Source organism: Chiloscyllium punctatum, chromosome 12, assembly GCF_047496795.1.
Source record: "Chiloscyllium punctatum isolate Juve2018m chromosome 12, sChiPun1.3, whole genome shotgun sequence".
Lineage (NCBI taxonomy): Eukaryota > Metazoa > Chordata > Chondrichthyes > Orectolobiformes > Hemiscylliidae > Chiloscyllium > Chiloscyllium punctatum.
The window spans coordinates 25522187-25594275 of record NC_092750.1 but is presented as its reverse complement, the minus strand read 5'-3'; positions in this window follow the sequence as shown (position 1 = coordinate 25594275).

The following is a 72089-nucleotide window of genomic DNA, read 5'->3' as shown; positions in this document are numbered from 1 at the left end:
CCCCCTTTAGCTTCTTGATTAATTAGCAATTCTGAAGTTTTTGACCTTGCTTTAAAGAGTGATGCAAAGTATTTATTCAACTTCCTTGCAATTTCTTAAGTCCCCATGACTACTCTCCAGTTTCGTTCACATCGATCTACGTTCATTGTGACCTCTCTCTTCCTTTTTTATATATTTAAGAAGCTCTTACTACCTATTTCTTTGTTATTTACTAGTTTGCCTTTAAAGTTTATTTTCTCTTAATTTTTTTTGGTAATCTTTTATTGGCTTTTAAAATTTTTCAAATCCATTGGCTTACCATAATCTTTGTCACAATGTATGTTTTTTTACTTCAATTTGATACTATTCTAATGTTCCTGGTTAACCATGGTTGGTTTATCCCCTTCCTAGAATCTGTCTTCATCACTGGGATGTACCTTTGCTGTGAGTCATGGATTCTTTACATTCCTGTAAACTAAATAATCACAGTGATATAATTAAATTCATGGTGTTTTCTCAGCAAGACTCTTAGTTAAATCAGAAAGGTGGTCATCATATCCTTACAAGTTCACTTGGAGTTTGAAAGAACTATCAATGGCTTAGGTGGATGCAGTCTTTTCTGCTATAACGTGGTAATTGCATTCTTGTGTGTCTTGTGTTATAGAAAATTGTGCAATAGACATAACAAGATGATGAGAGGCATAGATAGAATGAATAGTCAGAGACTTTTTCCCAGGGTAGTAATGTCTATCACGAGGTGATCACATTAAAGTGATTAGAGGAAGGTTTAGGGGAGATGTCAGAGGTAGTTTCGTTACACAGAGAGTGGTGGGTTCATGGAGTGCACTGCCAGCGGTGGTATATAGTCAGATACATTAGGGACATTTAAGGGACTCTTGGATAGGCACACATGGAAGATAGTAAAATGAAGAGTATGTAGGTTAGTCTGATCTTAGAATAGAATAAAAGGCACAACATTGAGGGCCGAAGGGCCTGTACTGTGCTGTACTGTTCTGTGTTCTATGTTCTAAGGCCTATCAGGAAAAACAGGGCAAACCACCAAAAATATCAGTAAAAATCAAAAGAATAGTAGTTAGGCTAACTCAAAAGTCTAAGTAAATGTTAAAATCATATATTTTAATGAAATAACACAATCAATCAATGTAACACTTTAATGGGTCTGAATTTGCTGAGTTACAATACTGTATTAAGACAGGGGCTAAGGGTCATCATCATTACTTTCACGTGCAGTTCTGGGTTTAGGGTTATGACAAAAGGAAATATTTAGTCCCGAAGTGGATGGCTGTGGTTCATTGTCCTCAGACTGTTTCTTGGGGGTTGGCTTAAAAAGGCATCTAGTTTTTGCTGCTTTGCCATCTTTCTTCATTCGTGAAGAAGCTGTTCATAGGATGCCAGATAAGACTTTATGCTACGAATTGCTATTCTGCTGCGTTCTGCATTATACTCATTGTCTGAGAGCTTCAACTGTTTGTCAACTTCCCTCAGGATAGAAGGCAAAAGAGAATCTGTACAGTGTGGAAACAGGCCCTTCAGGCCAACAAATCCATATCAATCCTCTGAAGAGTAATTCATCCCCCTACCCTATATTTACCTGCACATCTCTGAACACTATGGGCAATTTAGCATTGCCAGTTTACCTAACCTGCACATCTTTGGATTATGGGAGGAAACCCACAGGGAGAATGTACAAACTCCATATAGTCACCCAAGGATGGAATCAAACTTGTATCCATAGCGCTGTGAGGCAGCAGTGTTAACCACTGAATCACCATCCACCCCCTAAGAAGTGGAAAGTTCTCGTGCTGCTGCATCCTGGACTTCATTGTCTTCATCTTGAGCTTCAATTTCCCCCACAGCAACATGTTGTATTAGATCAGTCTCCATTTCTTCAAATCCAACTTGCTTTGCAAAAGTGACACAATGTTCTTTGATTGCCAGAAGCTCCCCTGACAGTTCAAAGTCTTTAAAATCATGGAGAAAATCTGGGAGAAGCTTGTGCCAAACTGCATGCAAGCAGTCCTTGCTGACATCACCCCAGACCTCCACAATGATGTCAATAGCATTCAGAATGTTAAAGCTCTTCCAAAATTCAGGAACACAGTCTTCATTAACACCCTCAGTAACTACAATCAGCTTCCTGAATGTGAGCCTTAAATAATAAGCTTCATAAGCTGCTATTGCATCCTGGTCCATGGGTTGAATGAGAGAGGTTGTGTTTGGAGCTGGAAATAGCACTTTGATGTTTTCAGAAAGCTCAGCAATGGAGGATGGCTTGGTGCATTTGTCCTGAATGAGGAGAATCTTGATCTCCAAACATCCTTGAAAACATCAACAATAAGAAAAAATTTGCTTGTCATCCAAACTGAATTGCTTGACCTGAAGTAAACACCTAGAGTAGACTTAAAGTATCTGTTTTGATTATTACGGGATGGAATCGCATAATAGCCAGTGGGAATTCGTGTTTTAAAAAAGTTGCTCCGCAATTCACCAATTGTGTTACAGCCAAATCGTGTTGACGAAATGCATGTTATGGAAGAACAATCTGTATGTCTTTCCTGCCTGTTGAGCTGAGAAGGTAAAAGCACAGGATGTCTCATCCCAACAGCTTCAGGCAGTTAGGTGACCAGGATGATTCATACCTTGATTTTCACTGAGAGGGTAAAGTTAAAATTATTTTAACCAGCCAATGATTAAAAAGTGACTTGACAGTTCAAGTTTATCGTAAGCTTCAGCCATCTTTCAAATGGGAGGGATAGCTTGGAGGGATATTTTCATATGCTTGATTATAAAGGCAATCTTTTTGGTAGTACTTTTCCATGATTATACCTATATAATAGATTTTGTCTATAAAGCTTTGCTAAATGTATCTTAAATGAGTAAATTGAACCTTTTATTTGTTCTGCCAAACCAAGAGATGATTACATTGTATATTTGGTTGTTATTTGAGCATGTTTGTTGAGAACAAAATGGTTCTATAACATTACTTTCCATTTTTAGTTGCAGCTATAGACATAGAATGCAGTTTGGGTTTTACTGGAGTGTCCTGTAGAGAGAACAACACCACGTAAGTGATCAATCATTATTGCTCACAGAAAAGATTTTAATCATCTCTTGTTATTTGGATATTCCTTATGTTTTATGATGTTGAAGAAATTAAAATAGAGAATGAGATTTTAAAAAACACATATGGGGTTATTAATTTCTGAATTCAAATTGTTAATTAAATTTGGGTTTATCAGCAAATCAAAATAATTGAAGCAATTAAAATAGAACTTTAAATTCATCAATTAACAAACAATAACAATCAATAAACATGCAGCCTTCATAAATGAGGAGTAGATCTAGAGAAATGTTTCCATTAGAAATATTGAAATGACAGGGAAAACATACATATACAGAGCTGAGAGAAGTGAATTGAATAGAGTTGGCATTATCTAAATTAGCAAAATAGATATGGATTGCAAAATTAATTCAGTAAAGACTTAGGTCTCATGAACTTATAGTGATCTTACAAAGAATTAGTGGAAATGGCAACATACAAGTTCATTCAAGAATGTAAGCAATGGCAGGGGAAAAGAAGAAGGTAAATTGAGGACAGGTGCCAAAATGAATTACTTAGCTTGCTGAACTTCATGAATCCAAAACAACATCATGTTGAGTCAGGAGAAAAATGAATTTTGACAAAGAATTTTATGCGGTTGGAGCAAACACGATAACAATATCAACTTATATTTGGATTACATTATTAAAATATTCTCATTCTCCAACATGAACTACAGGAACATGACAGAACAAAGTCTGATACTGAGTCATATAAGAGAGACTAGGTCAGATAATAAAAAATCTCAGGCAAACAGGCAAGTTCCATCAAGTGTCTTAAAGAAGGAAAATGGAGTGGAAAACTCACAGAGTGTAGAACATGAGAGGGCAGTGAGATGTGAATTTGTACTGTCATACCTTACATGTTAACAAGAACATGGATGACAATTCTGGCAGCATACTAGATGAGGAAGAGACGGAGTTGAATAATTTAACAGGTAAGGCAGATGAACTGAGGGCTGGGATATGAATAGAAATATAGGACTGGGATATCATAGCAATTACATGGCTCAGGGTTGGACAGGACTGGCAGCTAAATGTTCCAGAGTATAGATGCTATAGGAAAGGTAGAAAGGGGAGCAATAGACAATAGGTGCAGGAGTAGGCCATTCTGCCCTTTGAGCCAGCACCACCATTCATTACGATCATGGCTGATCATCCTCAATCAGTATCCTGTTCCTGCCTTATCCCCATAACCCTTGATTCCCCTATCCTTCAGAGCTTTATCCAACTCTTTCTTGAAAGTATCCAGAGACTTGGCCTCCACAGCCTTCTGGGGCAGAGCATTCCACACACCCACCACTCTCTGGGTGAAGAAGTTTCTCCTCAACTCTGTTTTAAATGGCCTACCCCTTATTTTTAAACTGTGTCCTCTGGTTCGGGACTCACCCATCAGCGGAAACATGTTTCCTGCCTCCAGAGTGTCCAATCCTTTAATAATCTTATACATTTCAATCAGATCCCCTCTCAGCCTTCTAACCTCAAGCGTATACAAGTCCAGTCCCTCCAATATTTCAACGTAAGACAGTCCCGCCATTCCGGGAATTGACCTCGTGAACCTACGCTGCACTCCCTCAATAGCCAGAGAGCAAGAGAGGAGGGGGAGTGGCATTTTTCTTTAAGGGTAACATTACAGCTGTACTTAGGGAGGATATTCCTGAGAATGTATCCAGGAAAGTTATTTGGGTGGAACTCAGAAATATGAAAGGGATGAGCACCTCGTTGGCATTGTACTATAGATGCCCCAATAGTCAGGGGGAAAATCAGAAATAAAATTTGTAAGGTGATCTCATTTATCTGTAAGAATAATAGGGTGGTAATGGAAGGGGTTTTTAACTTTCCAAACATTGACTGGGCCTGCCATAGTGTTAAGGGATTAAATGGACAGGAATTTGTTAAGTATGTACAAGAAAAGTTTCTGATTCAATATGTGGATGTGCCAACTGAAGAAGGAGCAAAACATGATGTACTCTTGGGAAATAAGGTAGGGCAGGTGACTGAGGTGTCAGTGGGGGAGTACTTTGGGACCAATGACCATAATTCTATTAGATTTAAAATAGTGATGAAAAAGGATAGACTGAATCTAAAAGTTGAAGTTCTAAATTGGTGGAAGGCCAATTTTGACGGTATTAGGCAAGAACTTTCAAAATTTGATTGGAGGCAGATGTTCGCAGGTAAAGGGACAGCTGGAAAATGGGAAGCCTTCAAAAATGAGACAGTATGGTCCTATTAGCATGAAAGGCAAGGCTGGTAAGTGTAGGGAATGCTGGATGCTAGAAAAATTGAGATTTTGGTCAAGAAACAGAAGGAAGCAAATGGCAGGTATAGACAGCAAATGTCGAATGAATCCTTAGAAGAGGAGAAAGAAATCAGAAGGGCAAAAAGGGGACATGAAATAGCTTTGACAAATAGGGTTGAGGAGAATCCAAAGGGATTCTACAAATACATTCAAGACAAAAAGATAACTAGGGAGAGAATAGAGACCCTTATGATCAGCAAGGTGGCCTATGTGTGGAGCTGCAGGACATGGGGGAGATACTAATGCTTATTTTGCATCAGTGTTTACTGCGGAGAAGGAAATAGAAGATATAGGTTGTAGGGAAATAGATGGTAACATCTTGAAAAATGTCCATATTACAGGGGAGGAAGTGTTGGATGTCTTGAAACACATAAAGGTGGATACATTTCTGGGACCTAATCAGGTGTACCCTAGAACTCTGTGGGAAGTGAGGGAGGAGATTGCTAGGCCCCTTGCTGCGATATTTGTATCATCGATAGTCACAGGTGAGGTCCGGAAGATTGGATGTTGGTTAGCGTGGTGCCACCAATTAAGAAAGGTGGTAAGGAGAAGCCAGGGAACTATAGACAGGTAAGTCTGACATTGGTAGTGGGCAAGTTGTTGGAGGGAATCCTGAGAGACAGGATGTGCATGTATTTGCAAGTGCAAGGACTGATTAGGGATAGTCAACATGACATTGTGCTTGGTATATCATGTCTCATGAACTTGATTGAATGTTTTGAAGAAATAACAAAGAGGAATGATTGAGGGCTGAGCGATGGATGAAGCCTATATGGACTTCAGCAAGTCACTGGACAAGGTTCCTCATGGTAGACTGGTTAGCAAAGTTAAATCACACAGAATACAGGGAGAACTAGCTATTTGGATACAAAACTGGCTCAAAGGCAGAAGACAGAGGGTGGTGGTGGAGGGTTGTTTTTCAGACTGGAGGCCTGTGACCAGTGGAGTGCCACAAGGATCGGTGCTGGGTCCACTGCTTTTCATCATTTATATAAATGATTTGGACGTAAACCTAGGAAGTATAGTTAGTAAGTTTGCAGATGACACCAAAATTGGAGGTGTAGTGGACAGCGAAGAAGGTTGTCTTAGAGTACAATGGAATCTTGATCAGATGGGCCAATGGGCTGAAGAGTGGCAGGTGGAGTTTAATTTAGATAAATGTGAGGTGCTGCATTTTGGAAAGGCAAATTAGGGCAGGACTTATACACGTAATGATAAGGTCCTGGGAAGAGTTGCTTAACAATGAGAAGTTGGAGTGCAGGTTCACAGTTCCTTGAAGGTGGAGTTTCAAGTAGATCGGATAGTGAAGAAGGCATTTGGTATGCATTTGGTATGCTTGGTGTGCATTGATTAGGCCACTTTTGCAATATTGCGTGCAATTCTGGCCTCCCTCCTACAGGAAAAATGTTGTGAAACTTGAAAGGGTTCAGAAAAGATTTACAAGGATGTTCCAGGGTTGGAGGATTTGAGCAATAGGGAGAGGTTGAATAGGCTGGGCTGTTTTCCCTGGAACATCGGAGGCTGAGGAGTGACCTTATAGAGGTTTATAAAATCATGAGGGGCATGGATAGGATAAATTTTCCCTGTGGTGCGGGAGTCCAGAACTAGAAGGCATACATTTAAGGTGAGAGGGGAAAGATATAAAAGGGACTGAAGGGGCAAAGTTTTCACACAGAGGGTGGTGCATGTATGAAATGAGCTGCCAGAGGGGGTTACAATTACAACATTTAAAAAGCATCAAGATAGGTATATGAATCAGAAGGGTTTAGAGGGATACGGGCAAATGCTGGCAAATGGGACTAGATCTATAGGATATCTGGTCTGCATGGATGAGTTGGACCAAAGAGTCTGTTTCTGTGCTGTATTTCTCTATGAATCTATGTTATGGGAAAACATGGTCTTCGTGATGGAATGGATATATGGCTGAAAGTTTATCTTGAGACCCAAGATGACACCAAGGTTGCAAACAGTTTGGTTCAGCCTCAGTCATGTCATCACGAAGAGGATGGAGTCAGCATGTACCAGAAAATGAAAACAATGCCTTCCGTTCTTCCCAATAATTAGTTGCAGGAAATTTCTGCTTATGTTTTATGGATAGAGGACAAGCAGTCTGATAGTTTCACAAAAGTAGTGGAGTTGACTCCACTACAAGAGAAAAAGCAGAGATGGGTTATGTGAAAATTAAGGTTGTGTTTTTGAATCCAGTTGTCAAAGGGCAATATGTGAACAAGAAATAAAAGAAGCTCATAAATTCTTTGGCAGAATAGAGGGAAAAAATTAGGAAGGGGAAGATAAATCATTCAAGTGATTATTTTAAGGGCATTTAAATAGTCATTGGATAAACATATGGATGAAAATAGAATAGTGTAGGATAGATAGGCTTCAGATTGGTTCCACAGGTCAGCGCAACACCCAGAGCCGAAGGGCCTATACTGCGCTGTAATGTTCTCTGTTCTAATGTTCTGTATTTGGCTCCGAACAGATGTGATTGTAACTAGATGAATGGAGTTACACTCAGCTTGATATTATCAGGGAGGACAACTTTTATGGCATGGTGGTAGTGTTGCTACCTCTGAACCAAGAGGTCCAGGTTCAAGACCCACCTGCCCTAGAAGTGTGGAATAAAATTGTGGAACAGACCGAATAGGATATGTCAAATGTAAGGAAGCATTGGAGGATGGTGTGGGCAGTTGTATCAAAGATTGTGGATGATGTATCTCTGTCACAACCGCACAGCATTTCAATTGGAATTTGACAAGAATATTCTTGGTAATGTGGCAGGGCAGAAGCCTGATTGGAGGGATTCAAGTATGGTCTTCATGTAAAGATGTACACAAGTTTGGGAGGTGATTGCACATTCAAGGACTTTAGAAAGGAAATTTGAGATGGAGTGTAAACCTGCAAAAGCATATGAGTCAGTGGGTGCTTTGATGTGGTAAAACTGCAGAGTTGGAGATTGGGCCAGTACAGAGAATAGAGAACGATGAATAACCTCAGCTAATGGAAGATTCAAGTGGGCAAGTTAAGTGGGATTAGGAAGTGGGCTTTAAGGAAAGGTTGAGCTAAGAGAAAGCTTCAGGGGAGAAAAACTAGACAAAGAAGCAAAACCAGGAGTAGGTCAAGGTGAAGCCTTAGAGAAGGTTGGGATTATTGGGCTAAAAATAGGGAGGGAAGCGGCAGAGACTACTAAGCAGATCGTCAGAAATAAAATGGGGTGAGAAATTTCCAATGGTGAGGTTTTCCAAAATTCTTTTTGGAAATCTGTGAAGTCTGAATTTTTAGACATGAAGTAACTAATCATTTGAGAAGTTGACAACAAAGAAAGTCTAAGGAAGGGCACAGAAATGATGACCCAACATCTGAAAGAGCAAGTTATCTTCATGATATCGATGGAACCACTATCAAACTGGTGTTCCACAGCTCCTGTGCTGCATATGACTGGGAACTTCGATTGATGTTTGCCTTGCTGTATTTTTCCAACATTTTATCAAAACATGCTGGAGCACAAAAGTCAAGGCTAAAGCTTTGAAACCATCATCAGCCACAGATGATCCATCCAGCTTCCTCCTGAGGCTTGCAGGATCACAGCTGCCCATCTTCAGCCAATTCTATACGCTCTATGTGATAATAAGAACACTCACACCCCTATCAGTCTATTCCTGAATATCAGTGAAGCAATTGACACTGAATGTGTGGAGGGTGTTTTTTTTCCATTTGTGTGCCTTTATACGAACATGTCTGCAACTGTGAAAATGGAATGAAATCAGCACTGACAACACATGTAAGTGGGCTGATGGTGGCAAGTGATATTTGCACAACACAACTGCAGACCACAATAATCTCCAACAAGAGTGAGCCCAACCAGCTGCCTTTGCTCTTCAATAGCATTAACATCAATGAACTCACCCACCATCAACATCGCAGGGGTTACCTTCGGTCAGGTACTGAACTGGACCAGCTATATAAATATTGTGTCTACAAAAGCAGGACAGGGACTAGGAACTCTGCAGTGAATAACTCATCTCCTGATTCCCTTAAGCCTTTCCATCTGAGTGATCTCCATTTGCCTGATGAATGCCCATCAAACAACTCCAAAGAAAGTTGGCACCGTCCAGGACAAAGTAGCCTGCTTTGATTGGCATTCCATATACCACCTTAAACACTCACTCTCTCTCCAACTGACACATTGGCAGCAGCTATCCCATCCAGTTCGGATGGGACAAAAGTGTTGGGCCACATGCTTCTCCTGGCCCAGTTCTTCAGATCTCAACAAGGCCCACCCTTGTCCCAACCTCAATTCTCTTGCCCATCCCTGATCCCAACACTGTGGGCTGCTTTAATGACCTGAGCCTTGTTCCAAACACAACCATTTACAAAATGGATTAGAGTAACCTGCCAAATAGGAGTACAATATCTTCCTAATCTATTCTACCACTAGGGCAGGAAAGGAAAAATATGGGAACACCACAGGCTACAAATTCCCTCCAAGCTAGACAGCAATGTCCCTTGGAACTATATTGCCTTTCCTTCATAGTCATTGGGTCAAAACCCAGGAACATCCTTCCGAACTGTATTGTAGGAATACCTACTTCCCAGAGACTACAAGAATGCTGTTAAGTAAAAATATTAGAAACTTCCCTGTAATCAGTGTGCAGCTGGAGCACTCAATAAGGACAGCTAATTGAATGAGGGATTTAAAACAATAATTAGTGGAATGTGATTGCTTCTGGAAAGGTCCACATAAATGCCCTAAGAAAGTAGTGTCTTCTTGTACAGCACATATGAGCACACAGTCCACCTAGTGTAGCCCCATCCCAAACACTGTTGGGGAGGGAGTTCCAAGATTTTGATCCAGTGACAGTGAAGGAATGTTAGAATGAGATATGATTTGGAGAGGATGTTGCATTAACTATCCTTATCCTTTAATGAGGTAAAGTCAATGGATGGAATGTGTTGTTAATGGAGACATTCCAAGTGACTGCAGTGCATCTTGTATATGGTAAACACTGCTACTATTGTGCATCAGTGGTGGTAGGGGTGAATGTTAAGGTGATGCATTGAATGCCAATCAAATGGGTTGCTTTGGCCTTGATGGTGTTGAATTTCTTGTCTGTGTATTGGAGCATAACTGACTCCTGTGTCTGAGTGGAAAAAAAGGTAACTGTATTGACAACTTAGACAAGACACAGGGTAATAAACTGTCTTATGAGAGGTTAAAAGTTCAAAGGAATTCTTTGAAATAGTTCCAAAACTACCACTAAACCATGTTTCACAAGGACTTAAATCCCTGACTCAGAACTGACTTTAAAGTTAGTTTACGTCATTCACTAGATTATTTATGAAGCCAAAAGTTGTTCCAAATGGACTAGAGAGGAAACATCTGCTTTTCGTTCATCAAGTCCACGTGAAGTCATATTATTGCTGATGATAGCCTTGTTTGTAGAGAAGGCATACCTATCCATTGTCATCAGCCTGGAGTTCAGTAGTTTGATTGAAATGAGGAGAAATGCATTGAAACTGGATCCAATTCACATTTCAGCCATTCTCCAATAGAAATCACACATGTTATTTCATGAAGTGTGAATTTGATCCATCTTCAAGCCTGTAATCGGTTTATTGCTACAAATCAAACTTTTTTTCTTCCAGACCTTTGGCTCAGTGGTTAGCACTGCTGCTTCACCCTTGGGTGACGGTCTGCATAGAGTTTGCACATTCTGCTTGTGTCTGCATGGTCCCTTTGGCTGCTCCTGTTTCCTCCCATCATCCAAAGCTGTGCATGTTAGGTGGATTGGCAGTGGGAAATGCAGGGTTACAGGGATAGTGTAGGGGATTGAGATGCTCTTTGGAGGGTGAGTGTAAACTCAATGGGCTGAATGGCCTGCGTCTACCCTGTGGGGTTTCTATGTTCTGGATGTGTACTTCAGTATAACTTTCAGGGAGGCATCTACTGTATGCTGCACAATTTGGTCCTGGTCATAAGAACAGCAGCCCACCTAGAAATGCATTAATTGAAAATTTATATTTCAACAAGAGCTCCCTCCAAATCTGTGCCAATCCTCTGTTGGTTCATCAACCCAAACACAATCATAAAGCTTTCCTTAACAAATAGCTTCATTTGCATGTAGATCAAATGGTCTTTAAAAAGTTTGTACGGTGATGCCACACTGTCTCCACATATTTTTCATCAGTTCTATTTCACATTTTCATACTTGTTTTCTTTTTCATCAGTCAAAAGATATTAATTGGAGTTGGAGTGGCGCTCTCAATCCTTGTGGTTGTTGGTGTTATGACATGCTGCTGCTGTGGTTGCTGTGCCTGTTGCAGATCAGAACCACCGCATTCAAGTAAGTAACAGTTGGATTTAAAAGATAATTTCTGTAAATAAAGTACACAAAGTTCAATGGGAGCTTTTTTGCATTTGCCCACAGAGGCAGAGGGTAGACATGACTTTAGGAACAAAATCTTGACTAAAACCGGTACTTAACCAGAGGATGCCTTATTTCAATATTTAAGTCAACATCTTGAACATATTGTAAGCACCGTCACCTTTACAGTGAACCATTGGGCAGCATATGAGTCATATATGCTCTACTTTACTATGTTACTAGACACTGAAATACTTACTTTTAAAGACATTCTAGTCAGAGGAACAGGAAACATTTTGTGAACAGTGCACACAAAATGTTCCCTGTTCCTCTGACGAGAATGTACCCTCCCTCCTCCAAGAGCCTTACCCCTTTAAGTTGAGACATTTGACTCAGCTCCTTGCCACCTTCCAGCAGCTCCCACCCAAAAAATTGCCATTCCCTCCATCCCAACTGACTAAAGAGCAGCCTTTGAGTTGTGCTTTACTGCTCAAAGCTATGAAAATTGGTTGTGTCTTGGCCAATTTCATTAGTTGAGGACTAGACTGCCACTATTCAATGGAATTGGTGACTCTAAAATTTCCCGAATTGACTTAGTTCCTGACTTCATTACAGCCTTGGTCAAATCCGAGACAAGTGAGCTGAACCTTCCGAGGTGAGTTGTGACTGCCCATGACACCAAGGCAACATCTAACTGAATATATGTCAAGGAGCCCATGCAAAGTTGGTGTCACTGGAAATCAGTAGGAAAAGCTGTCACTGGTTGAAAAAATACCTGACACAAAGAAAAAAATTTGTGGTTGTTTGAGTTCAATCATCTCAATAGTAGCAGTGTGTACCAGATACAAGATGCACTGCAGTCACTTGGAATGTCTCCATCAACAACACATTCCATCCATTGACATTACCTCATTAAAGGATAAGGGTAGTTAATGCAACATCCTCTCCAAATCAAAACTAATCGCTGGAGGAGTTCCTTAAGGTAGTGGCTTTGGCCCAACCATCTTCACTTGCTTCATCAATGAATTCTCCTCTATCATTAGGTCAGAAGTGGGGGGAATATTCACTGATGATTGCACAATGGCAGCTCATCACCACCTTCTTAAGGTTATGCTCCTGCCCCACTGAACTCATCTCTACCTACCTCGACACTGTCCTATCCCCCCTAGTCCAGGAACTCCCCACATACGTTCGAGACACCACCCACGCCCTCCACCTCCTCCAACACTTCCGTTTCCCTGGCCCCCAACGCCTTATCTTCACCATGGATATCCAATCCCTCTACACCTCCATTCGCCATGACCAGGGCCTCCAAGCCCTCCGTTTTTTCCTCTCCAGACGTCCCCAACAGTACCCTTCCACTGACACTCTCATTCGTTTGGCCGAACTGGTCCTCACTCTTAACAATTTCTCCTTTGAATCCTCCCACTTCCTCCAGACCAAAGGCGTAGCCATGGGCACACGTATGGGCCCCAGCTATGCCTGTCTCATTGTTGGCTATGTAGAACAGTTGATCTTCCGTAATTACACCGGCACCACTCCCCACCTCTTCCTCTGCTACATTGATGACTGCATTGGCGCCACCTCGTGCTCCCGCGAGGAGGTTGAGCAATTCATCAACTTCACCAACACATTCCACCCTGACCTTAAATTTACCTGGACTATCTCTGACACCTCGCTCCCCTTCCTGGACCTCTCCATCTCCATTAGTGATGACCGACTTGACACTGACATTTTTTACAAACCCACTGACTCCCATAGCTACCTGGATTACACCTCTTCCCACCCTATCTCTTGCAAAAATGCCATCCCGTATTCCCAATTTCTCCGCCTCCGCCGTATCTGCTCCCAGGAGGACCAGTTCCACTATAGGACACACCAGATGGCCTCTTTCTTTAGAGACCGCAATTTCCCTTCCCACGTGGTTAAAGATGCCCTCCAACGCATCTCGTCCACATCCCGCACCTCCGCCCTCAGACCCCACCCCTCCAACCGTAACAAGGACAGAACGCCCCTGGTGCTCACCTTCCACCCTACAAACCTTCGCATCAACCAAATCATCCACCGACATTTCCGCCACCTCCAAAAAGACCCCACCACCAGGGATATATTTCCCTCCCCACCCCTTTCCGCCTTCCACAAAGACCGTTCCCACCGTGACTACCTGGTCAGGTCCACACCCCCCTACGACCCACCCTCCCATTCTGGCACTTTCCCCTGCCACCGCAGGAACTGTAAAACCTGTGCCCACACCTCCTCCCTCACCTCTATCCAAGGCCCTAAAGGAGCCTTCCACATCCATCAAAGTTTCACCTGCACATCCACCAATATCATTTATTGTATCCGTTGCTCCCGATGTGGTCTCCTCTACATTGGGGAGACTGGGCGCGTCCTAGCAGAGCGCTTTAGGGAACATCTCCGAGACACCCGCACCAATCAACCAAACCGCCCCGTGGCCCAACATTTCAACTCCCCCTCCCACTCTGCCGAGGACATGGAGGTCCTGGGCCTCCTTCACCGCCGCTCCCTCACCACCAGACGCCTGGAGGAAGAACGCCTCATCTTCCGCCTCGGAACACTTCAACCCCAGGGCATCAATGTGGACTTCAACAGCTTCCTCATTTCCCCTTCCCCCACCTCATCCTAGTTTCAAACTTACAGCTCAGTTACTGTCTCCTTGACTTGTCCGACCTGCCTATCTTCTTTTCCACCTATCCACTCCACCCTCTCCTCCTTGACCTATCACCTTCATCTCCTCCCCCACTCACCCATTGTACTCTATGCTACTCTCTCCCCACCCCCACCCTCCTCTAGCTTATCTCTCCATGCTTCAGGCTCACTGCCTTTATTCCTGATGAAGGGCTTTTGCCCGAAACGTTGATTTCGCTGCTCGTTGGATGCTGCCTGAACTGCTGTGCTCTTCCAGCACCACTAAACCACCTTCTTAAGGTCAATTGTAATGACCAATAAGTACTACCCTAGGCTGTGATATCCACATCCTATGAATGACTGAAAGAAATACACTAAAGACATCCAATAAAAACTGCTCAATTAAAAGCCATGCACCTTCTGTTCAAGCAGTTGTAAAAGTTCAGCTACTTCTGTCATTCCTGCATCATTGCAAAAACTGCACTTCAAAATGATTCATGCAACATGCTAATGTCCCCTTCTAAGAATCACATCCAGTTTCCTATCATAATGTGCCAACTGGATCCTTTTCACAATTCACATAAGCGTCATCCCTGACTGCTTATTTCCTGTCAGGTTTATCCTAAACTTCTCAACTGTTATCAAATACTTCAGGGCAAACAGCAACGTATACACCCTATTTGTTCTTGCCACTACATGATGTGTTACTAATGAGAACAGTATTTTTAGTCAACCAGTTCAGACATGTTATAGCATATCTCCAGTACAGGCAGTACTTGAACCTTCAGGCCCAGAGGCCAGAACACTGTCACCATGCCAACGGAGTCCAAATAAGCACAGTATTTACTTTAGGTATGCTATGACACACTCTGGGGCAGGTGGGATTGAACCCAGATCTTCTGGCCCACAGGTAGGGACACTACCACTGCACCACAAGACCCTCAAATGAACACTTTGTACTGGTGGAACAAGTTCACATGTAGAAGTGACTGTTTTCAACTGCTCCTGAAAAGAAGCCAACCAGATAGGAATGCTCGGTTTAAAGAACAGGAGGCAATGACCTAACAGGAGAGCAAACAAAGCTCTCAGATCATCGGCACTGTGGCTGATTGCTAAAGTATAACAAAATAAAAGTAATTTAAACATTGCATCAGTTTGCTGTGATAAATATACTATCTGGGCTGCAGTCTGATTGATTCTAATGAGTTACAACAGCATTTCAAATGCATGAGGAATGTTCCTGTTATGTGTGAATGTCATGTCATCTTAAATTCCATCACTGCCCATAAAACTCGACGAAATTGGAGCAGAAGGAGTCAATTCAGCCCATTGAGTCCTTTCACCATTCCATGAGAACACTTCCACTTTCCCACCTTAATCCCATTGCCCTTGATTCCCCTACCAATTAAAGATCCTTCTCAGCCTTGAATAAATTTAAGAGCCCACAGATCACTATCTTCTGTGAGAACAAATTCTTTCTCATCTCTGTCCAAAGTGAGCTACTCCTTATTCTGAGATTATGACTCTGGTCTAGACTGTCTCACAAGGGGAAATAACCTATCTATAGTCACTCTGGTTAGTCCCCAGCCACCCTACATAACCTCTCTTCCCATGTCAGACCACCTAAATGTTATATTAAGCACAGTTTCTGAGTCAAGTTCTTTTATTCATTCATGGGATGAGAGCGTCTCTGGCTAGGCCAGCATTTATTGCCCATCCCTAATTGCCAGGAGGGCAATAAATTGCTGTGGGTCTGGGAGGCACATGTCAGCCCCACCAGTTAATGTTGAGCTCTATTGATGACATCAAACTGATGACATCACATGGTTAGAGAAATTATTGGTCGTATGAGATCCCAACTTGCCTGGCTCCTGACAGTTGTAGGTGCTGGATTAGTGGTGCTGGAAGAGCACAGCAGTTCACTGAACTGCTGTGCTCTTCCAGCACCACTAATCCAGAATCTGGTTTCCAGCACCTGCAGTCATTGTTTTTACCTCCTGACAGTTGTAATTATGTCTAGTTAGTTAATGTTAGTTATGGTGCAGTAAACTATACTTTAATACAAGACATGTACCTCTTTTTGTTAAGATCCTCTAGTGGTCTCTCCTCTGCCACTGATAATTAGGCAGGTCCATAGATTCAGCACAGTAAGAAAGATTAGACTGTTTAACCATTTGTTAGTTTGGGATTTTAAGAGTAGGAAGGAAAATTAACCTGGGTCATGCGGCGCAGTGGTGGTGTCCCTAACTCTGGACTAGAGTCCACGTTCAAGTCCCACATGCCATAGCAGTATGTCACTACTTGTTGATTACAAGATATTTACAAAAGATGACTCCCCCAAAATGACATTTGATTTTGTAAATTTCCTTTGACATTTTTGACTTTACTTACAATGCCCTTCAGGGGTTGCCAGTTTAATGTTTTGGTTTAGTAGAAAGGAAGAGGACGAGTGTCAGTTAACTATCTCAGGCAATGAGCCACCAGTGGTTGGTAACCAGACATGCTGGCAGCAGCAGTGTGTGAAATTACACCAGTAACATAGAAACTAGGTGCAAGAGTAGGCCACTTGGCCCTTCGAGCCTGTGCCACCATTCAATATGACTATGGCTGATCAATCAATCTCAGTATCCCATTTCCGCTTTCTCTCCATACCGTTGATCCCTTTAGCTGCAAAGGCCACATCCAACTCCCTCTTGAATATATCTGATGAACTTGCCCCAACAGCTTCCTGTGGGAGAGAACTCCACAGGTTCACAACTCTCTTGAGTGAAAAAAAATTCTTCCTCATCCTAGTCCTGATTGGTCTACCCCTTATTCCTAGACTGTGACCTTTAGATCTGGACTTAACCCACCTCGGGAACATTTTTCCTGCATCTAGCCTCTCCAGTCCCATCAGGATTTTATGTTTCTATGAGATCCCTCCTCATTCTTCTAAATTCCTGCGAATACAAGCCCAGTTGATCCAGTCTTTCCTCATATGTCACTCTTTCCTCATATGTCAGTCCTGACACCCCTGGAATCAGTCTAGTGAACCTTCGCTGGGCTCCTTCAGAAGATACAGGTCCAGTTAAATAAGTGGTTAGCCCATGGCACATCAGATACATAAATACTTGAATCAACATTGGAAATGTCACTTGATCTGAACAAGCTCACAACAGTCTGGAGAGGAAGTATATATAGAATTTTATTATTAACCAGGAATAGCATCAAGCTGAGCTGAGTAATATTCAAATTGCTCCCCGTTAGAAAGTCTGTTGTTGGATAAGAAGATTATATAGTCATTTAATCTGAGCACAAGACAGTTTGCACCTCTGAATACCTGCTTCATATATATTATGTTCACACCTTTGGATAGCAAATGGTAGCCTCCAGTTGAATGATCAAGTTGTAACATTTACGGTATCAGGATAATGCAGAAAAGAAAAAAAAATGTTTTTACATTGTATAATGTCTCTCAGATTCATCCTAAAAAGCTTCACAATAAAACACTTTGAAATGCAATCATTGCCATCAGATAGTTGTTCTCTTCTGAAGCTGTATATTTTGTCTTGACTGATTCAACATAGTTATAATGCATGTATGAATGACAATGAATTCAGCTAAAATTGAATCATCTGTCAATGGTAGATTCAGCATTGATTCATTTAGTATTTTTCATGGTACTGTCATTGTCGGAGAAATTACCCAATTGAATAGAGACTACACAAGCATGGATCGGGTGAAATTGACAAACTGTTTATTACAAGCCATATGGCTAGAAGAGAAAATGACTAGGCTGACACAGAACTGACAGTCTGTACAGATAGACCAAGGGTTCTCCTCCTCAAGCAGTGGGAATAGGCAGTTTTATAGAGGTATAGTAATGTGGTGTGAATTACTGAACAATCAACGGTAAAACACAATCAATGGGAGGACAATCAACCATCCGTTAGCAGCAGTCAGTCTGTGATTGAGTCAGGAGATTCTGATCCTCTGTGAGAGTAGGTGCTAATGTCTCTCATCTAGGCATCAATGGGTTTTTATTGAGGTTAGTCCGCAAGTGAGATACCTCGGTGCCTTTCAGTCTGATCACCCTTTGTGGAGTTCCAGTATGTGTGAGGAGCGAGGCTGCCCTTAGGGCTTTGGGAGCAGTTGTGCCTACTGAGGGCTAGGAAGTCTATTGCCAGGCTGTCTCGGGATGTGTATTCCCCAGTCTGGAAGTGGCTTGAGTCATCTCCTGTTTGCTGCCTTGTGTCTTAGTTTGTCTGTTTGGTCAAGGCTGAGGCACTCTGGGTAGTTTCTGTTGTGGTTTCGGCAGACATGGTTCCTTATGCTCTTTGTGGCCATGCTGTGGGTGGACAGGGTAGCAGATTTTCTCTCACAGTAATAATCAACAATGTGTTTGAAAATCAATGACAGTCCAAAGAAATACATCAGAGGAAGTTTTGTCTTGCTAAAGATGCATTGAGCCATTGATAGTTTTTTTTATATAGAAGTGTCTATGCTCTGCCGCATCTTACTAGAGCCAGCCTATTGAGAAAGAAGAGTTTTCTACATATTTCAAACTGCATTTGATGGCTGCCATAATTGATTTCACCTCAGTGCTATTGAACTGAAATATTGACTGCAATGTTTTTGTGCTGAAAATGTGTTGCTGGAAAAGCGCAGCAGGTCAGGCAGCATCCAAGGAGCAGGAGAATCGACGTTTCGGGCATGAGCCCTTCTTCAGGAATGAGGAAAGTGTGTCCAGCAGGCTAAGATAAAAGGTATGGGGGAGGGGCGTTGGAAATGCGATAGGTGGAAGGAGGTCAAGGTGAGGGTGATAGGCCGGAGTGGGGGTGGGGGCGGAGAGGTCAGGAAGAAGATTGCAGGTTAGGAAGGCGATGCTGAGTTTGAGGGATTTGACTGAGACAAGGTGGGGAGAGGGGAAATGATCTCCAGCATCTGCAGTCCTCACTTTCTCCTCTGCAATGTTTTTGTAGTTGGCAGCGATAGACTATGTTACTCCTTTGGGTATTATATCCTCCAAACCACAATCTTACCAAGAGCTGCCCCATGTGCATCACAGATGGGTAAGCGTCACGAAACGTTCCTGGCTATAGTCCCTCAAGTTTCCTTACACAGTGGCTCAGTGGTTACCACTGCTACCTCACAGCAGCAGGGTCCCAGGTTCAATTCCAGCCTTGGGCGACTTTCTGTGTGGAGTTTGCACATTCTCCCCGTGTCTGCATGGGTTTCCTCCGGGTGTTCTGGCTTCCTCCCACAGTCCAAAGATGTGCAGGTTAGGTGAATTGGCCATGCTAAATTGCCCATAGTGTGAGGTGCATTAGTCAGAGAGAAGTGGGTCTGGGTGGGTTACTCTTTGGAGGGTTGGTGTGGACTGGTTGGGCCAAAGGGTCTGTTTCCACACTGTAGAGAAGGGAATCTAATCTAATCTAATCTAAATCAGAAGAGGACTAGCCCCATGCACAGATACAGCTGGACTAATTCCCTGAGTTGGCTTTGCTTGATAGTATTTTTGTTCTTTGATAACGTTTCCTCAGTTCACCTACACTCTCTGTGCTTGCTTATACCAACAGTGCGTGAATATCAACATTTGAGTAGATCATTTTACAGTCTGCTTTGGTGCTGTTCAAATTATAAAGTATCTATGCAACTATGTGTGGTAGCCTGTCAGATGACAAACAGGTTACACAATGTACCCTGAAAGCCTCAGCTAGTGTAGAAATTGATCACTATTCTACCTTGAAGGCCTCTGGCTTGCAAGTCCCACCCAATACCTGTAACTGCATCTCTTGATGCATATCCAACATAACAGACCATTTCCCGCAATGTTAAAGATGTGTCTGGCATTGTGTTCAGGCTGCCCATATTTTAGACACACAAACTGGTTGACAACTAAGCTGTCCCTCTCGTCCTGCACAAAATGGCTGACGAGTGGTGAAGCAGAATTAAAAGCCTGCTCCAACGTTTAAGTGTGACACAATGGTACCTTTGAGAAGAGGTTATTCAGAGGCAAAAGGGACCCTTGCCCAAACAGCTGCAAGAAGATTAGTTAGAGGCAGTTTGATAAGAAACGTCCAAGGACAGGCAGTTTGAAGATTTGAAGGGGAAAGTAAACTCCTGCAGTAGCAAACACAGATGAACTAATGGGATTATAGCTTGTAAAAATCTGGAGGATCAAACAAGTAAACAAGTTTGTTAAACTATGACAGCAAATGACTCCAGCTTCATTAATGAAAGGATGTTGCCCCATTAGATGAAAAGAGCTAGTCAAGATAAGGACAATAAATCTCAGTCCAGAAGACAGCAAACGGCCAGCCTAATGTTTCGTGCAACTGTAAAAACAGCAGATAATAGCATTCTTCAATGATGAGTTGTTTCTTTGAAATTATTCACAATATCAAGAAATAGGTTTGATTTAAAAATTCTTCAGATAATCACAGAGATTTCAACATAATTATAAATACATATATAACAAAATACAAAGATCATGAAAAGCATTAGAGGAAAATAATTCAAATATTGATATGAAAGTTTATTCGTGTTGGGAAACTTGCCTTTATCACTGCAGGAATGCCTGGTATACCCTGTAAGAAACAAATTGATCACAACCCAACAGTAGGGATAGATATAAAAACTTTACACATAACTACCTTTTTAACAGAAATTAATATTATGAATCTTACAGCAGTTAGTAAGAATCAATTGTCCTTTCATAATATAATTAGGACAATGGGAAAATATAAGAAGTGTAACATAATTTGACAGAGATAGCAAATGAGTACAGAGGAACCTCAATTATCCGAATGAGATGGGCAGGCACTATTTCATTTGCATTGTAAGCAGGGTTCACCATCCCAGGGATTCAAGGTCTCTGAAAGTGGATATGGCTAAGTGTCTTGTTAAACTTAGAGCATGGATCAGTACCTGGTGCTATGATGTTGTGGCCATAACAGAGACATGGGTTTCTCAGGGGCAGGAATGGTTGCTGGATGTCCCAGGGTTTAGAGCATTTAAAAAGAATAGGGAGGGGGGAAAAAGAGGAGGGGGGTGTAGCACTACTAATCAGAGAGGGTATCACAGCTACAGAAGCTTCTATTGTCGAGGAAGATCTGCCTACCGAGTCAGTATGGGTGGAAATTAGGCACAACAAGGGAGCAGTCACCTCGTTAGGGGTTTACTACAGGCCCCCCAATAGCAGCAGGGAGATTGAAGAAAGCATAGCTCGGCAGATTTTGGAAAAGTATGGACGTAGTAGGGTTGTTGTAATGGGGGACTTTAACTTTCCCAATATTGATTGGAACCTCCTTCGAGCAGAAGATTTGAATGGAGCTGTTTTTGTAAGGTGTGTTCAGGAGGGTTTCCTAACTCAGTACGTTGACAGGCCGACGAGGGGAGAGGCCATTCTAGACTTGGTGCTCGGAAACGAGCCAGGCCAGGTATCAGATCTTGTGGTGGGAGAGCATTTTGGTGATAGTGACCACAACTGCCTCACATTCTACATAGCTATGGAGAAGGAGAGGATTAGGCAAAATGGGAAGATATTTAATTGGGGAAGAGAAAACTATGATGCGGTTAGACATGAGTTAGGAAGCATGGACTGGGAGCAATTGTTCCATGGTAAAGGCACTATAGACATGTGGAGACTGTTTAAGGAACAGTTGTTGCGAGTGATGAATAAATATGTCCCTCTGAGACAGGCAAGAAGTGGTAAGGTAAAGGAACCTTGGATGACGAGAGCGGTGGAGCTTCTCGTCAAAAGGAAGAAGGTAGCTTATGTAAGGTAGAGGAAGCTAGGGTCAAGCTCAGCTCTAGAGGATTACAGGCAGGCAAGGAAGGAGCTTAAAAATGGTCTGAGGAGAGCCAGGAGGGGGCACGAGAAAGGCTTGGCAGAACAGATTTGGGAGATCACAAAGGCATTTTACACTTATGTGAGGAATAAGAGAATGGTCAAAGAAAGAGTAGGCCCGATCAGGGATAGCATAGGGAACTTGTGTGTGGAGTCTGAGGAGGTAGGGGAAGTCCTAAATGAGTTTTTTGCTTCTGTCTTTACGAAAGAAACAAACTTTGTAGTAAACGAAACCTTTGAAGAGCAGGTGTGCATGCTGAAATGGATAGAGATAGAGGAAGCTGATGAGCTGAAAATTTTGTCAAACATTAAGGTTGACAAGTCCCCAGGCCCGGACCAGATTTGTCCTCGGCTGCTTTGGGAAACGAGAAATGCAATTGCTTCGCCACTTGCGAAGATCTTTTCATCCTCGCTCTCCACTGGAGTCGTACCTGAGGACTGGAGAGAGGCAAATGTAATTCCTCTCTTCAAGAAAGGAAATAGGGAAATCCCCGGCAATTACAGACCAGTAAGTTTCACGTCTGTTGTCTGCAAGGTGTTAGAAAGGATTCTGAGGGATAGGATTTATGACCATCTGGAAGAGCATGGCTTGATTAAATGCAGTCAACACAGCTTTGTGAGGGGCAGGTCATGCCTCACAAACCTTATCGAGTTCTTTGAGGATGTGACTAGAAAAGTTGATGAGGGTCGAGCTGTGGATGTGGTATATATGTACTTTAGCAAGGCATTTGATAAGGTTCCCCATGGTAGGTTCATTCAGAAGGTCAGGAGGACTGGGATTCAGGGGAACATAGCTGTCTGGATACAGAATTGGCTGGCCAACAGAAGACTAGAAGGTACTAGAAGGAAAATATTCTGCCTGCAAGTCTGTGGTGAGTGGTGTTCCACAGGGCTCTGTTCTGAGCCTCTATTGTTTGTAATTTTTATTAATGACTTGGATGAGGGGATTGAAGGATGGGTCAGCAAGTTTGCAGATAACACCAAGGTTGGAGGTGTCGTTGACAGTATAGAGGACTGTTGTAGGCTGCAGTGGGACATTGACAGGATGCAGAGATGAGCTGAGAGGTGGCAGATGGAGTTCAACCTGGATAAATGCGAGGTGGTGCATTTTGGAAGGCCGAATTTAAAAGCTGAGTACAGGATTAAGGATAGGATTCTTGGTAGTGTGGAGGAACAGAGGGATCTTGGGGTGCAGGTACATAGATCCCTTAAAATGGCCACCCAAGTGGACAGTGTTGTTAAGAACGCATATGGTGTTTTGGCTTTCATTAACAGGGGTATTGAGTTTAAGAGTCATGAGATCTTGTTGCAGCTCTATAAAACTTTGATTAGACTGCACTTGGAATACTGCGTCCAGTTCTGGTCACCCTATTATAGGAAAGATGTGGATGCTTTGGAGCGGGTTCAGAGGAGCTTTACCAGGATGCTGCCTGGACTGGAGGGCTTATCTTATAAGGACAGGTTGACTGAGCTCGGACTTTTTTCATTGGAGAAAAGGAGGAGAAGAGGGGACCTAATTGAGGTATACAAGGTAATGAGAGGCATAGATAGAGTCGATAGCCAGAGACTATTTCCCAGGGCAGAAATGACTAACACGAGGGGTCATAGTTTTAAGCTGGTTGGAGGAAATTATACAGGGCATGTCAGAGGCGGGTTCTTTACACAGAGAGTTGTGAGAGCATGGAATGCGTTGCCAGCAGCAGTTGTGGAGGCAGGGTCATTGGGGACATTTAAGAGACTCCTCGACATGCATATGGTCACAGAAATTTGAGGGTGCACACATGAGGATCAGTGGTCAGCACAACATCATGGGCTGAAGGGCCTGTTCTGTGCTGTACTGTTCTATGTTCTATGTTCTAAATGGTACACCTGAAACATCAAGGGAAGTCATTCGCCTGTTAAAAGGAAAAAAGTTCTTTATAGTCTTAAGTGGGAAAGGGTTGATATCACAGGAGTGTTATATCCAGGTTTTCTTTTCATCCTTTACTACTAAAAGTAGGGGAGTGGTGGCACTTATCCAGAAAAATCTTCCATTCACATTATTAGAGAAGGTGAAAGATGAGCGAGAGTGGTTTGTGATACTTAAGGCCCTGATGCATGAGGAGGAATATGGTATTTTAAATGGCATATGGTATTTACTGTCTTCCGGCACATCCCCTCAAATTTTTGGTTAGTGCTTTTTTAAGTTGAGTGCCTTTGGAACATGGCACATTATTATAGAGGTAATTTCAATTGCCTTTTTGATCTGTCAGTGGACAGGATGCCTACTGGGCCCCCAGCTATCTCTTCACAGGCCAAGCAGGTGGCTGACTGACTTATGTGAGGAGTTGGGGCTGGTGAATGTTTGGAGATGGAATCCTGGTCTCCTTCCTATCAGAAAAATATTGTGAAACTTGAAAGGGTTCAGAAAAGATTTACAAGGATGTTGCCATGGTTGAAGGGAGAGGTTGGGCTATAGGGAGAGGTTGAATAGGCTAGGGCTGTTTTCCCTGGAGCATCGGCGTCTGAGGGGTGACCATTATAGAGGTTTATAAACTCATGAGGGGCATGGATAGGATAAACAGACAAAGTATTTTCCCTGGGGTGGGAGAGTCCATAACTAGAGGGCATAGGTTTAGGGCGAGAGGGGAAAGATATTAGCAAGGTTTGAGAAGATTTGTAGCTCAGGTTGAGGTTCTGGATGTGGGTTTGCTCGCTGAGCTGGAGGGTTCATTTTCCGACATTTTGTCACCATGCTGGGTAGCATCATTCGAAGGCTCGTTGAGGATGTTGCCTGGGAAGAAACCTTCTGGCTTGGCAAGCAAACCTACATCCGGGGGAAAGATATAAAAGGGACTTAAGGGGCAACTTTTTCTCGCAGAGGGTGGCACGTGTATGGAGTAAGCTGCCAGAGGAAGTGGTGGAGGCTGGTACATTTAAAAGGCATCTGGATGGGTATATGAATAGGAAGAGTTTGGAGGGATATGTGCCAGGTGCTGGCAGGTGGGACTAGATTAGGTTGGGATATCTGGTCGGCATGGACGAGTTGGACCGAAGGGTCTGTTTCTGTGCTGTACATCTGTATGACTCGATAATTGATTATTCGATGAATCAATTCAATGCCTTTCCTCCAGGACTCAGAGTTTTCTGTTACGTCTGCTCCCCGTTCAGAAGGTGAGGCAGCAGCACACCGCCCCCTGTCCAACTCCCAAGCCCGCCCCCACCCTGTACCCCATCCACGCCCCTGTCCAACCCATTCCCTCCGACTGCACCCACAACCCCATCCAACACTGCCCCCTGCCCCAACCCCGTCCAACTACTCCCTTTCGAACATGACCATCTTTGGTCTCTGCCATTGCCGAAACAAATCAGAGCTCTTATTGGAGGAACAATGCCTTGCCTTCCACCTGGGCACCCTGTTAGCCCAGGTGTTCTCCAATTTCACTTAACCTCCTTTCCCATCCCTGACTCCCTTCCCAGGCCCTCCCCCTCCCCCTCCCCCTCCCTTCCACTCTGCCCTGCCATCAACGGGATTCATTCCTCCCATTGACCAACCAGGTTGTACCCTCTACCTGTCTTCACCTAACCCCACTTCACCACCCTGCCCCAGCCTTCCCCTTTATCTGCAGCTACCCCCCACACACAACCCCAGTCCTGAAGAGTTACACCCAAAATGTCACCTTTTGCACCTCTTAATGCTACCTGGCTTGCTGTGTTCTTCCACCCTCATTCCTGTCTACTTTGGATTCCAGCATTGTTAAAGTACAGATTTGAGACGGCCCAGGGAATCCCTTGTGGACTCAACCTGTAAGCCTCCAGTTTGTCTCGGAGATCGTACTGTTTGGTAGTCTGGAATAAAAAAAACCTCTTACAGTTTAGTTTAATTTTAGTCATCCCCTTTATTTACCAATAGCATCACTGTAACAACATAACACTGAGAACATAAGCTAAACTACCTAGGTTCTAATAACCCAAGAGAGCAGGATATCACTCTTCCTTTAAGAGCCCTCGCAGGCTACTCTGCTGTACTGACACAAAGTGGGTTTCTTTATACGAAATATTTACAAAAACATGGCATGTTCTTAATTAGACAGATAGCAGTGAAAGGCAATAATTCGTAAGGAAGAGAAGTTAATTGACAGGCCTGTGTGCGCTTGACTGATCACTCCTACATGCCCTGAGCCATTCATCAGGTGGGAAAAACAAATCCAGCCATGTTAGGCATCTGCTGTTGAGAAGTTCCTATCATAAAGAGGTACCAGTCTGAGCTAATTGGAAGAGTTCATAGGTTAAGCTGAAAATGTGTTGCTGGAAAAGCAAGCAGGTCAGGCAGCATCCCAGGAACAGGAAAATCGACGTTTCGGGCATGAGCCCTTCTTCAGGATCCCATTCCTGAAGAAGGGCTCATGCCCGAAACGTCGATTCTCCTGCTCCTTGGATGCTGCCTGACCTGCTGTGCTTTTCCAGCAACACATTTTCAGCTCTGATCTCCAGCATCTGCAGTCCTCACTTTCTCCTCGAAGAGTTCATAGGTAATCTTGCACAGCTCACATGTCAGATACAATTTGTTTATAAAATGGCTTCTGAGCAAGGAGGGCAAACTTTTGACCATAAAATGGCTTCCTGACACATTGTCCCAGAATCTCTTCAATGTTAGGTTTAGAATAATTTTTTAAGCTGCTTTTTATCTGAATCATTCTGTACTGAGGCTGAGATGTTACCGTAAGGTTGCATTTAAATTGATTCAATAGTTTCGAATTAAACATGCTTTCTTTTCAGGATTGTGATTCAAATTCAAATAATACATAAGATCTGATTAGTTAGAATTGACAGTGGAGTAGTCTGTAAGGTCTGTAGAGTGGTCTGCAAGAACAACAAGTAAGTTAAAGCTTCATCAATATTACCTTTTACAGAGTTTGCATTTCATAACCAGTAATAGCTTCTCGAAATCATTATAAAGTATCTAAAATGCAATTAAGTTCAATCCATAACAAGTAAGCATAAAGAGCTAATTTTCTACTGGCTTTTACAGTCCCCGCACTAAAATGGGGACACTCTCTCTCTCTCTCTCTCTCTCTCTCTTTCTCTCTCTCATGTCCTTTTGAGTTCTCAAGTCAGGGACTTGTAACAGAAAAGATGTTTTACCCTCTATGTCTGCCTAGTTTGTCATGGGTAATAAGAATCCGTTATAATTGTTAGGACCTGACAGTCAATTATGATGTTTTTGATTATACCAAGTTTTGTTTTGAGGTTAGAATCAAACACTATTATTAATTTCACAAGAGAATAGCCATGAAAGTTATCACTCGGTGTCCTGTTTACATAGATTCACTGATGTTAAGGCAAATGTTCTCAATTGCCTTAGAGCATCCTGTTATCACTTGGTGAGAACAGATGCTTTTATCTTTTGCATAGCTTTGGTTCTCCATTTTCCTGTGGCCCAACCCTCATGCCTGGTGTGCAGCAAATGTGTTCTATAATTCAATGTTACATTTTAGTCTAAATGTTTAAGGACAAGTTTTAAGGCGATAAACTTTCTCAGCATCTGTAGTTTTTTTGACTCTACCCAGGATCTGGTAAGCTCCACACTGAATGGTAAGTCTGTCTGATGATGATAAATTTCCACTGGCTTCAAATGCTGGTGCATAAGAAGGGACTTAAGTGTCCTAATTGGCTGCTTGTTTCCATGGAAGATGCTGCTTGTTTCATTTAATGACCATGGGGCAAGTCTCCAGGGGACTGGGGAAACTCAGCCCATTTCCTTTTATGAGAAGTGAAGGAATTTGTCTTGAAATCATGTACAAAATGCTTTCTTCCTAACTTAATGCTTTGTAATATACATTACACATGAGTCATTTGAGCTGGTGATAGCTGCCCTGGTGACCTGTGTTGGTCAAAATTTGGAAAAATAGATTATTTTTATCATGTTCAATTATTGTGATTGACATATCTCTTCTTGGAACCATTTTATGCTAACCAGGTTCACACTACAGTTAAGTTACAAGAAAATATTTCATTTTTGGTAGAATAGACTAGCACACAGACAAGATGAGCTGACTCCTGTTGTTATGCGCTGAGTCAACAAGAACTAGCTCTGACTGATAGAAGTGATACAAACTAAGTCGGGAAAGGTTAGTGAATCCATAAGGCTGGAATGCAAAGAGTGCATGGAACAAGAGGAACGAGCATCCTTGGATGCAGAACAGAGCAGAAATCTCAAAATCTCTTCCCATATGTGGATACTTGTGGGCTTAAGTAGTCGAGCGGTTTCTGCGCAAAAGCTGCATACTTGACAGAATAATAATGGCATGAGTATAATGACGATGGCATAGCAGGGAGGCTCCATCATTAACCACTGGCAACGACAAAGATCCTGTTCAAGTCTTCAATTCATTCATGCTAACATTAAGAAACTATAGCTTCTTTTTGAAGTGAACTGTTATAGCAATGAAAAGAAATGACAGATGCTGTGGTGGTTTGTCCGTTCCAACCATGTTGAGAAACCAGTCAGACAACCACATCATGTTGTTTTGCATATTGAGAACATTCAGATAAAATATATTCTATTTGATCTATTCCTTGATGACTAAATTGGAGGGAAATCAAAATGACTAATTTGAACAAAAGCATTAAGAATCTTTACATGAGAAATATCTTAGTGCATTGTAATTAATTCATGAGTTTTCTGCCTCTTTATTTGTTTCAGCTGTTGTAACCACTGTAGCTTGTTCACAACAAATGGCAGCTTATCCACAAGTCCAAGGATACCGGCCTTTGCCTCTTCAATACCATCCTGGACAGTCAGCAGTTCCCACAGTTCCGTATTCTAATAATCACCCAGTGGCATATCCAAATTATGGACAACCGCCAACCTACCAAGAAGTTTCCACAAGTAAGTCAATGGAATGCTCCACCATGCATTTTCAGTTGATGATGCAAATCTTTCTTGCAATGCAATGCATTTACTCTTTAAAAAGTTATGTTTTTCCAGTGGGAAACTTTGAGCTTCCCAAGTTTTTAATTTAGAAACATATTGTCATAAATGAAGGGCTGTTTCAGTTTCAAACAATATTTTATGATGGGCAATAAAATGCTGCCTCATCAGCAACGCCCACATCCCAGCAATAAATAAAGCAATTCCTGGATCGCATGTGAAATAAGCTTTTCATCGTGGTTTGAAGAAGTTTATAGGGATTGTTGGCAGGAAGTTATTTTCAGTGTTATAAGCCCAATTATGTTGATTAAAAGTAGGGAGAGGGTTTGAGTTTAAAAGTAGGGAGGTGCTGTTACAACTGTATAGGATGCTGGTGAGGCCACACCTGGACTACCGTGGGCAGTTTTGGTTTCCTTACTTGAGAAAGGATGTCCTGGCAATGGAGGGGGTGTAGAGGAGGTTCACTAGGTCAGTTTCAGAGTTGTGGGGATTGGCTTATGAGGAGAGACTTAGTAGACTTAGTATAATTTAGAAGAGTTGGTGGCAGGGGGCAGGGGGGTTCTTATGGAAACATAAAATTATGAAGGGAATAGATAAAATAGAAGCAGCGAGGATGCTTCCATTAGCCGGTGAAACGAGGACAAGAGGGTATAACCTCAAAATTAGGGGGAGCTGATTTAGGACTGAAGAAGGAACTTCTTCACCCAGAGAGTTGTGAATCTGTGGAATTCCCTGCCCAGTGAAGTAATCAAGGCTTCCTTATTAAATGTTTTTAAAGCTAAGATAGATAATTTTTGTTGAACAATAAAGGAATAAAGGTTATAGTGAGAGGGCAGGTAAGTCTTACACCATGAAAAGATCAGCCACAATCTTATTGAATAGGGGAGCAGGCTCAAAGGGCCGGATGGCCTACTCCTGCTCTTATGTAAAATTGTTTCTACAGTGCAGAAAGAGGCCATTTGGCCCATTGAGTCTGCACTGACTCTCCAAAGACCATCCCACCCACCCTGGGACAATTTAGCTCAGCCAATCCACCTTCACCTGCACATCTTTGGACTGTGGGAGGAAACCAAGGCACCCAGTGGAAACCCACGCAGATACGGGGAGAACGTGCAAACTCCACACAGACAGTTACCCAAGGCTGAAATCAAATCTCGGTCCCTGACACTATGAGGCAGCAGTGCTAACCACTGAGCCACTGTGTCTACCCTTTTGCATGGATTCCTTATTTGCAATATAGATTTATGCCAGAAAATAAAATAGCTAATTTGATCTTGATGCATTTTTCTGTTAGATATAGTTGGTAGCAGCAAGCTAGACAATAATGATGCTTGAAGGTCTGGTTCATTTTGAGGGTAGAGTCTCCCTTGCTTTAGGACAGTATTATGTGGGTGAGTGCCATGCAATTTAGGACTCTGCAATATTTTGGCAGCCTTTCCAGCAGCCTGATAAAAACAGGTAGGCCCATTATGGGTACAAGTAGACAGTGGAATATTTGCAGGCAGCAGGATCTGGAGCAGCTGTGGATGAGGCTGGAATTGAAGATCCTAGAGGAACACCAACCTCCTTCCAGCATCCGTAGAAAAGGAGGAACTTGATTCTCAGTGTTCAGTACAAGCTGTGAATGCCCATTTGCTGAGTGAATTACTGCAGCAATAATTGTTCAATTAAGAAAACTAAGCACAGTAGATGCAAATCCTAATTTTGGCATTTCATTTATATTTATTTTTCAAATATGTCTTGAAGTGTCATATGGAAACTTCATTTGAAGTTATGATTTAAGAATCAGGATTCCATTTGTACAGATTGCTAGAATTTCATGTCATTTTGCAAATTGAAGGAATTGAATTGAAATGCATTCAGTTTCCTTTACACTCAGAGCAGTTCGTAAATGCTGTGAGTTTAGAACCTATCTGCCCAGTGCTAATGGCTGTTGATTTCTTTTTCTCTTGTTATAGTGAGTCAACCTCAAATTTATCCTGCAACACAGCCTTTTCACACTCCAATCCCTGGGGATAATCCAAGCTTTATGGATCCAGTGGAGCCACATAAGTGAGAACCTGACCAGCTGTGCCTTCAAAGTGCTAACACCTGCTTTCATTCCTCTCACCATTTATTTTTTCAAAATTTAACACAAGTTCGCTCCAGTACTTGGAACACACAAATGCTGTACTATGTCTTGGCCTTGAAAGCTAAACAAGGAGAAAATTTCTTTAGAACATTGATTTGCAATGTGGGATTGTTCCTTCATTCCCATTGGAAATGAATGTTCAGTTATTCAGTGCTAGCTCCAGGCATGATGGACCAAACGGCCTCCATTACCGCTGTATCTTCTGCATGTGAACGTGCAAGCATAGGAATTGTGATTATCTCTGTCTTCTTTGGACCACCCCTTCTTTTTAAACAGTGAAGTCCTAGTTCTATTCACAAGAGGAAATATTTTCATATACACCTAGTCAAACCCCTCAGGATCTTATATGTTTCAATCAATGTCACCTCTTACTTTTTCTAATTTCCAGCCGATCTAAGCCTAGTCTGTCCAAACTTCCCTGGATTTTCAATTCAAGCACAGCAGCCACCTGACAGGCTGGCCTGCTGATTTACGTAGAGATCAGGTCCAAAGTGGAACCCAGCAGTTTGGAGTTCATTTACAATGCTTCAAGTTGGTCTGTTCCTGAACCACAATATCACAGAATCAAGTCAGAGAGGCTTGATTCTTCTTTATTTATGTGAACCCTGCCACAATGTACAATTCCACAATTCCTCAGAAAGGTCCTTTTAAAAAAACATAGAAAATAGGAGCAAGAGTAGTCCATTCGGCCCTTCGAGCCTATACCACCATTCAATACCATCATGGCTGATCATCCAACTCTGTACTGGGTTCCTGCTTTGTCCGTGTACTCTTTTATCCCCTTTAGCCCTAAGAATTATGTCTTACTCCTTCCTGAAAATATCAACTGTTTTGACCTCAATGCCTTTCTGTGGCAGGAATTCCACTGGCTCATTACTCTCTTGGTGAAGAATATTCTCCTCATATCAGCCCTAAGTGGCCTACCCCATATTTTTAAACTCCTGGTTGTGGGCTTCCTCGTCACTGGTAACATCCTCCCTGTGTTTACCTCTTAGGATTTTACAGGCTTTTATGACTTATTCTTCTAAACTCCAGAGAATGTAATCCTAACCAATCCAATCTCTCTTCATTTATCAGTCCTCCCATCCCAGGATGACATGACAGCTTTGCTACCTGTACATCCAAAAGTAGGGATTCAGAACTGGTTGCTTACACTTCCTTAAATGGTGCCTGCTTCTGCTTAACGCCACTGTGCTCTTCCTCCTTCTCCCTTGCCCCAGTTATATAAATGGAGAGGTCCATGAGGAATGCTATACCAGATCGTAGAAACTCTGTCGGGTGTGGGAGGGGTGGAATTCCAAACATGTGACTGAGTGCTCATCATATGAAAGATTAGTGTGAAGAAGGTAAAGGATTTTCTAATCAGAAATCAAAATCAGCAGTCCGTCTACTGAGTGTGGAAATAAATAATTAAATGATCAATTGACCCCGATACTTCCCAGACATAAAACAGTTATTGAGGCCAGACTAATGAGAGTGGGCAGTCTTTTTTTTAAGCTTTTCAAGGAAGGGTGTACTGTCTTTGTCGGACACCCTTCATCTATACAGGATGTGCCATGACATACTAGGGAGTTGGCGCAGTGATAATGTCACGGGACTAGCAAACCAGAACCCTAGTCAATGTTCTGTGGACATGTATTTGAATCTCCACCTTAAAGGGTAGTGAAACTTGAGTTCAATTAAAAAGTTGACTCAATGGTAACCATCGCCAGTTGGTGTAAAAAACCCATCTTGTTTAATGATGTCCTTGGAAATCTGCTATCTCTACCCTGGTCTGATCTACATGTGACTCCAGACTCATAGCAATGTAGTTGACTCTTAAATGCCCTCTGTGGAATTAAAGATGGACAATAAGCCAGTGATGTCCATGAACAAATACAAAATGCTCATCCCCCACTTCTTAAACAAATCCTCCCACGGATGCCTGCTCTCCCCTTCGGCTGGGCTTGTATTGGGGGCTTCCTGCTTCCACTTACTGCAGTGACCACTGCTGAGCTCTGATGCTGGCTAATCAGATTGGTTGGCAGCTTGAGAGCTTGGGACTTCCACCCACTGAGGGATGGAGCTCTGACTCTCCAGCTCTTCTGTCTCGGCCTGCAACAGCTTATAGCTGTGGGGGGGGAGGAGAAGGGCTAATCAGGCCACCACCCCATCCCCTGTGTGGAATTACTGTCATTGTCCAGGCCTTACCTTCTAGAATTCCATTTCAAAACCCGTCCACCCTCACATGGAAACTCATGGATGAGGGGTACTTTAATAGTCCAAAATAGATTGAAATAATTTACATCTGATATACCTGCCATCACATAGTGAGAAAATGATATAATGATATGTTTCCTGTGAGTTTACTGTTTCTGAAGGTTTCCATTTCAATCAAATCTTATTGCTTGCAATCATTTCCTTGCTTAAATCTTGACATATCTAAAAATATGGGTGTAAATGTAAAAGTTCAGGTGCAGCAAGAAATTTATGCTGCACTTATTTAGCTTGGTGTGGTGATATCGCACATATTTTGCTTTAGACTACTTCAGACAATATATTCACGCAATAGTTACAACTTTAAAGAGTGTTTTTGGTCAACTTCTGATGTGCATTTAAGATCTGTGCCTTTTATAGCAATTTGGTCATTTTACTTTTCATTAGGTTTGATGTGTGTGTGATCTTTTATAGTACTTAAGGAGATGGCTTGGTTTGTGAATGAAGATAAAATAAATAATCAATACTTTGCAATTCATGATCTTACAAACTGTTCAAAACTCTGCAAGCATACAATAAACACAATTTATTTCTCAATGTTTCTGTGCATTAATATTTCTCTGCCTGAGGAATGAGTGGAATTTTCCAATTTGGAGGTTTCGTGTGGAATCAGATATTGTAACGGTCAACACTTGCACCTGGAATGTATTTTCTTAAGCAATCATATCCATCTCAGCACATGACCTGCAAAGAGCTGCTCTCTCCTGAGAGGAGAGAAAACTGGAGATGTTTTTACCTGAGGGTCAGCAGGCCTCAGGTGAGCGGAGAGGTTGAGAAGGAGAACCCTTCATGGTAACCACAGCCACTGCAGGAATTGAACCCATACTGTCGGCATCACACTGCATTGCAAACCAGCTATCCATTATAAGTCAGTTGAATTGTAAATCTTACTGTGCAGGGCTTAACAGGAATTTCTCACCCTCTCCTAGACATTGTAATGTCAGAGTTCAGGCACTACACTTCAAGATGAATTGGACAGGCCTGTACTCAACAGGAGTTTGCAAAACAACAGTCTAGATTGTACTGTATCTTTTATTGAACTGGCTGTCACATGGATGCTTGCAGTGAGTGTCTCATGGTAGAGATCATGTTACAAAAAGCCAGGAAGGCACATTAGTGCAGTCTTGTGTTTCTATCCCACACAATTTCTAATAAAAAAAGTTGCATCTATTATCATCTTTTACATCATGAGCTACCCAAATTAACGAAACTGAACTCAATTATTCTCATGCACTAGCAGATCATCCTTTTCATTGATCTCTGCAAATTCATTGCACACAAGAGGACTGAATTGCACCCAAAATTAGCTTCATCTACTTTAGTGAGATTCATGGAGGGGCTTGTCATCATGGCCCCAGTGAGTTTCTTGCATTGATTTCCAAAACGTGTCTCATTAGCTATAGACCATGTCTCAATCTTGATCTTCCCTTTCGCCAGAGCCACTGCCAGAGTATCCCAGGATTTCCACTTCCTGTGTGATTTTTAAAGACAAGCTGTGCACTGCATGAACGGAGTGAAACGAGAACCAAAAGGAAACAATTCTGAGGACCTATTGGTGGTACAGCTAACATCTCATTACAAATACAAATGTACATTCGTAGACATTGCTGTTAAGAACCATAGTACACAAGGACCCCATCATTTGCATTCTCCCATCTTAGAACCCATTTTCAAAGAGGAAGATAGAACTTCTTGGATGAATAAAGCTAGAGCAGGGAGAGGTTTTGTAAGTCCTGTTTTCAGCCTAGTATTTTGATGCACCATCCCAATAAGGCAGGTACCACCTGAATCCCACCCTCATTCTAATGAGAGTAACATGAAATCTAAGCTGTAGATCATGTGACTGCAGCCCTTTCACTTACATCCCTTAAGCCCTTTCCTTCTCTCCAATCTTTCCCTTCCATATTATTGCTATGTTCCTAAGTCTGTTGCCTGGCCAATGCTGTATCATGGTTCTTGTTCCAGATGTGTCATGACCTAAGTGACTCATGTCAGCAAAAAGCCAGTCTCTGCTATCTTCTGATGGTCAAAGATAGCAGATATGGCTGACTCAGCAAATGAATGCATTATGGTTACATCAATGCCAAAGATAAGCCTGAAGCATTCACAACAATCTTCAACTTGACGTCCCAAGTAGATGATTCATCTCAACTTCTTTCAGTGGTCCCCAGCATTACAGATACCAGTTTTTAGCCAATTTTGTTCACTCCATGTGATATTAAGAAATGTTTGGAGACACTAGATACTGCAAAGGCTTTGGGCCCTAACAACATTCCAGCAACAGTACTGAAAACTTGTGCTCCAGAACTTGCTGCTCCCTTAGCCAAACTCTTCCAGTACAGTTACAACACTGGCATCTATCTGACAGTGTAGAAATTTGTTCCGTTATGTCCTGTACTCATGAAGCAGGACAAGTCTAACGTGGTTAATACTGCTTCATCAGTCTACTCTTGATCATCATTATGGGCTGGAAGGCATCATTGACAGTGCTATCAAACAGCACCTGCTCAGCAATAACCTGCTCAGTGATGTCCTGTTTGGGTTTTGCCAAGGCCATTCAGCTCCTGACCTCATTAAAGACTTGGTTCAAACAGTGACAAAAGAATTGAATTCTAGAGGCAATAAATGCTGGCCAGGTTGTGCCTCCATCATTCCACAAGTAAATAAAAAGAAGGATTGTGGGAAAACACCGGTAAAAATAGAGATTATTGTATATGATTGAATAGCTATTGTGGAGACATGGTTGCAAAGGGACCAAATCTGAGAATGGAGTACTCAGGGGCATGTGACATTTGAAAAGGACTAGTAGGATGGAATGGCTGATGGGGTACTTTTTCCAAGATGGAATAGCAAGAAATGATTTTAGATCAGAAGATGAAGAGTCCAAATGGGAGGGTAAGAATTAAGAGAAGACACCAGTGGGAATAGTCTATAGTCTATAGCCCCTCAAAAAGTTAGCAAATACACAGAATCCCCAAAGAATAAATGAGAAGATAATAAGGGTATATAAAAAAGATCATGGGTGACTTTAAGCCTCATGTCGATTGGGAAAGTCAAATTGGTAGTGATAGCCACAAGGCAAGAATATTTTGAGAGAGTACTTGAAACAGGTTCCTTTAAAATATAGTGTAGATCAACCATGGATAAAATTATTTCTGTCTGATAATATGAAATGAGGCAAATTTAATAAATATTGTGAGAGTAAAAGACCCCAAGGAAACAATAACCATTACTTGGAATAACTTAGCTTTCAGTTTGAGAGTGAATAACTTTAGTCAGAATAACTGTTCTTAATTTAAATAAAAATTCAAAGCAATGAGAGCAGAAGTGTCTGGATTGGACTGGACTGGGAAATAAATTTAATGAACATGCTGGTTGATGAACAATGGCAGACATTTAAGAAAATCGTTCACGACTCACATCAAAAGCCTATGCCAGTTAGGAAGAAGGTTTCTAGGAAGGTGATAAACCAACTATGGTTAACCAAAAGCAGTTAGGATGGTATCACATTTTTAAAAGAGGCATGCAACGTAACAAAGATTCGTGGCAAGCCACTAGGAAGCAATATAAAAACATGATTTGTAGGTGCCGGTGTTGGACTGGCATGTACAAATATAATTTCAGTTATATCACATTGGAAACTTTTGCTATAAATTCTGTGTCGTATCATCTTATACTCCACAACCACCTGGTGAAGGAGCGGCACACCGAAAGCTAGTGCTTCCAAGTAAACCTGTTGGACTAACCTGGCGTTGTGTGATTTTTAACTTTGTATACCCCAGTCCAACACCAGTATCTCCAAATCATCATAGGACACAGAATTTATAGCAAAGGTTTCCAGTGTGATGTAACTGAAATTATATGTTGAAAAAGACATGGATTGTTTGTTAAGCCAGAACTAGATGATTACTTACAGTGTGGAGACAGGCCCTTCGGCCCAACAAGTCCACACTGACCCTCCAAAGAACAACCCACTCCCTACATTTACCCCTTCGCCTTACACGACAGGTAATTTAGCATGGCCAATTCACCCAACCTGCACATTTTTGGACTGTTGGAAGAAACTGGAGCACCCGGAGGAAACCCACACAGACATTGGGAGAGCGTGCAAACGCCACACAGAGAGTCACCTGAGGTGGGAATTGAACCCAGGTCTCTGGCGCTGTGAGGCAGCAGTGCTAACCACTGTGCCACTCATCTTTTAGAATGATTTGGAGGTGCTGGTGTTGGACTAGGGTGCACAAGGTTAAAAATCACACAACACCTGGTTATAGTCCAACAGGTTTAATTGGAAGCACTAGCTTTCGGAGCGCTGCTCCTTCATCAGGTGGTTGTGAAGGACACAATTGTAAGACACAGAATTTATAGCAAAAGTTTACAGTGTGATGTAACTGAAATTGTACATTAAATAATACCTTAATTGTTTGTTGAGGCTTTCATCCGTTAGAATACTATGATAGTTTCACTTCTTTCGTGTGTAAATCACAAAACCTTTTTTGAAAAAAGTTGCATTCTCCAGTTAACTGCAACAATGGGTGTTAGCTAAACAATATGTGTTAAAGGTGTTAGCCCCCAGTGTTCTCTCTCTTTGCCATAGTGTTTAGACTATGTTTTATTATCCATCACTGGCCATTTGTCCAGCTGGTGACACTGCCAGCAGCCACTGTAGACCTAATCTTAACCTTGACCTGGGATCCCGGGAACAGACAGTAACTGCCTGGCTGTGCTCCAGCACCACCTGGTCACAACATGTTTATCACACACTGACGTTCAGACTGGTGGATTGTCATGACCAATAAACTTAGCCGACAGACCGGTGAATCTGATGCCAGCGGTGGACAAGTTGTTGGTGGGGATTCTGAGGAACAAGATTTACATGCATTTGGAGAGGCAAGGACTGATTATCGATAGTCAGCATGCTGACAAAGAAGGTTGATGAAGGCATGGCATTAGACAATGTCTATATGGACTTCAGCAAAGCATTCAACAAGGTTCCAGATGGTTAATAAGGTTAGATCAACATGGGATCCAGAGCAAGCTAGCCAATTGGATACAAAATTGGTTGGAGGACAGGAGACAGAGAGTGGTGGTAGAGGGTTGCTTTTCAGACAGGAGGCTTGTGACCAGCAGTGTTCCATAAGGATCGTTGCTGGGTCCACTGCTTTTCATTGCTTATATAAATGATTTGGGTATGAATATAGGAGATATGGTTAATACGTTTGCAGATGTCATCAAAATAGGTGTTGTATTGGACAACAGGATCATGATCAGATGGACCAATGGGCTGAGGAGTGGTAGATGGAGTTTTATTTAGAAAAATATGAGGTGTTGTATTTTAGTAAGGCAAACCAAGGCAGAACTTATAAAATTAATGGTCGGGCCCTTGGGATTGTTGCTGAACAAAGAGACCTAGGGGTGCAGGTACGCAGTTCTTTGAAAGTGGAGTTGCAGGTAGACATGTTGATGAAGAAGGCATTTGGCACTCTTACAATCATAGGTCAGAACACTGAGTATAGGATTCGGGACGTCAAGTTGCAGTTGTAGAGGACATTGGTGAGGCCTCTTTCAGAATACTGTGTACAGTTCTAGTGATGCTTCGAAAAGAAGAATGTTGTTAATCTTGAGAGGGTTCAGAAAAGATTTACAAGGATGCTGCCAGTACTGGAGGGTTTGAGTTATATGGAGAGGCTGAATAGGTTTGGACTTTTTTCCCTGGAGCATCAGAGTGAGGGGTGACCTTTTAGAGGTTTAGGTTTTAAGTTTTCTCGCTGAGCTGGAAGATTTGTTGGTAATCTTATAGAGGTTTATAAAATCATGAGGGGCATGGATGAGGTGAATAGCCAAGGTCTTTTCCCTAGGTTGGGAAACATTGAGGGCATAGGTTTAAGGCGAGAGAGGAAAGATTTAAAAAGGACCTGAGGGGTAACTTTTTCATGCAGAGGGTAGTGCCTATATGGAGCAAGCTGCAAGAGGAAGTGGTGGAGGCATGTACAATTGCATCTGAATGGGTACATAAATAGGAAGGATTTGGAGGGATATGGGCCAAATGCTGGCAAATGGGACTAGGTCAGATTGAGATGTCTGGTCAGCTTGAACGAGTTCGACCCAAGGGTCTGTTTCTGTGCTGTGTGACTCTAAACCTTTCTAAAATGCTGGTTCAACCACAGCTGGAATATTCAATTCTGGGGCACAGCCCTCTCAGAACAATGTCAAGGCTTTATTGAGAGTGCAGAAGAGATTTAGTATAATGGTGCCAGGGATGATTATCACAAGTAATCTCACTGCAGAGAGTATCTAACATTCAATTTAAAATGAAGAATAACATTAAAGTACTTAAAAATTAAACTTGAGTTGGGGTCAATTTGACCTTTGTCAATTATTTATTTGGTACAGCTTTAATGCTTTAAAGTGCAGCATTGTTTGGTGTTCTGTGATCTCCCTATCCTAGTTCTGCAATAGTTCTTGGCAGCAGTACAAAGACTGAGAAATGAGATTTATGGACAGTTTCTTTACTATTACAAAATGGACTACTGTTGGATCTGCACCACTGTCTCAGCAGTAATAAATGGACAAGTTGTGTGGCTGAATGGATTGAAAATGTTTCAAACCAAATTTTGAAAATTAAGAAAGATTAATTCCTTGCACTCTTCACATTGGGAGATTTTGTTTCTCTGTTCATTTTAAATTTGGTCTCAAACATTCTAAGGAGCTTGTCCAATCGCCCCATGAGTTATTCACTAAGGATAATCCTGTCATCAACAGACATTTACACATGCAGTCCCCAACAAAATCCACTTCCAGAATTGGGAATGTAACATTATTGGGAGCAGGCAGTTCTAAATGTTGCTGATTTACAGTATTCAGTTCTGTCCCATGAAAGGGGGCATTGCAAGGTTTGTGATAGGTTACTCAGGACCACTGGAAAAGAGTCTCTAACAAGATCATATTGTAAAGTTGGTGATCTAATTGGGGATTGAAACAATATTGGTCAGCAGAAGTCACTGGATAGAAAACATGAGGAATTATTGACACAATATTAGAAATTGCTGGAAAAACTCAACAGGTTTGGCAGCATTTGTGAAGACAAAGCAGAGTTAACATTTTGGGTCCAGTGACCCTTCTTCAGAACTGAAGAGGGCGGTTTGTGTGTAGAACAAATTGCCAGAGGAAATGATAGATGCAGGTACCATTACTACATTGAAAAGATATTTGGACAGGTACATAAATAGGAGAGGTTTAGAGGGATATGAGCCAAATGTAGGCAAATGGGACTAGAGTAGTTTGGGAAACTTGGTCGACATGGACAGGTTGGACTGAATAGTCTGTTTCCACGCTGTATGACTCAATGACTCAATAAGTTGAGTTCTGAAGAAGTTTCACTGAACTCAAAACATTAACTCTGCTTTTTCTCCATACATGATGCCAGACCTGCTGAGACTTTCCAGAAATTTCTGATGTTGCTTCAATTTTCCAGCTTCAGCAGTTCTTTGTTTCTTTGTTTAGGAATCATTGACTGAGGATTTCTCCTTCCTAGCCCACGATCACTCACCTCCTCAATCCAGCCATGCTATAGACTGCCCATACTTTAATCTCCCTTTCCTCTCTCAGGTCCTTGTAGGAAATCTTCCATTCTTACTTGGACTATGTATGATTCCAGATCCACAACAGTGGGAGGTAGGTAGGTAAAGGTCTTTTTTCCAGCTGTAGAACTGCTTTAAATGCTGACAGAGCCTAGAAAGATGTGGTAACTTCAGGGTCGGTGCAACCAAAAGGATAAATTAATTTGCAAAGTATTTATTTAATTTGGAGAAAACCAGAAGGAAGGACAAATGCCACAACAGCTCGAATGATGCTAAATAATCTGACCATGTTCAATCTTCGCATTAATTAACTAAAAGCTTCACTGTTTCACACAGCTGGGTTGGTTCATTGCAGATAATGTTTGTGAAAACACTCAAGATAAACCACTCCTTCTTGAATTACCTGTAGAAAAAACAGAAGAACATAAAGTTCCACTGACTATCAAGTAGGTGAAGTTCCAAAGGAAAGAATTGGCACTTAGTACATGGATACTGGATTAGTGGTGCTGGAAGAGCACAGCAGTTCAGGCAGCATCCAACGAGCAGCGAAATCGACGTTTCGGCCCGAAACGTCGATTTCGCTGCTCGTTGGATGCTGCCTGAACTGCTGTGCTCTTCCAGCACCACTAATCCAGTATTTGGTTTTCAGTATCTGCAGTCATTGTTTTTACCTACTTAGTACATGGATGCTGAGTCAGCTGTTATCAAAGCGCGGCCATTAAATTAAACTGTGAAACAGCTTTAGTTAAAATAGAAAATGCTCCTGTCCATTTGAAGAAGTATAGCATATGCAAATACTTTCATGGCTCAGAGCCCTATGATGTGGTACCAAGAACCTGATGACTAGCACATTGATGGAATTGAATGCTTTTATCATAAGAACTCAGCCACATTATGATATGACAATCTCAACACAAAATGTGTATATTCTACCATGCTTCGCACCTGGGGTCTACCGGATATATTGGCAAAGCCTGTCCATTCTTTGTATTGTCAGCAGTCAGCATTCAAACCCACACAACTGCAGTTTAGTATATTCCTCCATATTGTAGGAAATTGAAGGACTCCAACAAGGAAGGTCTTCAAATGACTCCACATGGACCTTTGACATAGGGCCAATACCCTGATGTATGAATCACAAACCATGTCAACCAAATATAGTTTGAGAGTTAAGTACTGTATCATTACAGATAGCTTGTACCCACACCCTACATGAACCAACAAAGGAATATTGCATTTAAGAGTGCATGAGTGAATTATTTGGGATGTGAATATTAGAACATAGAACATAGAATATAGAACATAGGAAAGTACAGCACAGAACAGGCCCTTCAGCCCACGATATTGTGCCGTGTTGTAATGTAAAATAAAATAACCTAACCAATGTACCCCTCGATTCACTGCTATCCATGTGCATGCCCACAGTCGCTTAAATATCCCTAATGACTCTGCTTCCACCACCACAGCCGGCAACACATTCCATGCATTCACACTCTCTGCGTAAAGAACCTTCCTCTGACGTCTCCTCTATACCTTTCTCCTAATATCTTCAAACTATGACCCCTCGTGCCAGTCAATCCTGCCCTGGGAAAAAGTCTCTGGCTATTGACTCTATCCAGGCCTCTCATTGCCCTGGGGACATATCAATCTTAATGTTTACCAAAATTTTATATATTATATATATAAAACTTACAGCATGGAAACAGGCCCTTCAGTCCAACAAGTCCACACCAACCCAGACCCATTCCCCTACATTTACCCTTGACTAGTGCACTTAACACTACAGGCAATTTAGCATGCCAGTTCATCTAATCTGCACATCGTTGGACTGTGGGAGGAAACTGGAGCACCCGGAGGAAACCAATGGAGACACAGGGAGAATGTGCAAACTCCACACAGACAGTCGCCTGAGGTGGGAATTGAACCCGGGTCTCTGGTGCTGTGAGGCAACAGTGCCAACCACTGTGCCACCGTGACACCCACCTCAGGCGACTCTCTGTGTGGAGTTTGCACATTCTCCCCGTGTCTGCGTGGGTTTCCTCCGGGTGCTCCGGTTTCCTCCCACAGTCCAAGAATGTGCAGGTCAGGTGAATTGGCCATGCTAAATTGCCCGTAGTGTTAGGTGAAGGGGTAAATGTAGGAGAATGGGTCTGGGTGGGTAAAGCTTCGGTGGGTCGGTATGGACTTGTTGGGCTGAAGGGCCTGTTTCCACACCGTAAGTAATCTAAAATACAAATTTCCAGCACATCAACTTCATCAATCTTGCGCTGTTAAAGCCTGTATCCAATCTTCTCAAAGTATGCATTCACAACCAGGTCCCTTTCCTTAGTGAAAATGAAGCAAAAAACTTATTTCGGGATTCCCCTAAGTGCTCAGACTCCACGCACAAGTTCCCTACCCTATCCCTAACTGACCCTACCTTTTGCCTGATCATTCTCTTATTCCTCACGTATCAGTAAAATGCCTTTGGGTTCTCCCTAATTCTTCTTGCCAAGCCTTTTTTGCACCCCCTCCTGGCTCTCCTCAGTCCTTTCTAGCAAGCCTTTAAAGCTGTGCTAGATCCTTGCTACCTCCACCTTATGTAAGTTGCCTTCTTCTCTTTGATGAGAAGCTTTTCTGTTGTCCTCGTCCAAGGCTCCTTAATTTTACTCCTTCTTACCTGTCTCAGAGGAACAAATGCCTGCATCACTCACAACAACTACTCCGTAAACAGTCTCCACATGTCTGCTGTGCCCTTTCTGTGGTACAATTGCTCCCAGTCAGTACTTGGTAAAAACAATGACTGCAGATGCTGGAAACCAGATTCTGGATTAATGGTACTGGAAGAGCACAGCAGTTCAGGCAGCATCTGAGGAGCAGTGCAGCCTGAACTGCTGTGCTGTTCCAGCACCACTAATCCAGAACCCAGTCTCTACTTCCCAACTCCTGTCTGATAGCGTTATAATTTCCTTTTCCCCAATTAAGTACCTTCCCTCAGTAACTGCTCCTTTCCCTCTCCAAGGCTATGGTAAATGTGAGGCAGTTGTGGTCACTGTCACCAAAGTGTTCTCCCACTGCGAGATCGAACACCTGTCCTGGTTCATTGCTTGAGCACCAAATCCAAAATGGCCTCTCTCCTCATCAGCCTGTCTACATACTGAGTAAGGAAACTCTCCTGAACACACCTGACAAAAACGGCTCCATCCAAACCATCTGCACTAAAGACATTTCTGTCGACATTGGGAATCAATAATAACAACAACCCTGCTACATCTGCATTTTTTCAAAATCTGCCCACCTATGAGTTCTTCAATCTCTCTACTGCTATTAAGGGGTGGGGGGAGGAGGTGGTGGAGTCTGTAGAAAACCCCCAGTGAAGTGGCTGTTCCCTTGCTGTTCCTAACTTCCACCCATACTGACTCAGTAGGCAAACCTTCCTGAATTACCTTCGTTTCTGTAGCTGTGATGCACTCTTTGATTAGCAATGCTATACCCCCTCCTCTTTTTTTCCACCCACCCTGTTCTTTTTAAACATTCTAAACCCTGGAACATCTAGCAACCATTCCTGCCCCTGTGGAACCCCTGTCTCCATTATGGCCACAACATCATAGTCCCAAGTACTGATCCATGCTCTAAGTTCATCACTCTTATTTCTGACACTCCTTGCGCTAAAGCAGACACACTTTAACTGATCCCTCTGTTTCATCACGTGAGGAACCTTAATAGATTCACTACACCTTGTCACTGTCCCATCTGCAACTGCTCCCCTCTCAGATATGTAGCTCGGATTCCTGCCCCCTTGCCAAACTAGTTGAAACCATCCTGAACCATACGAGCAAATCTCCCATCCAGAACATTTGTGCCCCTCCAGTTAAGGTGCAACCCATCCTTCATGTACAAGTCCCAACTTCCCCAGAAGGCAACCCAAATGGTCTAGGTACCAGCCTCACAGCCACGTGTTAAGCTTCATTCGATGACTATTCCTCATCTCACTATCTCGTGGCACCGGTAGCAAACCCAAGATCACTACTCTACTCGTCCTGCTCTTCAGCTTCCACTCTCTGTAGTCACTTTTCAGATCCTCAATCCCTTTCCTGGCTATATCATTGGTGCCAATATGTACCACGATTTCTGGCTGCTCACCCTCCCCTTTCAGAATCCTGTAAACCCGATCAGTGACATCCCTGACCCTGGTGCCTTCCGGGAGTCCCGTTCCTGACCACAAAGTCTCCCGTCAATCCGTCTAACTATTGTGTCCCCTACCAATAGCACTTTTCTATTCTCGCCCCCTTCCCTTCTGAGCCTCAGTGCCAGAGACCTGACAACTATGGCTTCCCCCGGTAGGCCGTCCCCACCAACTGCATCCAAAATGATGTACGTATTTCTGACGGGAACAGCCACAGGGGATCCCTGCTCTGACCGTCGGTTCCCTTTCCTCCCCCTGACAGTAACCCAGCTGTCCTTACCCTGTGTCTGGGGAGTGACCACCTCCCTGTACATCGTCCCAACTGCTTCATCAGCCTCCCGGATGATCCGTAGTTCATCCAGCTCCAGCTCTAGTTCCCTAACTCGGTTTTCAAGGAGCTGGAGTTGGGTGCAGAGACATGTGTAGTGTCTCTCACCCACTTAAAAACTTCCGGCAGCTCTCATTTCTTTCTGCCTTCTCTCCTCCACACTCTGTTCAAAATGTTTTGTTTTTTACTCACCTTCCCAGCAGTCCTCCACACCTCCCTCTCACCTCCCAGTAAAATATTCACGAGGGTCTGAATCTTACATTTTTTTGACTAAGTTATGCCAAGTTTTTATAAAGGGAATCTTGCTATAACACCCAATGAGTTTTCTTGCCATAGCTTACCAAACCTGTTGCGTTAATTCTGAGCCCTACTAGTATAGACCCTCTTACGTCCAATTTATTCCCCATCTTACCACACACCATTTCTGTGAGAACTCACTGCTCGGTGGATATCCATTCAAAGACCAGCACCCCTTGAGTTCATGCCATCTTTGAAAGCCAGCCGTTCACCTGGAGATTGCTGGCTTCAGGCAGCTGTCCTGCTCGGGTTTTGGAGGCTGTGAGGAGAGATGGCACCGCATTCTCTGACAGGGACCTGGTTGATGGGCTGGTGCAACAAAGAAGAGTCCTCTTCCGAGAGCGCTGGCAGGGCAGGCTGTGCCACCAGACAATGTGAGCCCAGCTAGAGATCACCACTCAGGTCAATGTCATCTCACTGGTACGGAGGATCATTCTCAGGTCAGAAAGAACATCAGTGACCATCCCTGCTTTGCCCAGGTAAGTGCCACATTCTGCTCTCTGCTACCTAACACTCACTCTAGCCCTGACACTGCGCCAATTCCCATCAAGACTCATGTTCTGATAAGCATCTGTTGCATGCAACATCTTCCTTCACTCGCTCTCACTGTGCCCACCCACCCCTCCTCCATTCCTTACAAACCAATAATCCTCCAAGCCCACCATATTGGCTTTTCAACCCATCAATATGCCTCTGCACCTTTGCCCCACATGCACCAGCCCTAACAGCCGTGCCACCCATTTGTGTCTTACTCATTCATTCCCTTGCTGTCATTACAGGAGATGACATCCCATAACAGGATAGCAAAACACTGAGGCTATGCCTGATTTCCATGTCTTTACCCACTACAAAGACAGAATCCATGGGCTTTTAGGAGAGGACTGGACCACTCCTGTGAATGGTCCAACCAAGTACACACCATTTCTCATCCCACTACAATGCTCAGTGTAATGCATCAAGTACGATAAATAATGAGTGGCTGTACCACCTGCTGTCCATTGTGTCCTGCAGGGTATTCCAAATATCCCATGGAATCTGCAGAAACCAGCCTATCTCATCAGAAGACATGTCCTCAGCTTCTCCAGAAGACTGTGTTGAAACTTCGACAAGACTTGTTACTGAACCTTCCAGCCACGCAGATACTAAGAGCTCAGTGAGGTTACTGCACAGACAGTATTGGATCAGAAACTGGTGAGCACATCCATAGATGGATGGGGTAGAAACGCCTCAGGTCACTGGTACTCGAGCGGCTCCTAGGTGGTTTGGGAGGTGATGGCCAAATGGTGCTATCGCGCAATTATTAATCCAGAGACCCAGGTAATGTTTTTAGATTAGATTAGCTTCCCTACAGTGTGGAAACAGGCCCTTTGGCCCAGCAAGTCCACACTGACCCTCTGGGTTCATATCCTGCCGTGGCATGATGGTGCAAATTGAATTCAGTAAAAATCTGGAATTGAGAGTCTAATGATGATCGTGAAACCATTTTTGATCATTGGAAAAACCTATCCGATTTACAAATGCCCTTTAGGGAAGGAAATCTGCCATACTCACCTGGTCTGGCCTACATGTGACTCCAGACCCACAGCAATGTGATTGACCCTTAACTGCCCTCTGGGCAATTAGAGATAGGCAATAAGTGCTGTCTGAGCCAGAAATGCCCATAGCCTGTGAATGAATATAAAAAGAGGACCTTCTCAGCCCAGAAGTGGTCGAAGTGTAGTGAATCATATGACAGTCTAGCTGCCTGAATGGACAGATTGATGGTTGTCATGGAAATCAAGGCCCAGCATCCTCAGGGTATATAAAAGGTGTCTAAACCATCACCCAGCCATTGGTACCAGGATGACAGGGGGCAGGAAACCATGGACCCCAGTCTAGACATGAATCACAAACTGGCCCCTCAACCCTTTCCACTCCGGAGACTGCAGAATTAGCCAGGCTTTCCACTTTCACTCTGGCAGACCTCTACAACCCTTGGAAGGTCAGACCTTCGGCAGTGTATCTCTGCCAAGAAGATTCTCGGCATGGCTGAGCCATCCGGGCAGACATGCCCCAGGGGTCACCCCAGCAAATCTCCAGGACTGATAGTCTTCATTGTGGAACAAGATTCCTCCATCCCAGCTGTGAAACTGGGGAGCTCACACAGACACAACAAGAGGAAAAGGAACATCTACTGAGGCATATCTGTGACATGGGTGATGTTGCTCTCCAAAGACTTGAGAAATGTATTTTAAATGTTTGTTTTATACTGTTCAAGTGGTTGTTTGTGTCTTTGTGTATGCTCCATGTGCTTCATGGCACCCTCTCTTCAGGTACAAAAGATGGGGATATCCTTTGAGTGCCTAACACGTCAAATTGGAGCAGAACTAGCAGAGTTAGCAATGCATGAACATGGCAATGTCCGACATTGTAGGCAGCCTCTGTCCAATATTTCCTACTGATCAGCTGGCTGTGTATACCCAGGGTGTCCCCTAGCAGTGACTGTGTCAGGGAGGGGAAACAGAAACGGTGGGTTCATGCTGCAGGATGACTAAGGAGTAGGCAGTCTGCATGCCTGCATTGTGACCCGTGCAGACGTCTCAGCCATTGCTCTCCTCTTGGGAAAGTCTAATGACAATGACCATGACTGATGGATTGTCCTCTCCCTCACACACTTGCTCACTAACCCTGTCCATTTTGAGTGTAAGGATGGCCATTTTCCTACCCATTGTGCCCTTTCTATTTGTTTCATGGTGGAAGGACATAACAAGTGCTCGTCTGCCAGTATCTCCTGCCTCAGCCTGAACATACAGGTGGTAATGCCTGGACAGATCTTTCTGCATGCAGACACAAACTGTAGGGAAGAATTGTTGATGGTATCCTTGATGGCAATACTTCAATCTTTTAAAGGCAATTGCCTTTCTTGTAAACCAAAGCTTGGGATAACTTCTTCATGATGACTCATCAATTAGAATCCACTTGCCAAACATTTTATCATGCAGTAGAAATTGTTGTTATCTTTGAATTTTGCATTCTTGCATCTATCCATAAATGCAAAACAAAAGCTTCAATAGCATGTCTCTTTTACCAGCCACACCAGAATAGTTAACACCTGCAGAAAATAGCAGATAATGGAAGCTCTTACAAGTCATATTAAGAACTTGTCTGCCATTATCACCAGCTGCAACATTTGTAAAAATGTTTTTTCTAATAGAGTAAGATCTCAATATGTTGAATTGCATGGGACTCCCCATGAAATTTGAGTCAAGTGAAGCCACATAATAAGCAGGACAGCAGACTGTAGAGGTTGGATTGGTAAGTATATCTAAGGCTGAGTAGACAAATTTTTAATCGGTCAGGGAATCAAAGGCTATGGGGAAAAGGCAAGAAAGTTGAGTTGAGGATTATCAAATTATGACCTCATTAATTGGCAGAGCAGGCTTGATGATTTCAATGGCAGCTCACAGATGGTTTACTGTTTCAGTCTTGTGAATGGAAATGTTCTGAACTGTGTTTTTTGGGCAGGGTGTTAGTTTAAAAGAATCATGCAGAAATACTGAGAATACTGAGAATATTTTCGAGTGAAATTCTAAAACTGTACATTTCTCAATCACTTCCTCCATTGAAACAGCCAGACGGCAGCACAGTGGCTCAGTGCTGCCTCACAGCACCAGGATCCCAGGTTCGATTCCAGCCTTGGGTGACTATCTGTGTGGAATTTGCATATTCTTCTTGTATCTGTGTGGGTTTCCCCCAGATGCTCTGGTTTCCTCCCACAATCCAAAGATGTGCAGGTTAGGTGAATTGGTCATGCTAAATTGCCCATAGTGTTAAGTGCATTAGTCAGAGGGAAATGGGTCTGGGTGGGTTACTCTTCAGAGGGTCGGTGTGGACTTGTTGGGCCGAAGGGCCTGTTTCCTCACTGTAGGGAATCTAATCTAATTACCACCTGAATAGATCGTACTTTTAAAAGCAAGTCTGAGAGTCTCCTTGGACAATGTTCCAAATCTTTCTGCCTTTTTATTTTAAGTTTGAAACCTTTCTGAGCTTTCCCTCTTTTGGCACTTCCTTCAAACCAGCGATCACAAATGGTTTAAAAAGGCAGTTCAAATGTCAAGTCGATTAATCAAGAGTAAACTGTGCAAAGGTTTGCTTTAACCTGGCGATTGCTCAATGATATTTAACCTTCTGCTGACAGGAATGGCTTCAACTCAACTTGCAGTTTTGGTCGATCTGACTTCGCTGCAAAAGGATTATCTTGTTTATGGAAACAAACATTAATTCACATTGCAACTGATTAAAAATGAACTTTAATCTACAAAATTGCAGGATGAGGCATTGGGGAGCTCTATACTGAACACTCTGATGGATCTGTTCCCACTCAAAGGCTTCTGCAACTGCTTGTTTGGCTTTGGTTTTTATTTTGCCTAATTCTTGTCCTGTTGTAAGTATAATGCCTCAGAAGGATCGCATCATGAATGTGTAAACAAAATGAAAGCAGCTTTGAAAGCTACAAATTTGAACTACAATTTACCCACAAATAGGTCACAGATCATAATAATGCATAGCAGAAAGAAAACCATAAAGATTGGAATCTTAATGTAACTTTAACATTTAACTAAATGCATTCCTCTTTTCAACTCTACCATCTTCCTTTAAAGTCTGTTTCCCAAACATTCGAGTAATGCAGGCTACTCACAATTCTCCATGATTTAGAATGGCATAGGACAGCAATGGTAGGACAACTGACCTGGAGCCAGGCTCTCAGGAGCGAAAAGGAAAAGAACATGATCCGTAACAATATCCTGAAGCTCATAGCACCTGAGGGCTGGGTAGCCAGTGGGCAGTGGCATTGGGATAAAGTCAGGCAGATACTCATGAAAATGATATCACTTCCACTTGACTAGGCACCACTTACTTCTATCATTTTGATGATACAATAGCCAACCTACTGGACATACAGAACAGACAACAGGACATTGAACCTGTCAACAAAGACGGCATACTCAAACTACTGGACCTGTGCCTCACAACACACTTCACATTCAACAACCAAATATATGAACAAATCAACTGCACCCCCATGGGCTCACCGATCTCTGGACTCATAGCAGAAGCAGTAATGCAAAGATTAGAACAAACGGTCTTACCGCAAATTCAACCCAAACTCTGGGTCAGGTAGGTGGATGACACCTTTGTAATCATTAAAAACACAGAAATAGAGAACACACACCAGATCATCAACGCCACACTCACAGGAATCCGATTCACTCGAGAGGAAGAAAAAGACAACCAACTCCCATTCCTAGACACCGAACACCGAACGGAGAATTCACCACAAAGGTTTACAGGAAAGCCACACACACAGACCAAGTCCTAAACTACGAAAGCAACCACCCCAACACACACTAAAGAAGTTGCATCAAGACACTATTCAAAAGGGCCACAACACACCAGAAATGCAGTACACCAGAACTGCAAAAAGAGGAAGAAGAACACCTATACAATGTATTCGCCAAAAACGGATACCCGCGCAATTTCATCAACAGATGCTTAAGGGAAAGACAATGGAATGAGGACATGCCGCAACCCAAAGGACTAGCCACACTACCATACATCAGGAGCATTTCCAAACTGACAGCCAGACTACTGCGACCACTAGGACTCATAACAGCACACAAACCAACAGTCACTCTCAGACACTCACCAGAACGAAGGACCCGATACCCAACATGAGCAAAACCAATGTAGTGTACAAAATCCCACATAGGACAAACAGGAAAACAGCTAATGATCCGCACCCATGAACACCAACTAGCCACGAAACGACACGACCAGCTATCCTTAGTAGCCACACACGCAGATGACAAGCAACATGAGTTCGACTGGGACAACACTACTATTATAGGACAAGCCAAACAGAGAACAGCCAGGGAATTCCTAGAGGCATGGCACTCATCCACAGATTCAATCAATAAGCACATCGACCTGGACCCAATATACCGACCACTGCAGCAGACAGCTGGAACTGACAACTGGAAGCGGCAGATTCAAACCACTATAAATGCCAGAGAAAAAATCACAGAAGCGCTTCACAGGAGACTCCCAAGCACTGAGGATGTCACCTAGACAGGGGACGAAACGTCTGCAACACAAATTCCCAGCTCGGCGAACAGAACCACAATAACGAGCACCCGAGCTACAAATCTTCTCACAAACTTTGATGATTCCTTCCAGTGAGGAGAAGACCTGACAATACAGAAGTTGCACCAATAAAAAAGAGCTGAGGAGTTCACTTGGCTTAGTCTTCCTGGACTGTAGGGCTTCTCTCTCATTAGAGAAAGACAACTGTTGGTTGTTATACTGAGGGTCACTACACTTCAGGCAAGGTGAGAGGTTGAGAAGGAGAATCTATCAGGGGAGCCTCAGCCAGTGCAGGAATTGAACCCACTCTGATTGGCATTGGTTTGCATCACAAACTGGCTACCAGTCAGCGAATCAGCCTCCAAGGATAGCATGACTAGAGTCCTATTCTCTGATCAGAGTAGGACATTTAACTCTAAGCAAGGAGAGAGCTTTGAGAAGGAAAGTCCTTCAAGGTAGACTGGGAATTGATCCCATGCTGTTGGCATCACTTGGTATGGCCAACCAGCCATCTCCCAAAGTGAGTTAAGTGGCCCCATGTGGAGTATCACCATTTTATTGCAAGAGCTATGACAACAACATTGTCAGAGTTCTACCCTGTACTGTGTTTCAAATTCGAGGGTGAAGGGATGAGGGACTCATTGGTATGATTGCAGACTATAGATTCATTTCTTCAAGTACACAAACTACAAATTCACAGTCATAATTGTCAAGACTGCATCGATACATTATTTAAACCCTATCACTCATCGAATACTAAGAAATCTGTGAGTGAAGTGATAAGACCATTGAAATGAAACCTTCTCATGCAATCACAGCAGAAAGTTGTGGCTACGTATAGTTTCAAGGAAAATAGTCAAACAGCCAGTCAATTCAAGAATGTTCATTTGAAATGTGTTCAATTTAATTAATATCCTTTGCTACATTTGAAGGGTGGAGAGGGTAAACAAACACAAAATGGAGCATGTGTGATGACAACCTTCTTTGACTTAGAATCCTCAGTCTGTTACCTTGCTACAGGTATTGCAGACCAGTTGAGTATTTATCCAGCTCTTTGGTTTTATTTCAGATTTCCGGTACCTACTGTGTTTTACTTCTACTCATAAATCATCAGTTCATCTTAAAAATCAACTGTCTCACATTTATTTGCAACCAAGTCTGGGAAAACAGTAACATCTCTTTGAGATGATGGAACAGCCTTCAGTGTGAACCCTCAATAAATCTGCTTCCTTCTGATTGATTCAAGTAGCACCTTCTAAAATGTTTTGAAAATCCTGAAAATCTTCAGTTTAGCTTCCTAACTCATTGACTCACATGGACATGCCAATGTCAAAGAAAAATTGAGTTATCTTGCTGACGAGGTGAATCACGGTGATAAAACAATAAAAATTTTAAATACACTGAAGTAAGTATGTTGATCAGATACATGACAAAATGTGGACCAACCCCAGCAAATAAATAAAGTATATTGTCACATGTTGTAGGTGCTATCCAACCTTATCAGAAATAATAGTATGATAGTAGAATTCATTGAATGGGTGATGTCTTGATAGAATGAAAACTAAATTTAACAAACCTGTCAAACTCAGCTGCACCCATCCAGGAAACTAGGGGGTATTCCACCACCATAAGACCGTAAGACCATAAGACATAGGAGCAGAAGTAAGGCCATTCGGCCCATCGAATCCACTCCGTCATTCATTCATGGCTGATGGGAATTTCAACTCCATTTACCCGCATTCTCCCCGTTGCCCTTAATTCCTTGTGACATCAAGAATATATCAATTTCTGCCTTGAAGACATTTAGCGTCCCAGCCTCCACTGCACTCTGTGGCAATGAATTCCACAGGCCCACCACTCTGTGGCTGAAGAAATGTCTCCGCATTTCTGTTCTGAATTTACCCCCTCTAATTCTAAGGCTGTGTCCACGGGTCCAAGTCTCCTCGCCTAACGGAAACACTTTCCTAGCGTCCACCCTCTCCAAGCCATGTATTATCTTGTAAGTTTCTATTAGATCTCCCCTTAATCTTCTAAACTCCAATGAATGCAATCCCAGGCTCCTCAGCCGTTCCTCATATGTTAGACCTACCGTTCCAGGGATCATCCGTGAGAATCTCCGCTGGACACGCTCCAGTGCCAGTATGTCCTTCCTGAGGTGTGGGGACCAAAACTGGACACAGTACTCCAAATGGGGCCTAACCAGAGCTTTATAAAGTCTCAGTAGCACAACGGTGCTTTTATATTCCAACCTTCTTGAGATAATTGACAACATTGCATTCGCTTTCTTAATCATGGACTCAACCTGCATGTTTACCTTTAGAGAATCCTCAATTAGCACTCCCAGATCCCTCTGTACTTTGGCTTTATGAATTTTCTCACTGTTTAGAAAGTAGTCCATGCTTGCATTCTTTTTTCCAAAGTGCAAGACCTCGCATTTGCTCACATTGAATTCCATCAGCCATTTCCTGGACCACTCTTCCAAACTGTCTAGATCCTTCTGCAGCCTCCCCACTTCCTCAGTACTGCCTGCCTGTCCACCTAACCTTGTATCATCGGCAAACTTCGCTAGAATGCCCCCAGTCCCTTTATCCAGATCATTAATATATAATGTGAACAGCTACGGCCCTAACACTGAACCCTGTGGGACACCACTTGTCATCGGCTGCCATTCCGAAAAAGAACTTTTTATCCCAACTCTCTGCCTTCTGTCAGACAGCCAATCCTCAATCCATACCAGTAGCTCACCTCGAACACCATGGGCCCTCATCTTGCTCAGCAGCCTCCCATGTGGCACCTTATCAAAGGCCTTTTGGAAGTCTAGGTAGACCACATCCACTGGGTTTCCCTGTCTAACCTACTTGTCACCTCTTCAAAGAACTCCAACAGCTTTGTCAGGCACGACCTCCCCTTACTAAATCCATGTTGACTTGTTCTAATCCGACCCTGCTCTTCCAAGAATTTAGAAACCTCATCCTTAATGATGGATTCTAGAATTTTACCAACAACCGAGGTTAAGCTAATTGGCCTATAATTTTCCATCTTTTGTCTTGATCCTTTCTTGAACAAGGGGGTTACAACAGCAATCTTCCAATCATCCGGGACTCTCCCTAACTCCAGTGACTTTTGAAAGATCTCAACTAACGCCTCCGCTATTTCCTCAGCCATCTCTCTCAGAACCCTAGGATGTAGCCCATCGGGGCCAGGAGATTTATCAATTTTAAGACCTTTTAGCTTCTCTAGCACTTTCTCTTTTGTAATGGCAACCATACTCAACTCAGCCCCCTGACTCCCTTTAATTGTTGGGATATTACTCATGTCTTCCACTGTGAAGACTGACGGAAAGTACTTATTAAGTTCTCCTGCTATTTGCTTATCTCCCATCACTAGGCTTCCAGCATCAGTTTGAAGTGGCCCAATGTCTACTCTTGCCTGTCATTTGTTTCTTATGTATTGAAAGAAACTTTTACTATCATTTCTAATATTACTGGCTAGCCTACCTTCATATTTGATCCTCTCCTTCCTTATTTCTCTCTTTGTTATCCTCTGTTTGTTTTTGTAGCCTTCCCAATCTTCTGATTTCCCAGTGCTCTTGACCACTTTATAGGATCTCTCTTTTTCTTTGATACATTTCCTGACTTCCTTTATCAGCCATGGCTGTCTAATCCCTCCCTGGATAATCTTTCTCTTCTTGGGATGAACCTCTGTACAGGGTCCTCAATTTTACCCACAAACTCCTGCTATTTTTGCTCTACTGTCTTCCCTGCTAGGCTCTGCTTCCAGTCTATTTTCGTTAGTTCCTCTCTCAGTTATTTAACTGTAACACCATTACATCTGATTTTGCCTTCTCTCTTTCAAACTGCAGACTGAACTCTACAATATTATGATCGCTGCTTCCTAAGTGTTCCCTTACTTTAAGATTTTTTATAAAGTCTGGTTCATTACATAGCACTAAGTCCAGAATAGCCTGCTCCCTTGTGGGCTCCATGACAAGCTGTTCCAAAAAGCCATCCTGTAAGCATTCCATGAATTCCCTTTCTTTGGATCCACTGGCAACATTATTTACCCAGTCAACCTGCATATTGAAGTCTCCCATGATCACCGTGACCTTGCCTTTCTGACATGCCTTCTCTATTTCCCGGTACATGTTGCGCCCCTGGTCCTGACCACTGTTAGGAGGTCTGTACATAACTCCCACTATAGTTTTTTTGCCTTTGTGGTTCCTCAATTCCACCCACACAGACTCCACATCATCCGACGCTATGTCATTCAGTGCCATAGATTTAATTTTGTTCTTAACTAACAAGGCAACCCCGTCCCCTCCACCCACCTCCCTGTTTTTTTCGATAAGTTGAAAATTCTTGGATGTTTAACTGCCAGTCCTGACCCCCCTGTAACCACGTCTCTGTGATGCCTATCACATCATAATCATTCACGATGATCGGTGCCATTAGTTCATCTGCTTTGTTACGAATGCTACAAGCATTCAGGTAAAGTGCCTTAATGCTAACTTTCTTATCATTAGAGATATTGGAAGTCATAAGATGTCCTAAGTTATCCTTCCTTTTTGCTGCATTCCCAGTCTGTCTCAAATTTAAATCTGCCTGCACATATGCTATCCTGCTGCTTATCTTTCCATTTAACTCCATACTCCCTGTCACTTTCACTTTCCCTTCCCCCCAACTCAGAAGTTTAAAGTCCTACTGACCACCCTATTTATCCTCTTCACTAGAACATTGGTACCAGATCGGTTCAGGTGGAGACCGTCCCAACGGTACAGATCCCCCCCAGTTCCAAAACTGATGCCAATGCCCCATGAAGTGGAATCCCTCTTTCCCACACCAATCCCTTAGCCACGTGTTTACTTCCCTAATTTTCTTATCCCAATGCCAATTGGCACGTGGCTTGGGCATTAATCGGGAGATTATGACCCTTGAGGACCTGTACTTCAATTTCCTTCCTAGTGCTCGATAATCCCCAAACAGGTCCTCCATGCTAGCTTTGCCTATGTTGTTAGTCCCAACATTGACCACAACAACTGGATCCACCCCCTCCCGCTCCAATATCCTTTCAAGCCGGTCAGAGATGTCCCACACCCTGGCACCGGGTAGGCAACACACCACACCACAATCTGGACTTGTGTCTTGTAGATGGTGGACAGGTTTTGGGAAATCAGGAGATGAGCTTATTGCCACAGCCTCTGATCTGCTCTTATAGCTAACACTATTTTCTCAAAGCTACGGAGCAAAGGATTTGGGAATTCTCATGCATGAGTCAGAAAAAAGCTCGTATACATGCCCAGCTGGTAATAGAGAAGACAAATTAAATGTTAGAACATAGAACATAGAACATAGAACAATACAGCACAGAACAGGCCCTTCGGCCCACGATGTTGTGCCGAACTTCTATCCTAGATTAAGCACCCATCCATGTACCTATCCAAATGCCGCTTAAAGGTCGGCAATGAATCTGACTCTACCACTCCCTCGGGCAGCGCATTCCATGCCCCCACCACTCTCTGGGTAAAGAACCCACCCCTGACATCTCCCCTATACCTTCCACCCTTCACCTTAAATTTATGTCCCCTTGTAACACTCTGTTGTACCCGGGGAAAAAGTTTCTGACTGTCTACTCTATCTATTCCGCTGATCATCTTATAAACCTCTATCAAGTCACCCCTCATCCTTCGCCGTTCCAACGAGAAAAGGCCGAGAACTCTCAACCTATCCTCGTACGACCTACTCTCCATTCCAGGCAACATCCTGGTAAATCTTATCTGCACCCTCTCCAAAGCTTCCACATCTTTCCTAAAGTGAGGCGACCAGAACTGCACACAGTACTCCAAATGTGGCCTAACCAAAGTCCTGTACAGCTGCAACATCACCTCACGACTCTTGAATTCAATCCCTCTGCTAATGAACGATAATACTCCATAGGCCTTCTTACAAACTCTATCCACCTGAGTGGCAACCTTCAAAGATCTATGTACATAGACCCCAAGATCCCTCTGTTCCTCCACCTGACCAAGAACCCTACCATTAACCCTGTATTCCGCATTCTTATTTGTTCTTCCAAAATGGACAACCTCACACTTGGCAGGGTTGAACTCCATCTGCCACTCCTCAGCCCAGCTCTGCATCCTATCTAAGTCCCTCTGCAGCCGACAACAGCCCTCCTCACTGTCCACAACTCCACCTATCTTTGTATCATCTGCAAATTTACTGACCCACCCTTCGACTCCCTCATCTAAGTCATTAATAAAAATTACAAACAGCAGAGGACCCAGAACTGATCCCTGCGGAACTCCACTTGTAACTGGACTCCATGCTGAATATTTACCATCTACCACCACTCTCTGACTTCGACCGGTTAGCCAGTTTTCTATCCAATTGGCCAAATTTCCCTCTATCCCATGCCTCCTGACTTTCCGCATAAGCCTACCATGGGGAACCTTATCAAATGCCTTACTAAAATCCATGTACACTACATCCACTGCTCTACCCTCATCCACATGCTTGGTCACCTCCTCGAAGAATTCAATAAGACTTGTAAGGCAAGACCTACCCTTCACAAATCCGTGCTGGCTGTCCCTAATCAAGCAGTGTCTTTCCAGATACTCGTAAATCCTATCCCTCAGTACCCTTTCCATTACTTTGCCTACCACAGAAGTAAGACTAACTGGCCTGTAATTCCCGGGGTTATCCCTATTCCCTTTTTTGAACAGGGGCACAACATTCGCTACTCTCCAGTCCCCTGGTACCACCCCAGTTGCCAGTGAAGACGAGAAGATCATTGCCAACGGTACTGCAATTTCCTCTCTTGCTTCCCACATAATCCTAGGATATATCCCGTCAGGCCCGGGGGACTTGTCTATCCTCAAGTTGTTCAAAATGTCCAACACATCTTCCTTCCTAACAGGTATCTCTTCTAGCTTATCAGTCCGTTTCACACTCTCCTCTTCAACAATACGGTCCCTCTCGTTCGTAAATACTGAAGAGAAGTACTTGTTCAAGACCTCTCCTATCTCTTCCGACTCAATACACAGTCTCCCACCACTGTCCTTGATCGGACCTACCCTCGTTCTCGTCATTCTCAGGTTTCTCACATACGCATAAAATGCCTTGGGGTTATCCTTGATCCTATCCGCCAGGGATTTTTCATGCCCTCTCTTAGCTCTCCTAATCCCTTTCTTCAGGTCCCTTCTGGCTATCCTGTATCCCTCCACTGCTCTGTCTGAACCTTGTTTCCTCAACCTTATGTAAGCCTCCTTCTTCCTCTTTACTAGACATTCAACCTCCCTCGTCAACCAAGGCTCCCTCACACGGCCATTTCTTTCCTGCCTGATCGGTACATACATATCAAGGACACGTCGTATCTGCTCCTTGAAAAAGTTCCACATTTCCACCACATCCTTCCCTAACAGCCTATGCTCCCAACGTATGCTCCTCAAATCCTGTCTTACAGCATCGTAATTTCCCTTCCCCCAATTGTAAAATCTACCTTGTTGTGCGCACCTATCTCTCTCCATAACCAAGGTGAAAGTCACAGAATTTTGGTCGCCATCACCAAAATGTTCACCCACCAACAAGCCCACCACTTGTCCCGGTTCGTTACCGAGTACCAAATCCAATATGGCCTCCCCTCTGGTTGGACAATCTACATACTGCGTTAGAAAAGCTTCCTGGACACACTGCACAAACACCGCCCCATCCAATCTACTTGATCGAAAGAGCTTCCAATCAATATTTGGGAAGTTGAAGTCGCCCATGACTACGACCCTGTGGCTTCTGCACCTTTCCAAAATCTGTTTCCCAATCTGTTTCTCCACATCTCTGCTGCTATTGGGGGGCCTATAATAAACACCCAACAAGGTGACTGCACCTTTCCTATTTCTGACTTCAGCCCATACTACCTCCAGAGGCAGATCCCCCTCAAACTTCCTTTCTGCAGCCGTTATACCATTTGTAATTAGCAATGCCACCCCCCCTCCTTTTTTACCACCCTCCCTAATCTTACTGAAACATCTGTAACCAGGAACCTCCAACAGCCATTCCTGTCCCTCATCTATCCATGTTTCCGTGATGGCCACAACATCGTAGTCCCAGGTACCGATCCACGCCTTAAGTTCACCCACCTTATTTCTGATACTCCTTGCATTGAAGTATACGCACTTGAGCCCATCTCTGTGTCCGCAAGTAGTCCCTGTCAGTGCTACCTTCTCCACAGCCTCCCTACAGTCTTGGGCATCCTGACACACAGCTAGCTTACTTGCTGGACTACAAGTCCGGATCCCATCCCCCTGCCAAATTAGTTTAAACCCCCCCGAAGAGTGCTAGCAAACCTACCCCCCAGGATATTGGTGCCCTTCTGGTTCAGGTGCAACCCGTCCTGTTTATACAGGTCCCACCTTCCCCAGAATGCAGTCCAATTGTCCAAATATCTGAAGCCCTCCCTCCTACACCATCCTTGCAGCCACGTGTTCAGCTGCACTCTCTCCCTATTCTTTGCCTCTCTGTCACGTGGGACCGGCAACAACCCAGAGATGACGACTCTGTCTGTCCTAGCTTTTAGCTTCCAGCCTAACTCCTTGAGCTCTTGAATGACCTCCCCACCCCTCTTCCTACCTATGTCGTTGGTGCCAATGTGTACCACGACTTCTGGCTGCACACCCTCCCCCTTAAGGATTCTGAAGACACGGTCCGAGACGTCTCGGACCCTAGCACCCGGGAGGCAACAAACCAGCCGAGAGTCTCGCTCATGTCCACAGAACCGCCTGTCCGTCCCTCTAACTAGAGAGTCCCCTATAACTAGCGCTCTCCTCTTCTCCCCCTTTCCCTTCTGAATCTCACAGCCACAGACCCCTTCACTGCAGCTTACACCTGCAAGGCTGTCCCCCCCAACAGTTTCCAAAGCTGCATACTTATTTTTTAGGGGAACGACCACAGGGGAACCCTGCACTGCCTGTTTCTTCCCCTTCCCACCTCTAACTGTTACCCAGCTACCTCTGTTCTCTGGCGTAACTATGTCCCTGTAGCTTCTATCGATCACCCTCTCAGCCTCTTGAATAATCCTCAGCTCATCCAGCTCCAGTTCCAGTTCCCTAACTCGTTCGGTGAGGATCAGGATCTGACTGCATTTCCTGCACACGAAGTCGTCAGGAGTATCGGTGGTCACCCCTACCTCAAACATCCTGCAGGAGGAACATTCCACCGCCTGCGCTGCCATGACTGTACACTGTCTCCAAAAACAAGAACACTGAGTCAATAACCTGTGGACTTTAAAGTTAGGTTAGAGGAGGAGGGTGGGAGGGAGGCCCTACGGAAGTAGGACCTGGGGTCTAGAACACACCCACTCAAATACTAATCACTTACCTTCCCGCCCAGCTATGCGCTCCAACCTCACTTCCGCTGCCCGCTACAGGTAAGTAATTTTGAAACAAACTGTCTTACCTTAGCTGTAGTCTCCCGGGTTCGTTTTTCCTCGGCCGCTGCTCCCACTCAAAAATGTTGGCTCTTATTTCAAAGGGAATGGAGTATAAAAATAAGGAAGTTTTGCTAAAGCCATACAATGGCGCAAGTTAGATCATACCCGGAACATTGTGAACAGTTTGGTCCCTTATCTAAGGAAAAATCTACTGGCATTGGACAGAAAATGGTAATTACGCTGATTCTAGATGAGGGATTGTATTATGAAGAGAGGTTGAGTAGTTTGGGCTTGTACTCATTACAGTTTAGCAGATTAAAAGGTGACCTTATTGAAACATACTAAGGGGACCTAACATGGCAGGTACAAAGAGGTTATTTGCCCTTGTGGGAAAGTCTAAGACCAGAGAGTGTAACCTTAAAGTAAGGGTTACCTGTTTAAGACAGAGGTGAGGAGGAATTTCTTATTTCAGAAGTTAGTGAATCCATGGAATATTTCTTACCAGAGGGATCTAGAGGCTGGATTGTTCTGTATATTTAAGACTGAGGTAGAGAGATTTTTAGTCAGTAAGGGAATCAAACGTTATGGGGGAAAGGCAAGAAAGTTGAGTTCAGGATTATTAGATTAGCCATGATCTCATTGAGTGGACCTTCCCTTGCTTCATGTTCCCTTTTTTGTTGCTGTCGCTGTGTCCCCTATGACCTTTCAGCATTCCCCCCATTTCAGTACAGCCCATTTATATAACCGTTAACGCCACTAATTTATCCCCTGAGTCTGTGTGTAATGTCATGGGCATAGCAAGCTAAACCAAATCAGCCTTGCTATGACTGGATTTGCAACACAGTAAAATTAAAACATTCAATGACTCTCAAAATTGCACAGTTGTTCTGAATCAAACTTTATGAATAGTAGATTTGGGCACTAAGTTTGTAACGTAAAGAAAAATTAACAATTTAATATTAATAATGGAACTGGTGGAGCAGGCTCGAATGGGATGATTGGCTTTCTCTACTCTTATGGTATATTTTACTTCGGTATCAGTAACAAATGGTAGTCTGACTAGTAAAGCCCATATCCAGTGGATAAATGAAGAAGGAAATGCTATCCCAAGTCATTTCATTTCATGAAATTAAACAGAAAATGCCGGAAGGGCTCAATAATTCAGATAGCACCTGTGAAAAGAGAAGCAGCGTTAAAATTTCAATTCAACGATTTTTCATCAGAGTTGGGACAGTCAGAAACGTAGTTGGTTTTAAATAAGGGAAAGTGAGGATGGTGGGAAAAGTACAGAAAGTACGTGGCAAGATGGAAGACAGAAGAGGTTGAATGTCAGAGTTAGTGCTGTACGATCAAAGGAATTGGTAATGGGGCAAGTAAGGAAACAATAAAATATCTGGAGGAAATGTGAATAGCAGAATGGTGAAGAAGCTGCCTTCTGATAGGAAGGTCAACAGAAAAATGGTGATAAAAATGATTGTTGCATTGACTTGTCTTACAAAACACCATTTGCACCTGCCAACTACTATTAGATAGGAAACAAAATGTGGCTTTCACTTCCTCCCACACAGCCAGCTCATTAAACATTTCTTTTCTCCAATACAAATTGTCTAATAGAATTGTAGACAAATCTTTCCAGTTCTACTTGTCTGTGAAGAACCGATTTTCCAGAGATTTCTGAACACCCTGGTATCCAGCATTTGAAACTGATAATTGAAGTGGCAAATTACAATTCTGTTATTTTCTTTTTAGCTTATCCCATAACTATGATAGACTGGCTGTCTGTGAGTAGGGGTTATAATCAAATGACCATCATGATGCAAGGACGTGGTCTGTGATGTTCAAGGTGCCTTTTTTTGGGAGAGGGTGGATTATAGGGGATAAGGGTCTGAAATTCACTCCTCCAATGTAGCAGAAGCACTTTGCTTTACAACATGCATCTAAATATGGTTACATAGCTCAGAGCTCCATATTGAGGGATTGAGATATTGCTTTAGACTTCAAATATTAATTAGGCTGCTTTGTTGTTCATCTGTGTTCTGCTCAAGTTACATTATTAATAATAAATAGCTATTTTTTCTTTAAGTTATAAACTTAGTGCCCAAGATCTACTACTCATAAAGTTTGATTCAGAACAACTGTGCAATTTTGAGGGTCATTGAATGTTTTGATTTTACTATGTTGCAAATCCAGTGATAGCGAGGCTGATTTGGTTTAGCTTGCTATGCCCATGACATAACACATGGACTCGGGATAAATTAGTGGCATTAACCAGTTATATAAATGGGGTGCACTGAAATGGGGGGGAATGCTGAAAGGTCATAGGGGACACAGAGACAGCAACAGAAAAGGGAACATGAAGAAAGGGAAGGTCCATCTTTTGTCTCAGGCAGAGCCTGCAATATCACTGATGAGGACGTGAAGCTGAACTCTTGCCATCTTTGTGCTAAACTCTGCAGTAATAACAAGTCAAAACAATTGCCACAGCACAGAGTGCCAGTTTATGTTACAGATTTGCTCTTTGGGAGTACAACATAATTCTTTCCATATAAGGGCTTGAAAGGAGCAGTTATATTAATCATTCATCCATTGATTGTGTAATGCAACTCATCTGCCATCAAATTAGATTTGATTGAAAGTTGACAATAATTGGCAAGGATGAACATTAAAGATTATGGCTTCAAGTAATCACGACTGATGTATATTTTGCATCAATTGGCTCTCTGTCATGTCAGATACTCAAATATATGTGTATTCACAAACTTGAATGCCTCACCCGAATTTGACATTTCTGTGACATTTTTTGTACCTGACATTGGATGACAATGCTGAAGCTGCTATGTTTTTACATCTAACTGTAAGTATTCAATAATGTGTTCTATGATATTCAATATTTGGAGATGCCGGTGTTGGACTAGGGTGTACAAAGTTAAAAATCACATAACACAAGGTTATAGTCCAACAGGTTTAATTGGAAGCACTAGCTTTCGGAGTGTCGCTTCTTCATCAGGTGATAACGATGCTCCGAAAGCTAGTGTGTTTCCAATTAAGCCTGTTAGACTATAACCTGATGTTGTGTGATTTTTAACTGTGATGTTCAAAGTGGCTTTCTTTGGGAGAGGGTGGATTACAGGGGATCAAGGTCTGAAATTAACTCCCCCAATGTAGCAGAAGCACTTGGCTTTACAACATGGTATAACGGCTGCAGAAAGGAAGTTTGAGGGGGATCTGCCTCTGGAGGTAGTATGGGCTGAAGTCAGAAATAGGAAAGGTGCAGTCACCTTGTTGGGTGTTTATTATAGGCCCCCCAATAGCAGCAGAGATGTGGAGAAACAGATTGGGAAACAGATTTTGGAAAGGTGCAGAAGCCACAGGGTCGTAGTCATGGGCGACTTCAACTTCCCAAATATTGATTGGAAGCTCTATAGATCAAGTAGATTGGATGGGGCGGTGTTTGTGCAGTGTGTCCAGGAAGCTTTTCTAACGCAGTATGTAGATTGTCCAACCAGAGGGGAGGTCATATTGGATTTGGTACTTGGTAATGAACCGGGACAAGTGGTGGGCTTGTTGGTGGGTGAACATTTTGGTGATGGCGACCACAATTCTGTGACTTTCACCTTGGTTATGGAGAGAGATAGGTGCGCACAACAAGGAAGTTTTTACAATCGGGGGAAGGGAAATTACGATGCTGTAAGACAGGATTTGAGGAGCATACGTTGGGAGCATAGGCTGTCAGGGAAGGATGTGGTGGAAATGTGGAACTTTTTCAAGGAGCAGATACGACGTGTCCTTGATATGTATGTACCGATCAGGCAGGAAAGAAATGGTCGTGTGAGGGAGCCTTGGTTGACGAGGGAGGTTGAATGTCTAGTAAAGAGGAAGAAGGAGGCTTACATAAGGTTGAGGAAACAAGGTTCAGACAGAGCAGTGGAGGGATACAGGATAGCCAGAAGGGACCTGAAGAAAGGGATTAGGAGAGCTAAGAGAGGGCATGAAAAATCCCTGGCGGATAGGATCAAGGATAACCCCAAGGCATTTTATGCGTATGTGAGAAACCTGAGAATGACGAGAACGAGGGTAGGTCCGATCAAGGACAGTGGTGGGAGACTGTGTATTGAGTCGGAAGAGATAGGAGAGGTCTTGAACAAGTACTTCTCTTCAGTATTTACGAACGAGAGGGACCGTATTGTTGAAGAGGAGAGTGTGAAACGGACTGATAAGCTAGAAGAGATACCTGTTAGGAAGGAAGATGTGTTGGACATTTTGAACAACTTGAGGATAGACAAGTCCCCCGGGCCTGACGGGATATATCCTAGGATTATGTGGGAAGCAAGAGAGGAAATTGCAGTACCGTTGGCAATGATCTTCTCGTCTTCACTGGCAACTGGGGTGGTACCAGGGGACTGGAGAGTAGCGAATGTTGTGCCCCTGTTCAAAAAAGGGAATAGGGATAACCCCGGGAATTACAGGCCAGTTAGTCTTACTTCTGTGGTAGGCAAAGTAATGGAAAGGGTACTGAGGGATAGGATTTACGAGTATCTGGAAAGACACTGCTTGATTAGGGACAGCCAGCACGGATTTGTGAAGGGTAGGTCTTGCCTTACAAGTCTTATTGAATTCTTCGAGGAGGTGACCAAGCATGTGGATGAGGGTAGAGCAGTGGATGTAGTGTACATGGATTTTAGTAAGGCATTTGATAAGGTTCCCCATGGTAGGCTTATGCGGAAAGTCAGGAGGCATGGGATAGAGGGAAATTTGGCCAATTGGATAGAAAACTGGCTAACCGGTAGAAGTCAGAGAGTGGTGGTAGATGGTAAATATTCAGCATGGAGTCCAGTTACAAGTGGAGTTCCGCAGGGATCAGTTCTGGGTCCTCTGCTGTTTGTAATTTTTATTAATGACTTAGATGAGGGAGTCGAAGGGTGGGTCAGTAAATTTGCAGATGATACAAAGATAGGTGGAGTTGTGGACAGTGAGGAGGGCTGTTGTCGGCTGCAGAGGGACTTAGATATGATGCAGAGCTGGGCTGAGGAGTGGCAGATGGAGTTCAACCCTGCCAAGTGTGAGGTTGTCCATTTTGGAAGAACAAATAAGATTGCGGAATACAGGGTTAATGGTAGGGTTCTTGGTCAGGTGGAGGAACAGAGGGATCTTGGGGTCTATGTACATAGATCTTTGAAGGTTGCCACTCAGGTGGATAGAGTTTGTAAGAAGGCCTATGGAGTATTATCGTTCATTAGCAGAGAGATTGAATTCAAGAGTCGTGAGGTGATGTTGCAGCTGTACAGGACTTTGGTTAGGCCACATTTGGAGTACTGTGTGCAGTTCTGGTCGCCTCACTTTAGGAAAGATGTGGAAGCTTTGGAGAGGGTGCAGAGAAGATTTACCAGGATGTTGCCTGGAATGGAGAGTAGGTCGTACGAGGATAGGTTGAGAGTTCTCGGCCTTTTCTCGTTGGAACGGCGAAGGATGAGGGGTGACTTGATAGAGGTTTATAAGATGATCAGAGGAATAGATAGAGTAGACAGGCAGAAACTTTTTCCCCGGGTACAACAGAGTGTTACAAGGGGACATAAAGTTAAGGTGAAGGGTGGAAGGTATAGGGGAGATGTCAGGGGTGGGTTCTTTACCCAGAGAGTGGTGGGGGCATGGAATGCGCTGCCCGAGGGAGTGGTAGAGTCAGATTCATTGGCGACCTTTAAGCGGCATTTGGATAGGTACATGGATGGGTGCTTAATCTAGGATAGAAGTTCGGCACAACATCGTGGGCCGAAGGGCCTGTTCTGTGCTGTATTGTTCTATGTTAACATGCAGGAGAAAGTGAGGACTGCAGATGCTGGAGATCAGAGCTTAAGAATGTGTTGCCGGAAAAGCGCAGCAGGTCAGGCAGCATCAAAGGAGCAGGAGAATCGACGGTTTGGGCATAAGCCCTTCTTCAGGAATGAGGAAGGTGTGCCAAGCAGGCTAAGATAAAAGGTAGGGAGGAGGGACTTGGGGGAGGGGCATTGGGAAGGAGGTTAAAGTGAGGGTGATAGGCCGGAGAGGGGGTGGGGGTGGAGAGGTGGGGAAGAAGATTGCAGGTCAAGAAGGCGGTGCTGAGTCCGAGGGTTGGGATTGAGATAAGGTGGGGGGGAGGGGAAATGAGGAAGCTGGAGAAATCTGCATTCATCCCTTGTGGTTGGAGGGTTCCTAGGCGGAAGATGAGGCGCTCTTCCTCCAGGTGTCGTGTTGCTATGGTCTGGCGATGGAGGAGGTCAAAGACCTGCATGTCTTTGGCGGAGTGGGAGGGGGAGTTAAAGTGTTCACCCACGGGGCGGTTGGGTTGGTTGGTGTGGGTGTCCCAGAGGTGTTCTCTGAAATGTTCCACAAGTAGGCGGCCTGTCTCCCCAATGTAGAGGAGGCCACATCGGGTGCAGCGGATGCAGTAAATGATGTGTGTGGAGGTGCAGGTGAATTTCTGATGGATATGGAAGGATCCCTTGGGGCCTTGGAGGGAAGTGAGGGGGGAGGTGTCGGCGCAATTTTGCATTTCTTGCGGTTGCAGGGGAAGGTGCTGGGAGTGGAGGTTGTGTTGGTGGGGGGTGTGGACCTGATGAGGGAGTCGCGGAGGGAGTGATCCTTCCGGACGCTGATAGGGGTGGGGAGGGAAATATATCCTTGGTGGTGGGGTCTGTTTGATTAGATTACTTACAGTGTGGAAACAGGCCCTTCGGCCCAACAAGTCCACACCGCCCCACCGAAGCGCAACCCACCCATACCACTACATCTACCCCTTACCTAACACTACGGGCAATTTAGCATGGCCACTTCACCTGCCCTGCACATCTTTGGACTGTGGGAGGAAACCGGAGCACCCGGAGGAAACCCACGCAGACACGGGGAGAATGTGCAAACTCCACACAGTCAGTCGCCTGAGGCGGGAATTGAACCCGGGTGTCTGGCACTGTGAGGCAGCAGTGCTAACCACTGTGCCACCGTGCCGCCATTTTGGAGGTGGCGGAAATGACGAAGGATGATACGATGTATCTGAAGGTTGGTGGGGTGGTAGGTGAGGACCAGTGGGGTTCTGTCGTGGTGGCGATTGGAGGGGCGGGGCTCAAGGGCGGAGGAGCGGGAAGTGGAGGAGATGCGGTGGAGAGCATCGTCAACCACATCTGAGGGGGAATTACGGTCTTTGAAGAAGGAGGCCATCTGGGTTTTTCGGTATTGGAATTGGTCCTCCTGGGAGCAGATGCGGCGAAGGCAAAGGAATTGGGGATATGGGATAGCGTTTTTACAGGGGGCAGGGTGGGAGGAGGTGTAGGAGGTGTAATCTAGTAGCTGTGGGAGTCAGTCGGTTTACAACATGCATCTGAATACAGTTACGTAGCTCAGAGCTCCACACTGAGGCATTGAGACACTGAGTAGGGCACAACATTTGCTTTGTTGTGATTGGTGTAGGAGCTCAAGAGAACTTTACTGAAATACTGTTTAGTTCCACCATTCCCCATGGATTGTTGACTCGCACACCTGAAATAGGACCATGGTGGAAAATGCTTGCAGCCTTGTTTAAGATGCAATGCAAGCATCAAAGAAGGCATCAATTACAACGCTATCAGCAAGTCCAATGAGATTAGTTACCTGCAGCAGGTACCACATAACCCCCAGAGGGAGAAACAACAGCTGACCATCCCCAATGAGGAAAATGGTGGAATTATAAGATGCTGTACCTAATGGCCTCACTGTCATTATCTATAGTTGTCGGAAACCCAATGCAGGTGGAGACTGAGGAGGTCATGACCTAGCAGCATTTAACTGTGTTGTTTGCTGGAGCAGGACATGTGCTTGGAAGGAATCGGTGGCCAGTCATCTGGATGCCCATCAAGGTACCTCTGCCCAGAATTTTTACATCAGCAGCAAGAAGCAACAATCCTCAGCTGAAAAATGTTGCCAGATGTCACGGATGCCATTTTCTTCAGATTACCTCAGTTTATATCCACATCCTGTGATAAGGAGAGTCAAAACAGCTGTGGAGTGGGAAACTCAAAATAAAACAACACTACAGACTGCACCCATGCTGCTTTTAATAGTGCCCTCCCACAAACATGAACAGTGCAGAGTTTGCACATTTTCCCCATGTCTGCCTGGGTTTCCTCTGGGTGCTCCAGTTTCCTTCCACAATCCAAAAATGTACAGTTTAGGAGAATTGGCCATGGTAAATTGCCTGTAGTATTAGGTGAAGGGGTAAATGTAGGGGAATGGGTCTGGGTGGGTTGTGCTTTGGCGGGTCGGTGTGGACTTGTTGGGCCAAAGGGCCTGTTTCCACACTGTAAGTAATCTAATCTAATCTAAAGTTCATTAAACAAAATGGCTTCCACTCCATCAGTGTCCAGGTTATCTGTGATTAATGTCTGGATTTTGGAGTATGCACCAAATTTCCTGGAAGCTCTCATGATGTGTGCACACTGAAAAACCACTAGGTTCCTGCTTCCTTGAATGGTCCTCAGGTTATACAGGGATAGCTGCTGGGACACAAGGGCTGCTCCTACCACACATGGCTAATCATGCCTGAACAAAACTCTCAGACTGACACAGAATGGAGATACAACTATGCCATGCTTCAACAGCAGCCATAGAGGACAGACCAGAGGGCTCCTCAAGATGTGGCATTGAAGCCTGGACCAGAATGGTGGGGGGCTTTGCTGTGCAGTCCAGGAAGGATGTTCCACGTCATTGTACCATGCCGTGCTCTTCACAAGAAGAGCTGACTAAAAATAATTTCTTAATGCAGATACAGTGGGAAGAGAGGATCAGGAGCTTGGCAAAGAGAGACAATACAGCATCAGGTGTGAGAAGCCAGAAACAAAAGTCAGTGAAGAAAAAACAGAAGCTGCTGGAGAAACTCAGCAGGTTTGGCAGCATCTGTGGTGAGAAGGTAGGTTAAGGTTTCAGGTCGCGTGGCCCTTCTTCAGAACTTAAGTGAAACTTGCTTCCAGGATGAAATAACTTAGTTTGAATTTCCTATAATTATGATACTTTCTGATTGTTATAATGCAAGCAGACCTGGTCAGTCCAAAGTACATGAGCACTTAGTTATTTCCACGTTCTTTGAATCTTTCCACGGATAAATATTTTCTTATCCAGATGATTATACATGAGGTATCTTCATTTGATTGGACCTTAAAGTATTTGCACTTTACAGGACATCCTCACTGTTTGGGAAAGAGGAGAATAACAACATCTTGGTGCTGAGGCTAGGTGCTTTTAAGGCTTTGTCTAGCCTATCATTTCCAGGTTTTGCCCATGATGTCTCTCATGATATGCAGAGGATTAGGAACAATCCTGATGCATCTCATTTTTGACCTTCCATACCCATAGACTTCAAACTTGCCCTGAAAGCTTGAGCACTCTGTAGGACAGGACTTAACCAGAGAAAGGCAGTGCTTTATGCAACTTCTGTCAGTAGGTAACTGTGTCATGAGAAAGAGTGGAGATGTGAACTTGTCATCGTACATGTCCCAACCTTGAGTGGTAACGCACTCTCTTGAAAAGCTGGTAGGCAGAAAAAAACATCACTTTCAGACTAGTGGAATCATTGCTGATCTGTGCACACACTCACAAAGTAAGATTGAATGGTATGTGTGGGTTAGGCCTCACCACAATCCCTGCTCACTGCTTGTCGTTCAGTGTTGTCCACATTAAAGTGCAATGTCTTGGCTACAGTTATCAACATCACAGTTCAAGGTTCCCTGATACATGATGATCTCTTCAGTCAAGGAAGCAGTTGCTTGAGAGAGGTGAACAATACGTGCCCATTACAATTCCTTTTTTTCCTGTTCATATTTCAAATGGGTGCAACTTTACCAAGTCCCAAAAGAAGCTACAGCAGACAACTTAAGAGTGCAAGTATACTTTTATTCATTGATGGGATGTGGATGTTGCTTGATGGACAACATTTATTGCCTAACCTAAGTTACCCTTGGAAAAGGTAACTTCTTGAACCGCGGTAGTCTATTTAGAATATGTTGACCAAAAGTGACATTAGAGAATATGATGATACCATAGTTTTAAGATGTTATTTTGTTCTGATTTTTTAAAAGAAAGTTTATAAGACAGACATGACAAGATGTCTATTGAAATGTCAAATTGAAAGGATCAAATGTTATGTCAGTTATTTCAAGGAAGTTACAGATAGCTTAGGAATAAAACAATTGAAATCCAATGTGTACCATCTAGAATCGCAAGGAGCATTAGAATGGTGGTATTAAACTTTAAAGACTATGTTGAGAGCCAAGACTACCCGGTGGATTGGGATAAAGGAATTTTTTTTGCAATTAGGAACGCACCAAATTCAGTCCATTTGAATTCATTTTGGGGCATGAAGTGAGAGGAGCACTGAAATTAATTAAGGAGAAGTTGGTGAGTCAGAGTTTTAAAATGAGTTTTAAGAGAAACAGCTAATTGGTGTGAAATGTTCTATCGGCAAAGAATGGTGCACATCCAACCTTACTGAAACACACGGCTATTGGTTTAACTGCGGAGAACCGAGGTCTTTCCCATACTCTCTCACTCTGTTAAACGTGTGCTGCAAAGGTTGTTGAAGCTGTTGTCAGCCAGTTTTTGCTATTCTTTCACGGAGAGCACCAACACCTATAAA